At 31.4% G+C, this 60,948-nt stretch overlaps 6 protein-coding genes across 9 annotated transcripts in view; 3 read left to right on the forward strand and 3 right to left on the reverse strand.

Annotated features, from left to right (window-relative positions):
- Positions 1-4,626, forward strand: part of LOC115706270 (NAC transcription factor 56) — an 8,771-nt gene extending 4,145 nt beyond the window's left edge. The window contains exon 4 of the transcript XR_004009579.2: positions 1-4,626. This exon is cut by the window's left edge and continues 448 nt beyond it. The gene's annotated coding sequence lies outside the window, so the exon portion shown is untranslated.
- Positions 4,627-20,883: 16,257 nt separating this feature from the next.
- Positions 20,884-23,052, forward strand: LOC115706271 (probable receptor-like protein kinase At5g20050). Its single transcript, XM_030633858.2, has one exon. The coding sequence runs from the start codon at positions 21,408-21,410 to the stop codon at positions 22,827-22,829; it is 1,422 nt and encodes a 473-aa protein (XP_030489718.1). The 5' UTR covers positions 20,884-21,407; the 3' UTR covers positions 22,830-23,052.
- Positions 23,053-34,361: 11,309 nt separating this feature from the next.
- On the forward strand, positions 34,362-39,295 carry LOC115706273 (uncharacterized). Of its 3 annotated transcripts, none has more exons than XM_030633861.2 (10): positions 34,362-34,580; positions 35,546-35,643; positions 35,849-35,963; positions 36,221-36,257; positions 36,378-36,447; positions 36,755-36,859; positions 37,511-37,661; positions 37,756-37,838; positions 38,621-38,714; positions 38,883-39,295. In XM_030633861.2, the coding sequence occupies exons 2-10, from the start codon at positions 35,613-35,615 to the stop codon at positions 38,980-38,982; spliced, it is 786 nt and encodes a 261-aa protein (XP_030489721.2). In that variant the 5' UTR covers positions 34,362-34,580; positions 35,546-35,612; the 3' UTR covers positions 38,983-39,295. The 3 variants fall into 3 exon arrangements, with proteins under 3 accessions (XP_030489721.2, XP_060964264.1, XP_030489722.2); XM_030633862.2 differs by having other exon boundaries at positions 34,466-34,639; XM_061108281.1 differs by having other exon boundaries at positions 34,433-34,580; positions 38,621-39,295.
- A 644-nt stretch (positions 39,296-39,939) lies between these two features.
- On the reverse strand, positions 39,940-43,162 carry LOC115706274 (deSI-like protein At4g17486). 2 transcript variants are annotated; one of them, XM_030633863.2, is made up of 4 exons: positions 42,673-43,162; positions 41,470-41,757; positions 40,591-40,671; positions 39,940-40,469 (listed from the first exon to the last, which is right to left on the reverse strand). In XM_030633863.2, the coding sequence occupies exons 1-4, from the start codon at positions 42,821-42,823 to the stop codon at positions 40,336-40,338; spliced, it is 654 nt and encodes a 217-aa protein (XP_030489723.1). In that variant the 5' UTR covers positions 42,824-43,162; the 3' UTR covers positions 39,940-40,335. The 2 variants fall into 2 exon arrangements, with proteins under 2 accessions (XP_030489723.1, XP_030489724.1); XM_030633864.2 differs by having other exon boundaries at positions 39,940-40,466; positions 42,673-43,064.
- Positions 43,163-44,162: 1,000 nt separating this feature from the next.
- LOC115706275 (vicilin-like seed storage protein At2g18540) lies at positions 44,163-48,781 on the reverse strand. The gene is given in 8 exon segments (XM_030633865.2): positions 44,163-44,718; positions 44,809-44,880; positions 44,975-45,053; positions 45,742-45,855; positions 46,338-46,379; positions 46,491-46,540; positions 46,674-46,719; positions 47,222-48,781. Coding segments are annotated over 8 exon segments (1,047 nt in total). The 5' UTR covers positions 47,818-48,781; the 3' UTR covers positions 44,163-44,670.
- An 8,366-nt stretch (positions 48,782-57,147) lies between these two features.
- On the reverse strand, positions 57,148-60,309 carry LOC115707484 (pentatricopeptide repeat-containing protein At4g21705, mitochondrial). The gene is made up of 2 exons (XM_030635463.2): positions 59,912-60,309; positions 57,148-58,738 (listed from the first exon to the last, which is right to left on the reverse strand). Exons 1-2 carry the CDS (start codon positions 60,194-60,196, stop codon positions 57,503-57,505), a joined length of 1,521 nt encoding a protein of 506 aa, XP_030491323.2. The 5' UTR covers positions 60,197-60,309; the 3' UTR covers positions 57,148-57,502.
- Between the last annotated feature and the right edge of the window lie 639 nt (positions 60,310-60,948).

Here is a 60,948-nt window from a genome sequence, read left to right on the forward strand (position 1 = left end):
TTAATGCACAAAAATGAAGAGTTTAATTCTTTTAGGCTTTCCGCGTACAAATAAGTTATGTTTCCTGAAATAGATAGGTTAGCAAGTTAATTAGACATTATTATTGTTCAGATTTCCACGATTACTAATAACATTCCGAACTTAATTAAATTTTTTTAAGGAAAAAATGACAAATCAATTCATATAAGTTATCCTAGCTTTACTAGCTTGTTAGGTTTACTTTCTTTTCCATTTGACTGAGGATAAGATTCTAGCACATATATGTCAATAGCTTTCTGATTATACAATCATAACAGAAACTATTTCTTCCTAATTTATATAATAAAATAAATGTGATTAATTTTGCTATTATATATAGATGTGTATAATTTCACACTGCCTAAATATATATAACGTAGAGAAAGCGAAACTATACATAGATCTGATGAGAGGTAACAATGTGATAATATCGAATTTAATTAAGCCTATATAGATAATATATAACTAAAAATTAGTGGACACTAAAGTTTCATTTGTGGTCAAGATCGATAAAATACCTAATTAGCTAGATAAACCTTAAAAGAATTTTCAAAGTACTAGTAACCAATAAAACAGATCTTATCTAGATAAAAAAACTATGTCCTTGAATAATAACCAAAGTAGTAGTACTACTAAATGAACGAAATACCTTTCTGGTGGTTATTATAGATAGATTACATAATTTCTATCCTTAGCCACCTAGTTAGGTAGCTCATAACCTGGACCAATTGCAGCAGCACAACTAAGGAAAAACCACCAGTTAGATTATTTTGATTTTACTTTATTAATTACCTTTTTACTTAACCTATATTCTTATAATTTATTTATATATGTTCAAAAGAAAAATATTTTCATGTGTGGCCGTGGGAGTCATTTTCTTTTAATAAAATTAGAGTGTGATTAGACGTAGCTAAGTATACTCCAATATGACCTTTGAGGTCACATAAATTGACAAGAAGAGACTACCTCACAAAATTTATAGTCTTTTCTATATCTCTATGCTGCTGACAATATATATATCATGGGACCCCATTCTTTGCAATCATCTTAAGGAATCATTATCTTCAACCACACAAAAATTAAATAACTTTTAATTAGCCTTCCATTCCTGGAAAAAGTACAAAACTGCTTTACAAAAATTTTGCTACCATATTACTTAATTCTGCAATATATCATTTTCCATGACGAAAATGCGCTATTATATCTCCTTTGATCCTCTTATGTGTGAATGGTATAATACGATGCTTTCTGAAAAACCCTAGAGAACTTTTGCCAAAACTAAATGACAATAGAAAATTAGGGTAAATAATCTTGCTTCTCTGTGCCGGCCATTAATTCTTTTTAGTGTGCTTTTATAATATATATTGTGAGAACGATATCGATATATAAAGCATAATAATACAAGTACATATCAAATTAATTGTATACAAACAATATCTTTCACATTTAAACAAAGTGGTGCATATATATACCTCCAAAAATAGTAGAACAAGCATTATAATTTATTTTTGTATAGGTTGCTAGAGTGATCAAGATTCGTAAAAATTGGTGGTTATTCTCCGTAGCTTTAATATTGACGTAATATTACATATATATATATATATATACACAAGGTTATTCCATATCATATTTAATGGTTGAGAAGAGATTAATAAAACGAACTTTTTTTTTATGATTATGCATAGTCCAGTAGAGATCTCCAAATAAGTCAGCCCCTCCATATATAGTACTACGTACGAACTACTAAATTAGTTCAATAGAACTTCTAATCAAAATATTAATTTGTAATTTTAGTATTTCAATTTATTACCAAAAGAAAAATTAATATATCATTCAATATGTGAATTTCAATTGCCAGTTGCTTTTAAATTTAAGTTGTGGGCGCACATTAATTAATACTTGAATAAAGTTGAATTATATAATTAAATGTCCCCAAGCCTATCTATTCACACATATATATATATGCTACGGTCGTTTTCCATGACTATATTGAACTTGACCAGAGAAAAGGGGAGAAGTATTATTAATTCACGATCACGTACGCCTTAATTGGTGTGTGTTACTCCAACCAATTAAAACCCTGTTCACGATTCTTACCCGTCATATATATTATTTAAATATACATCAGGTAATTTAGTGGCCTGGAATTTTAGCTCTATCTTCCCATCTCCAAATTTCAGGCCCATGTGAAGCCCAAAGGCATCAGGCCTAGTAATTACTATTCTCTGATTGCATTGATCTTTCTTTCTTTTCTATTTTTTTTTAAGATAGAATTGCTATATATTGGTGTAATTAAGTATTAGGTCTTATATAATTTTAAAAAAATAAATTTTAAGCAATATTACTAACTAATTGTGAGACGCTGTGTTAAACAATACTGCTGCTCAATAACAATACTCTTTTTAAGACCCTATGATCATGTGAGATTTCTATAAAAGCATTGTTATTTGAACAATTGGCACGAGTCTAATAATATAATGAGTTGATGAAGTGACACTTTATAATTAATTATTTATATTATTTATTAAATTAAAATATAGAATTCTTATTAAAATATATCAATAATAATATATAAGAAGTCTTATATTGTTGAATATATAATGTGCTCCTTAATTAATTAGTATTTCTCTTTTAGTAATTACATTTCCTCATACTCGTCATCTTTGGGGGATGGCCTATTATTAGCTTGCTACCATAGATGGTTGAGAGGAACTGTTGAAAAAATAAGAAAAATTGTAAACTTCTTCCTATGATTATAATTGAGTTTTTTGTATTCATATTTCCAATTTTTTACAATATAAGAGATTTGAAAGTCTCTTGTTTTTGTCTGTTGTTATTTATTCTCCTTTTATCAGCTTTTAGTGATTTTACTATAAACCCATGTAAATATATACATGATGGAAGAGGTTCTATTGACTTATTACTCGAACAAAAAGTGACCAAATATATTATAAGAAGAGTAGATTAAGGAGACCGATTTCGAAAAAGAAATTATTAATTAAGAGGGGTTTTAGATAATCTTTTACAAATATTATTATATATTAATGAGAATCGCCATATATATAAATTCAACAACCATGATTTCAAAGAAAATAAAAATAGAGTTATCGTCATATAAAGATATACGAAGGGCAACCTGCAGTGCACGATCACATTAATAAACTTACTAGACCTAACTACCACCCACCACATACGATACACGTACGTCATTTCTGTATCATTAAGCTGTGGTCATTAGTGGACTAGAAACTAATAAATGAAAAATAATAGTCATAAGTCATTATATAGAAATAATCTTCACTTAATTAGTTCGAATATGAAACTTATATGTGTATATGAGTTGTGTCATAATAAGCAAAATACTTGCAATATAAATTAAAATTTTCCAGTAATTTTATTATTATATATAATTAAAATAATGTGACGAAATTTATATGCTTAGAATTTTACTTATTAATTATAAAAGGAAAATAAATACTAATTGGTTAATTTGAAGAATAGTGATGGTGGATAATTTGAAATAATAGAGTATAGTGAGGGAAAAGAAATTATGTAGGAAGAAGAATTACAATGTCAAACTTCCGGTTTACCGAGTGGTTAATTAGTTTAGTTGTCAGGTCAAACGATGCGGCGGCTTCTAATAATAATTCCACTACTAGTGGCCATTGATTTTCATTTCTTTCTTTGCCCTTTTGAGCAAAATAATAACTTTATTAGTCAACAATTCAATAGTCAAAGCACAACCTTTATGAAAGTCTCTGAACGAACAAGTCGTCTTATATACATTGTTTTCGTTCTGAATAGAAAAATCATTAGTTTTAGTACTTTTATTCTAATAAAGTTCTTCATCAAATATATCTATCAAAAGAATTGTTCTTCGTCAAATATCAATAATTAATATAACGCAGCTCATAAAGTCGTATATATATAAGAGTTTCACAACACCCCAATGCAAACCAAACAATTTAACCATTAATATTTCTCATTTCGATAGGCATAAAATAAAACACATATACTCCACTCGATCTCTCTCTGCTCTACTCTACCCACCTCAATATTCCTTCATTGGCCTTAATTGCAAACATGCAAAGACTGAGTCAGAAGCAAATGGGAGAAAAGCTTCAGATTGGATCCAAAATGGAGAGGCTAAGACAGAGTCTTATGATAAGGCAAAAAAGTTATAATAATAATGTGGTTCCGAGTCCTAAATCTCGCCTAGCACGTACGTTTTCCGCAAGCATTAGCGAATCAGCTCGTAATTTTGTCCGATGCCACAGTGGTGGCCGATCATATGCGGCGCCAGCAGGGGAGGTCTTGATAAGAAGGGCGCTCACGCCGCCCAAACGCCGCATGACGCTTCGCTGGTGGAATTTCCGGTCAACTCCTAGTCGACTTTCTAACATGTCCATGGCTTAATTATTTATTAATTTTTGTTTTCTTCAACAAATTATGTATAGAGATCATAGTTGTCTTTGAGTTTCAGTACCTTATTAACATTCCTTTAACAGTTTTTTTCCCCTTTCGGTAGGGGTGTGTAATTTTAGGTGCATATGAATTATATGTACTTATTATATAGTGAAAAAAATTCCTTTATGTTGCTTCTTTTCATTTTGTTTTAGTACTTTGCACATGGAAATTCTTTATTTGTTTTTTTTTCAACAATTGATGATAGAGATCAATTGTGTTGATGAATCTCAGGATGAAAATGTCAAATTAAGAATAAATTTGGTCATGAAGTATTTTCGAATGAATCAAATTTTTCCGCATAATATATTGTGAAAGATGTTTCGGTGTGCAACTAGATGGAACATTTAAAATCGCAGATAAATGTGTGTGGGGACAAGTGGATACTCAAACAGGGAAGCCAAACTAGTTGAGGATCCATGAAATGTGGAACTATTCTCCCAAAGTTAATTTGGAGTGAAGATAAGGTTGGTATTTACACAGGATAAAGGGTTCACTAAGTATGGGGCAGGCTTGTTCTTCCAACAGTCCTTCATCTCTTGGTGGAAAAACTCTTTATGCTCTGCTGAAGTGCAATACTCTTAAAATCAAGCTTCCTCTTCTTATAGAAATCAAGCATCCTCACCATATATGGACTTCTATGACTATCATTTACATGCCTGGTTATGGACTTTGATGGTTGTTAGAAATTAGGATTGTGTGATTAAGGTGTATGGGGTTTTATTTCGAAATCAATTGACAATTAGAAGAGTAGCTTATGGATGTGTGGTACAATGAACGGAAAAAAATCACCTGTCCTATTTTTCCTGTTCCACTCCTATCCCCACTAATTATATTTTGCCACATCATTTAAAATGTCAAATAGACATTAAACAAACCACCAAAATATTGTTAACTCCGTTTGTTTTCCTTTATATATTAAAATAATTATTAATTGTCAAAAATTTAATTTTTCTTAAGAAAAAAAAAAACACATACAATTTTTTAAAAAAATTATACCATGCAGTAAGATTTAAAAAAAAAAAAACACATACAGATTTTTTATAGTTCATTTTTTTAAAAAAAAATTACTAATTCAAAACATCAATTAGATTCAAATAGCTAGTATTTTTGGTATATATGTATATCTTTTTCTTAATAGCTATTTGATCTATTTTTTTTACAAAGTTATTTGAATGACCTATTGATATTTTGAATAACAAAAAGTGTTATTTTTTTTTAAAAAAAAAAGTTTGCTTTGTTTTATCATTATTTAATTCATTTTCTAAAATATTTATTAATTCTCTACAGTATATATACTATATATGTTAAATTCAATAAATTTAAATATACAAGTTTATTGAACACAATATTTAATAATTTCTAATTAGTAATTTTGATTAAATACTATTTTTTTTTTGTTAGCATCATCATTTTTGCCACTGTAGGGTTGTGTGGGATTTAATTATAGTTTACAAAATATAGCTAATTAGCTACTGAGGTTATTTATACATTATAAATATAAAGATTTGCTAAAAAATGATAAACAATAAATAATATAATAAATTAAAGGGTATATATATATGTTTTAATTTGTTTTTTTTTTCAATTAAATATTTATTTTCTTAGAATAAAAATATAATATTTATTTAATCAAAATTACTAATTACAAATTATCAAATATTATGTTAATTAAACTTGTATATATATATTTAAATTTAACATTCTCAATTTAACATAATGTATATACTGTAGAGAATTAATAAATACTTTAGAAAAGGAATAAAATAATGATAAAACAAAAAAAAGAAGAAATTAACACTTTTTGTTATTCAAAATATCAATAAATTCAAATAACTTTGTTAAAAAAGAAAAGACCCAATAGCTATTGAAAAAAAGATATACATATTTACCAAAAATACTAGCTATTGAATCTAATTGATGTTTTGAATTAGTAATTTTTAAAAAAAAAATGAATACACAGTAAAAGTTTTGACATTACTAAATACACAGTAAAAAATGAATACACAGTAATTTTTTTGAATTAGTAATTATTATAAGGTTCGGTTTTAGAGAAAGAATTAACATTAATTAAGAAAGAGAATTGAAGTTTTGACAATTAATAATTATTTTAATATACAAAAGAAAACAAACAGAGTTAATAGCATTTTGGTTTGTTTAATGTGTATTTGACATTTTAAATGATGTGGCAAAAGATAATTAGTGGGGACAGGAGTGGAACAGGAAAAATGGGACAGGTGATTTTTTTCCACAATGAACAACTTTCATAATGTCAAACATGACATTCGAAAGAATCCCACAATAAAGTTAAATTGGAAAATTTGTAAGTGTACGCGTCAGAAAATTTACGAATTTTTCAAAACAGGTCAAAGACTTACACTAGAAATTGGCACACATTGACTGAATGTCTCTAATGAAGTCAAAGGCAGAGACGAAAGCTTTTAATTGCTTTGATACCATGTTAGAATTTAAAAGTCTGTGGTTAAGATGTATAAAATTTCATCTCAAAACAAATTGACAATGAAAAAAGTAATTCATAGATCTTTAAAACCTTTATATCCGACTCTCTAAAAATTAATTGGAAATGATAATCACAATATTGTGGAAAGAGTGGCAAAGAAAAAATAACTACGTCCATATATAATATCTAGGAGCTGGAGACATGGCCAGGACTGTTCATTGGCCTCTAGATTATTTGGACATGTATCAAAAGGCAATGGGAAGCCTTAGAGATCTTCGGTATCGAAGGTTGGCCCTAATTCAAATATCTTCTTCGGTAGGCGTGTTCGCATTCCTAGCTCACTTTGTTAAAATTCAGGAAGATGTAGCGCTTTAAAATTCAAATAATTTCAAATTAAGAATGGGTGTTGTTATTTACAACAATATAGCACGGTGTATATAGCCTCAGAAACTCTTGATCCCATTGTGGTAGAAGCAAAGGCTTTTAAATATGGACTGCTGCTAATTTCGCGGTTGGGTATAAGAAGACTACTTTGTTTTCAGACTTTTATGATGGTGTCATCTACTACTACTAGATTGTTGTTCTTATTAATTAGACAGTGCAGTCAAAGAGATTATGCATTTGAAGAGCTCGTTCAGCGCAATCTACTTCAGCCATTATTGCAGCAGAGGTCTAAATTTAACAGCTCATTCCATTGCAAAGTACGCTTTGTCCAGTAATTTAGCTATAATTTGATTTTTTGGGAATTCCAATTTTCAAGTCTTTTTAAACATTGTTTTGTTGGTTGTCCCATTAACAGCAACTAACTAACTGTTATATTATTTATAGTAATATAATATATAGATTAAATATGTGTAATAAACTAATAATATGTAACATATGACAATGTATATTAATTGTCATCTTTTTGTAACATTTGGGAGTTACTTGTTACTATGAGTAACCTCCACCATCATCACCAACATTAAGAGTGTAAAAAGATGTTACACATCTTAATTTGAAATTCTTAATGCTATAAGAGTTATGGTGTGTGTAGGAGTTACATTTGAGTCCATAACATCTATGGGGTTATGAGTTTGAATTTCAAATGGTGATGATATCCTAAACACTATATAAAGAGGTCTAAGGTGCTCATTTTGGAGATGAAGTTTTCTATCAAGAAAGCACTTTGCTAGAAAACCCTTAAAGGCTTGATAATTCCCAAAGCTATTTCCTAGAGAGTTCCCTTAGTGCTTAGAGATAGGGGAAATAAGCTTTTGGACAAAGGTGTAATACCTTGTTCAAGTCATGGTGATCCCCACTAATCTACACTCAAGGTTGTGAGTGAGTGTTTATATATATATTATTCTCTTATTATATATACATATTTTATATTGCATGTGTTCTTATTTTCTTCCACCTTTCTTATATATAACATATATAGTGTATATATTGTATATTATATTGTTGTAACATTTATTTAATCTCTTTGTTGGTCCTTGTATTGTATTACAATAGAGTTGTAATATCTTGATTTTCTTCCATTGTAATAAAATCTCTAACAATCAAAAGCTTATCCCTTTTCAATGGAAGAGGAGATAAATCAAGATTGTGAGAATACAAGGATAAGAGATTTTATGTGAAAACAATTCATGGGTGAGCATGGTGGTGTATATTATGTGATTTACTATTTTATATGATAGTAATACATGTGATATATATAAGTTATATATATGTGATCATGTGTTTATATCATATTATATATATGATATTTGAATTTTATATCATGTTATTATATGTATATATGTGAGATATATAATATATAATATGTATATATGAGTAATATATATTATATATATGTAGAGTGTGATATAATATATATTATTGTGATTAAATATGTAGAAATAATATTACTTCTATGTATTTATATGAGACATGCATATATAATATATGTTATATATGTGTATATAATATATATCATGCATATTAATGTATATATATGTTATATATGTGTGAGGTATGTAATACATATATATATAATTGTGTAATTAATGTATATGTATATGATATATATGTATATGATATATATGTATATTATAGTATATATGTTATATATATATGAGATATGTAACATATATATTGTGAATTTAATATTGATATTATATGTATGTTACATATGAAATGTTGATTAGTAACATACATATTATATTAATATATGAGTTACATAGCATGATAATAATGTTGATAGTAATCAGGGCCGGCCCTGACTTTTAGTGGGCCATAAAAAAAAATTATTTTGGGCCCTTATTTAGAAAAATTAATATGGTATTTTTCAAAATCAGTAAAAAAAAATGGTATAATTTTAAAAGGTAAATATTTTTTTTGGGCCCCTGGGATAGGTGGGCCCTAGGCACGGGCCTAGCCCGCCTATGCCCAGGGCCGGGCCTGATAGTAATAAAATAGTGTTTATTATTATTGTGAGAATTATTATCATCTATTTTATGAATAAAGAATATTTTAAATTCTTCTTCAATTTAGTGGTGAACATCTCACTTTATGAGATAATAAAATATGGCTTTTGAGAAGTTACATCTTTTATTGAATTATAAGAGATAATCATCTCATATTTGAGATAAGGAAAAGTGGACTATGAGAGATACACTTTTATTGGACTTGCATTGTCATAAGCAAGAACAATTAAGATTATATAGTGGATTGAAACTTGTGAAATGAGTCATAAATTGGAAGAGCAATTTTAGACCCAAAAATAAAGTAAGTCAATGTGGATTCAAAAATTGTGAAAAGATAACAAAATTGGAGAAGCAATTTTGAATCTTAAATAATCAAAGTAGTAAACAAAATTGTTGAGAATTTTTTTTTTTTTTTGAAATTAAACTCTTATTAACAACAATCAGAGCTTAATACATCAATAAGAAAAGAGGGAAAATCCTCAATCCAAGCCAATTCACCATCCACCCTAAGTGCATGCACAGCTAATTCATGAGCAGCCTTGTTGGCTGTACGACGAACATGAATTAGGGATGCCTCAGGAAAACTGGAAAGCAAACTAGCAATATCATCCAATAAAGAACCAAGTTCATTACAAAGGGAAAAACGCTTTGGGAGAGCCGAAACCAAGGCTAAGCAATCTGACTCCACCACATGAAGAGGAAGACCAAGAGTGAGAGACCAATCCAGCGCAACCATTAATGCAACAGCTTCTGCTAATATGACTGTAAAATTTCCTACAAAAATTAACAAACAGAGAATAAGTGAAGAAAAAAAAAAGGTTGAATCCTAATAAATGAAAACAACAACAAAAGAAACAAAATTGCAAATCCGGTAAACAAAAACCATACACCGGAGGGAAAAGCTTCCCTCCGGTCCAACCAAAATCCCAACACAACTACTCCACACCCTCCTATCTTAGGAATATCATAATATTTTAAAGTCATACGCTATACCAAATAAGGATCTACATAGACATCCCAGCACATTCCCAGTAGTATCTCGAACTATTGCCCCAATGCCAATAGTGTTAGAATTAACATCCAACGTAGCATCAACATTTAGTTTATACGCTCCCAAAGGCGGCTTAACCCATTGTTCTGGAGATAAGCATGTGGATCCCTTTGCCATAACATTATGCCTCGAACATTGACTGTACTCATTAAATAACTTAAAGATTTGTGAGACCACAACATCAGAAGGGTTGGCTTTGCGACCATGGACAATTTGGTTCCTTTCACTCCAAATATACCAAGCCGCAACTAGGAACAATTCGTACTCAGATCTAGATAGTATCTCCGAAGCCTTCAGAACTATTTGTTTGAATGAGATATCCATAGAGAGGTTATTCAGAACTATTTTGTTAACTTTAGTGTAATATTTGGGTTAATCTCATTGAGGAGTTAACTTCAAAATAATGGGTAAAAATAATCACATTATTTTGTGAGTAGTAATGTGAGTTTGGTTTTTAGTTTTGTGAGAAAACTAAAAATGTCAAATGGTATTTTTAAAGTGGCCTTAAAGAGTCATTTGAAGAGGAAAATGCACAAAAGTGATATTTTATATACACTTTATGGTAAAAATGTGGGGGTGAGCCACAAATTTAATCAAAATGTGTTGAGACATTATTGATTAATTTATTTGATTTTGAATTCAAATTCTAAATCAAATTTGGCTATGTGCATATGTAAAATTTTGACATATTTTGGTGTCAAAGTTAAGTGAAAATAATTTCAAGAAAGAAATTAATTAAAAGAGTTATAGAGACAAAGTGGTCTTCTATATTTTAAAATCAAGATATTGTCTTGATAATGAAATGTGAAAGTGTGGGGGTGTATACTCTAATATGAGAAAGTTTAGACATACTTGGTGTCTAAAAATAAAATATGAGAATTTAGACATGTTTGGTGTCTAAATTGGTGTGTTTTTGATATGTTTGGTATCAAAATTATTGAGAATTTGAGTTGTGTGAAAATTAATTTTTTATGATTGAATTTTCAAAGCTTAAGTACTTAAGGAGAAAAGTGGTCACAAAGTGAACACTATATTTTGGCATGCATGATTCACATGGAATCAATAGTGAAAGGTTATAACAAATCGCTTAATCTCCGTACAAGATTAAAGCATGAATTTTCGAGAGATGGGACCTAAACTCCCTTAGTATTTTGCTCATTGATGGTAACCTATCTTAACACTAGTAAACATCTAGTCTTAAGTTCAATAGGTAATAACAAGTCAATAGAGTGAATATGGTACTCAATTGTCCCATCTATGGATGAGTACATGTTGTGAAAATTGAGGGTTAAAACCAAAAGGTTTTTTAATGGAGCTTAAGCTTAAGAAAACTCACTTACGCTTAAGAAGTGTCTAAAGAGTGGTGAGACACTAAAACTCCACCTATATGGGCTAGAGGTGGTGCCGCCTCTTATGAGAATTGGGAGTTATTCTCTAGAGAGTCCATGAATTGGAATTTTGCACATGGCCATTAACGGTGCAAGAGCGAGACATGCGGTCTCAAGTGAGCATTAGTGAGGGTGTGTGTGTTATCACCGGTTTGTATTAAAGGAATAATAGTTCAATGCTACGGCAACCAAAATTTCATCAAACTTTGTGGTAATTACACTAAAATAAAATTCAAGTCGAAAGACATTTTATCTAATGCACCTAAGCAAGACTTCTTAAAAGTGTGTATTTAGTCAATCAAAGTGGGGGAATGTTATATTTTGATACAATATTTTTGATTGATTAAATAAATGTTACAAAAGTTACAAGTTTGTTACTAAAGAGATAATATTTAATCTAGTGGGGGATTGTTATATTATTTATAGTAATATAATATATAGATTAAATATGTGTAATAAACTAATAATATGTAACATATGACAATGTGTATTAGTTGTCATCTTTTTGTAACATTTGGGAGTTACTTGTTACTATGAGTAACCTCCACCATCATCACCAACATTAAGAGTGTAAAAAGATGTTACACATCTTAATTTGAAATTCTTAATGCTATAAGAGTTATGGTGTGTGTAGGAGTTACATTTGAGTCCATAACATCTATGGGGTTATGAGTTTGAATTTCAAATGGTGATGATATCCTAAACACTATATAAAGAGGTCTAAGGTGCTCATTTTGGAGATGAAGTTTTCTATCAAGAAAGCACTTTGCTAGAAAACCCTTAAAGGCTTGATAATTCCCAAAGCTATTTCCTAGAGAGTTCCCTTAGTGCTTAGAGATAGGGGAAATAAGCTTTTGGACAAAGGTGTAATACCTTGTTCAAGTCATGGTGATCCCCACTAATCTACACTCAAGGTTGTGAGTGAGTGTTTATATATATATATTATTCTCTTATTATATATACATATTTTATATTGCATGTGTTCTTATTTTCTTCCACCTTTCTTATATATAACATATATAGTGTATATATTGTATATTATATTGTTGTAACATTTATTTAATCTCTTTGTTGGTCCTTGTATTGTATTGCAATAGAGTTGTAATATCTTGATTTTCTTCCATTGTAATAAAATCTCTAACACTAACAATACAGTTACAACAAATCCAAAATCTAATGCTAATCCAAAATCTCAATTTTGAGTTTATCTTTAAAAACTAACTTGGTACTTGAATTGGCCTTTGTGAAACAATCAGCAAATATTTGATCAATGGAAGGAACATGTTTTACTTCAACCATTTGTTGAATAACTTTCTCTCGAACAACGTACAAGTGCAACTCAATGTGCTTTGTCCTTTCATGCAAAAATGGATTCACAGTGAGTAAAATTGTGCTCGAATTATCACACTAGATAGATGGGGGCCTTGGAATGTAGATATGCAACTCACAAAATAGAGATTTAAGCCATGTAATTTCAGCAACAACATTTGCTAAATTACGAAACTCTATCTCTATACTAGATTTGAGCATAGACCTAGAAATTGTATGTTGCATCTTACAAGACCAACCAACTAGATTAGATCCAAGGTAGATGGCATAGCCTGGAGTTGATCTCCTGTCATCAGGGTCTGCAACCCAATCTACATCATAGAATGCGATGAGCTCGAGTTACTGAGGTCTCTTCAAGTGAAGCCTAAAGTTTATTGTTCCACTGAGATATCTTATGATTTTGAAGAGGATTATGCGTAAATTGGTACACCTTATTCACATTGTAAAAGATTCTAGACTGGTGATAACAAGTTATTGCAGTGCTCCTACAACTAATCTATACAGTTAAACATCTTCTACATGGGCACTTCCATAAGCAGAAAGTTTGAGGCCACAAGTCATTGGAGTTGAGCTAGACTTGAATCTTTGCATCTTTGTTTTAAATGAATGCCATATATTGTGTATTTGACCTCAATGCTAAGAAAGTAGTTAAGCTCTTTAAGATTTTTTAAAGAATATTCATAGTTCAAACTTACAAAAAGTTGGCCAATGAACTCTTAATCACTACTGGTGATTATCATCAGCATATACCAATACGAGAGTGATTGAGTTACTTATGTGATTAATGAACAATGAGTGATCATACTTTGATGAAGCAAAGCCATGAGACAAGAGAGAAGTTTGGAGCCTTTCAAACTATGCTCGAGGAGCCTACTTTAAGCCATATATAGCTTTTTGTAACTTGCACACCATAGAAATAGGAGTGTCAATATCAGATCCTGGTGGATGCATCATATATATAGAGTTTTTCTTGCAACCCACCATTCAAGAAAACATTGTTGATGCTTTGTTAATAATTACAACATTTAATTACAAATATTTATGGTAACTAACTTATTACATATACAATTTTTTCTATAATTTTTTCAAGGGGTGAGTGTCCTCCTCGCCTCTATGTGGTTGCCCTGGATATGAGCATGTACACATTTATCTCATAAAACTTTTTGCCTACATTAGAGCTGGACATCCAATCCAATCTAACTTTAATCTACTCATCCGATCCAATTCAATTAGTAATTGGATTTGAAAAATTATCATCCGATCTAATCCAATTATACCTTAAAATCTAATCTAATTACCAATTAAATTGGATTAGTTTTTCGATTGGATATCCAATTACACACTTAATTTTTAATATTAATATAAAAATATGAAAAAAGATACATAAAAACTAAATATCACTACTCTTTATTTAGGTTTAATACTCATAAAAATATTATTGTTAACATAACTAAAAGCTTAAAATAACTAAAACAACAATACTACCAAGTAATAAAATAGAACAACACATCATGAAAATAAATACATAGAACAACCAAGTATTACAAATTCAACAAAAAAAAACCACTAAAAATATAATTAATATACATTTTTTATTTTTTATTACTTTTTATTATATAAATAATTGTTTTGTTTATATAAATATAATTAGATTTGATCCATTTTTAATTAAATTTTAAGATTTACATTTAATCTAATCTAATTAAAATTCAACTTTTTATCTTCCAATCCAATGCATCCAATTTAATTATAATTAAATATACAATTTTTTGTAATTAGATTAAACTAAAATTATATCAGTTCAATTTAATTGAATTGGATATTACCAGCCTACACACCAAAATAAAAATTATAAAAACAATAATGTATGGATTTTATGGGGTCACGCATCCTTGTAAAGCTTGCTAGGCTTTTAGCATTCATCTTCTTATCTGTTCCTTCTCATTTATGGTGTCCATTTGTTGAGGTCATGAACCAGAATTTATTGCTTTCTATTAGATTTACCTATTATTTCTGTTACTGTTTGTCTGTTAATTCAGTTATTACTTCCCGTTTATTTAGGCTGTTAGTTAATTAGTTTGCTCTGTTTTTCCTTGTCTCAATTCTGTATAAATACCTCTTGTATTTTTCCTTTTTCCTTAATCAATGAATTTCAATTTCTCTCTTTCTCCTTTCTTTCCACTTTGTCACTATCGTAACATGGTATCAGAGCGGAGAAACTGACTTCTCCACTGATCTTCTACGCTTCCGCCTTTTCCCACCAGACCGTGTCTTCTTCTCCGGCGATGGTGGTGTACTGATTTGTTCTCTCCTTCACTCTTTCTGTGAAGACTTTCGTTCATCTTCCTGGAAATTCTTTCCAGCACTCTTCTCTAATCAAGAATGTCTAATGACAATCAAGAAATTGGAGCTGAAACTGGAATTCAAGGCTCTGCCATTTCTGCAACTCAAAGCAATCGAGTTCTGAATTCCAGAAATCCTCTTGAGGATCCCTCCGATCCCTATTACCTTCACCACGGCGATAACCCCGGCAACATTCTGGTCTCTCAGCCTCTAACAGGGCAAGATAATTACACCTCATGGAGTCGTGCAATGCAGTTGGCAATTTCTGTCAAAAACAAAATAGGATTCTTGGATGGTTCTATCCCTAAACCTCATATCTCTGAATATAATCTTTACAATGCTTGGATAAGAAACAATAACATCGTTATTTCTTGGATTCTCAATTCAGTTTCTAAAGAAATTTCTTCTAGTTTGCTTTACGATGAATCTGCAGCTGCTATATGGACAGATTTGAAGATCAGGTTTCATCAACAAAATGGTCCACACATATTCAATCTCAGGAAGAATTTGATGAATCTTCGTCAAGAAAATCAAACCATAAGCATGTACTATACTCGATTGAAGACGATATGGGAAGAATTGTCCAATTATAGACCCAATTGTACCTGCAATGGATGCACTTGTGGTGGTGTAAAAAGGCTCCAAGAACACCACCACATGGAGTACATCATGTCATTTTTAATGGGACTTTCAGACCATTTTTCTCAGATTCGCAGCAGCATTCTTTTAATGGATCCTATGCCAGAAGCTAATCGAGTTTTCCATCTTGTTACCCAAGAAGAAAACCAGAAAGGTAATCTCAACTCTGGAAGTGATTCTAACACTAACATGGCTTTTGCTTTCAAATCAGATAAGAACAACAATTCAAAGGCTGATATTCAAGCTTCCAAGAATCATTCTTCAAAGAAGAATAGACCCTTCTGCACCCATTGTAATATGCTTGGCCACACCATTGAAAAATGCTATAAAATCCATGGATATCCTCCAGGATTCAAGAACAACAAATCAAAGGATGCCTCGGCTAATCAGGTCCAAACCAACTCAGATTCCAAGAGTTCGAATGATGAAAGTCACACCATTCTACCTCAGCTGAATGCCTCACAATACCGCAATTATTGAATCTTCTTGCCGACCAACAAACGGGTATGCCAAACTCAGATCCTATTCCTCCTTCAGGGCCAACAGGTATCATTTTATCTCATCATTATATCACTCCTAATAATGGTTCCTGGATAGTGGATTCAGGTGCTACTCAACATATATGCAACAACATAAAAATGTTTCAATATGTGTCTAATATATGTAAAACCAGGTTGATTCTCCCTAACAATGACTCCTTTTTTGTCCATCAAAGTGGTTCCATAGCAGTAAATAAATACCTCACTTTGACCAATGTATTATATGTCCCTAGTTTTAAATATAACATACTGTCAGTCAGTAGTCTTACTGATAATGGTTCTATTTCTGTAAAGTTTCAATCTAACAGTTTTTATATCCAGGACAAGCACAACCAGAGGGAGATTGGCAGAGGTAAGGTCATCAATGGCCTTTATGTAATGGATACCTTAACCCAAGATTCGTATGCCTTCTCTGTTGTGACTGCAGAACTTTGGCACTCAAGATTGGGACATCCTTCTCAAAGAAGACTTGCCCTTCTAAGTGACAAATTAGATTGTAATGTTAGCTCTTTACATAAAAATGAACCTTGCTATATCTGCCCTTTGGCCAAACAAAGAAAGCTTCCATTTCCTAATAAAAATGCTTTTGCTGCCAATAAATTTGATATTGTCCATTGTGATACTTGGGGTCCTTATCATATTAGTTCTCATTCAAACTACAAGTATTTTCTAACTTTGGTTGATGATCACACACGATTCACTTGGATCTACCTTCTAAGACATAAATCTGATGTTACTGAAATAATACCTCAATTTTTGTCTTATGTTCAGACTCAATTTCAATGCACAATCAAGAAATTTCGTTCTGATAATGCTCCTGAACTTGTGTTTAAAAATCTCTTTGCCCAACTTGGCATCATGCATGACTTCTCTTGTGTTGAAACCCCTGAACAAAACGCGATTGCTGAAAGAAAACATCAACACCTATTAAATGTGGCTCGTGCTCTTTTCTTTCAAGCTAAATTGCCAATAATATTCTGGTCTGAATGTGTTATGACAGCAGCTTTTTTAATAAATAGAACTCCCACACCTCTTCTTAAAAATAAGACTCCTTTTGAGTTGATTTTTGGCAAAGCACCTGATTATTCTAACCTCAAGAACTTCGGTTGTCTTGCCTTTGCTTGTACTCTTACGGCTCATCGTACAAAGTTTGCACCAAGAGCAAAACCATGTGTTTTTATAGGGTATCCACAAGGCATCAAAGGTTACAAACTCTATGACTTGAATAGCAAACAAATATTCATATCACGAAATGTGATTTTCCATGAAAGTATTTTTCCATTTCAGACTCTAAATAAATCTGATATTGATGTTGATCCCTTTTCCCATTTAGTTTTTCCATCTTCTACTATATCTAACACAAATGTAAGTGATTTTCCTACAGAAAATCATACTGACAGTACTAATGTTGCTGGTTTGGCCAAGGATACTGGTTTGCACCAGGATACTGCTACTGCCGTGCCTTCAAACATGGAGATTATTTCATCTCCGAATACCAACTATTTCCAGGACCCTCCTTCTACACCAGATATTGATTCAAATTCACCCAACAGAACAATATCCAACAACAACTCATCCAATGATCTACCAAGGAGAACAACAAGAACAACACGACCCCCTGCATATCTCAGGGATTATGAGTGTCATTCTTTAATACAGGATCAATCATCCACTCCTCACTCCCTAACAAAATTTCTTTCTTATGATAAATTGTCAAAATCTCACAAGGCTTTCATTCTTGCAGTTACTGCCCTCTTTGAACCAAGAAATTACAACCAAGCTCGACAACACAAAGTGTGGAATGATGCTATGAACAATGAAATATATGCTCTCCTTCGAAACAAGACATGGACTGTGGTGAAACTTCCTCCCAATAGAAGAGTCATTGGCTGTCGTTGGGTATACAAAATTAAATTCAACAGTGATGGATCAGTTGAAAGGTGCAAGGCACGATTGGTTGCCCAAGGTTATAGCCAACAAGAGGGATTGGATTTTTTCGATACTTTTTCACCTGTAGCAAAGATGGTAACCTTCAAGTTACTTCTAGCCATTTCCTCCATCAAGCAATGGCCCATTTTGCAACTTGACATCAACAACGCTTTTCTTAACGGAGATCTCCAAGAAGAAGTTTATATGGCGTTGCCACCTGGTTTCTCTCCTTCTCACACAGAGGACAATTCTAATCTTGTTTGCAAACTTCACAAATCGATATATGGTCTCAAACAATCTTCGAGACAATGGTATAAAAAGCTCTCTGACGCTCTTTTAACAGCCGGTTTCTCTCAGTCTGCAGCCGATTACACTCTCTTCACACGCGGTACTAATGTCGACTTCATCGCTCTACTCGTTTATGTCGATGATATTATCATCACAGGCCCGAACATTGCTCTTCTCCACCAACTACAAGACTCTCTCAATGATCAATTCCAACTAAAGGCCTTAGGTCCACTTAAATACTTTCTGGGTTTTGAAATCGCCAGATCAGATGACGGTGTGTTCTTATCTCAACGAAAATATACTCTACAATTGCTCGAAGATACTGGATACACCAGCAGTAAACCTGCCAAGACTCCAATGGATCCCAGAACGAAACTCGACAATGAACAGGGACACCTTCTTGATGATCCTTCTTCATACAGACAACTTATAGGCAGACTTCTCTACCTCACGCTTTCAAGACCTGATATAACTTTTGCCGTCAACACGCTGAGTCAATTCATGTCATCTCCTCGCACCACACACATGCAAGCTATCCATCATTTGCTTCGATATCTCAAGGGCAGTCCAGGTCAGGGACTTCTTTACAGCTCAAAATCTTCACTACACCTAAGAGGCTTCTCCGATTCGGACTGGGCTGCTTGCCCCACCACGAGACGGTCTGTTACTGGTTTTTGTATATTCATCGGTGATTGCCTAATATCATGGAAAACAAAGAAACAAACCACCGTTTCTAAGAGCTCAGCAGAGGCTGAATATCGCGCTCTTGCCAGCACCAGTAGTGAAATAACTTGGATCCAATACCTTCTAGCTGATTTCCAAATCAATCAACCTACACCTGCCTTCATATATTGTGATAACCAATCAGCCATACATATCGCAAATAACCCAACCTTCCATGAACGTACCAAGCATATTGATCTAGATTGCCACTTCATTCGGGAAAAGATTAAAGCTTCGACTATTCGCCTCATACCAGTCAACACAACATTGCAATTAGCCGATGCTTTTACAAAGCCTCTTCCCTCTACTTTATCATCTCATATTCGCAAGATGGCTGTATTTGATATCTACAGTCCATCTTGAGGGGGGGATATTAGATTTACCTATTATTTCTGTTACTGTTTGTCTGTTAATTCAGTTATTACTTCCCGTTTATTTAGGCTGTTAGTTAATTAGTTTGCTCTGTTTTTCCTTGTCTCAATTCTGTATAAATACCTCTTGTATTTTTCCTTTTTCCTTAATCAATGAATTTCAATTTCTCTCTTTCTCCTTTCTTTCCACTTTGTCACTATCGTAACACTTTCAAATAAATATAGCCTTTCAAGACTTTTCTGATCAATTGAACAAGTAGTTGTTCTAAATTTTTAATTATACTTCAAGTATATATATTGAATTGAATTTTCACAATATATATATTCTTCACAAGTGGTCCTGCCAAAGCGTGTCGATTTAGGAGCGTTTTAATTTCTATATGCGTTGGAGTAACGCGCAATAGAGGTTAAATCTTTTTTAATACCTAATTTATCCAATTTTCTACTCTGCAATTCGCGATCCTTAATTCGATACTCTTTAATTCTTTTTCAAAAAAAATGTTTGATTGTTGACTATATGAGCACCTTCTACTAATATATATTTAAATTGAGGCTCATGCAGGGTCGTGTTAAAATTATTGTTAATTTCTTACAAATAATGGATCTGCAATTTTCAAGTAATAAGCATCGGAATATAATTCATATATATATTGGGATTCACTAAGACAAACAAAATTCAATGGTAGTATATGTATGCATTTATACTCATATACACAGTATGAGTACGTCCATGAAGATTGAAGACTAGGTCGATAGATAGAGCTTATATAGCAAAAAATAAGACAAACATGTGCATCATATGCATGTGCATGTGGGCAATATATATAACTTAATTATTATTATTATTATTATAAACTTCCTTCAAAACAAATTATAATCAATAATTAATAAAATTAAAATAATGAGGGTGACATTAAGCTTTGGAGTCATTTGAAAATGATTTCTCATATTGTCAACAAAATGAATTATGATACAAAATCGTTGAGTTGACCATATAAAAGTCCAAAAATAAGAGATCTAAATACGTTTAAAAATAAAATTAACTATTTAGATGAAAGTACAATATAGATTTATTTTTAGAAATGGACTGAATCCGAAGATATATATATTAGGTTTATGTTTCTTCTTTTTGATTCCATTTATTAAAATCAGAAACTGCCTTGTTTTTCAACTCTTGGCCGATCTGGATATACTGAATCTCAATCAGCTAGTGTCAAATATTTCAATGCATGTTATGCCACACTTAATTTCCGAGAAAAAGGAAGGAAAATAAAGAATCTAACTTGATTTATAACTCTTTCTATTTTTATTTTTTTAATACAAAAAGAGTGTGTTTTAGGTTGAGCTTCTTCCACCTCTGATCTCTTCTCTCCCTAGTCTATATACCTCGATGAAACAAGAATGAGTAGCTTTAATGGAGGACGCCTTAGCTAACATAATAGCTGTTTCAACAGTACTCTCTTTACTCCTCTTGATCATCGTAACTCGAATCACTCTCCATTTATCCAAGGCCTTCTTTCTCATCTGCGGCTCTGCTATTTCCGTAATTATCGCTGTCTTTATATGGCTCATAATCAGACGCCATTACAACCGATCTCGAAAGCAGCTAGAATCGAAACACGTCTCCGAAGGTCGAGAGCTCCGGATCGAGTACAGTTTCCTTCGTAAAGTCGCCGGTGTCCCAACCAAATTCCGGTACAATGAGATCGAAGAAGCCACTGACAATTTTCAAGCATTGATAGGCAGAGGGGGCTCCGCGACAGTCTTCAAGGGCATCCTCACAGACGGTACTTCCGTCGCCGTTAAATGTATCGGTACCAACGGAACCGATAAGGTCGATCGCGGCGACAAGGAGTTCCGGTCCGAAGTCGCCGCCATCGCTAGTGTTCAACACGTTAATTTAGTCCGTCTCCTCGGCTACTGCATAGTCCCCGGTCGTCCCCGGTACCTAGTCTACGATTTCCTCCCCAACGGATCCTTGGACGCTTGGATCTTCCCTCCCCGGGAAGAAAACAATTTCAACCCGAATAGAAATATTTCCCGTCGCACCAATCGCCGAGAAGGTTGCCTGTGTTGGGACTTAAGGTACAGAGTTGCCCAAGATGTGGCCAAAGCGCTGGCCTACCTCCACCACGACTGCCGATCTAGGGTTTTGCATCTCGACGTAAAGCCGGAGAATATTCTCCTAGACGAAAGCTTTCACGCAATCGTCGCTGATTTCGGGCTCTCTAGGCTAATGGGTAAGGACGAGAGTCAAATCTTAACCACAATTCGAGGAACAAGAGGTTATTTGGCTCCAGAATGGCTCCTCGAACGTGGAATATCGGAAAAATCGGATGTTTACAGCTACGGAATGGTTTTGTTAGAGATGATCGGCGGTCGCAGGAACACCGTGAGCCGTACCGTAGCTGATAGGAGAAACAACAAGGCAGCTGGCATTAAAAAATGGGAGTATTTTCCTAAGATTTTGAGCGAGAAAATGAGGGAAGGGAAGATTATGGAAGTAGTTGACCGGAGACTTATGGCGGAGAATGGTGGGCGAGGGGCGGATGAGAGGGAGGTGATGAGATTGGCTTATGTGGGCTTGTGGTGCATACAAGAACGGGCCAGGATGAGGCCCAGTATGGCCCAAGTGTTGGAGATGTTAGAGGGCCGAGTGGTGGTTGAAGAACCGCCAGATACGAAAATGGTCGTTGTTGACTTATTGTCCATCGATGATGATGATCCCGCGGCACCACAGCTTGCAGCTTTTAGTGTAGGAGATGATAATAGTAATTGCAATACGACGTCGTCAATGTACTCGTCTGCAGTGTCGGTGCTAACTTCTGGAAGGTAGCTGCTTTGCTTTCAAGATTTTCCATATATATAATTTTTTTTTTTCCTGAAAATATATAAATTGTTTTTTTTTCGGGGTTCATTGTTTTTGCCATTACTTAATTTCAATTAATTTTTTGTTCTTAAAAAACTACCCCCATTTGAGCAAAAAAAAAAATACAATGACAAGTATTGGCCGGCGTGGCAGTTGGCCTTATAATATGACTTAAATCGAGTTGACTTAATTGAATTTGCAGTGGACTTTATACTATTTTTATTGTAATCCCACCCCACGTTCACAAAATAAATCAATTTCATTTTAGCCGGTTGGATTTAATATATTACACGTATGAAAATAAATAATTCTAATAGATTCTTTTAAAGCCAGTATATATCTTAAAAAAAACACCTCTAAAACCAATATTAATAATTTACAAAATTTCACTTGATTTAAAATAAATTTAGAAGATATTGGCCAAACCTTTATGGTTTTTTCGGAAATATTGTCGATCTTCTTGGGATGTTGCAAACTAATAGTTGTTGAACTGAGCATAGTGACAATGAAAGGATTTAGGGTTAATTGTTGGTGGCGATTGTCTATACGTCCCTGACTCCATGGACGAAGCCGCAAGGCCAGGGCGGGAAAGGGGATTTAAGTTAGAGTATTCATCAAACCGTTTACACGTGGTACATTTGTCAAACTGCCCTGTATGGTACGGTTTGCAGTTTTGACTTTAATAATCCTAGTTCAAACCACAATATGTTATATTTTTAAAAAATATTAATTTTTACAATATGATTTTTTTTCATGAACAACTCATATGTTTATAAAGTTTAAGTTATACAATTAAATTTAATGTAATGTTCATGTAAATTATTCTCATTCTTTATTTATTCTTATTTCTAATATTGTTAGCATATTATTATTGATATCTTTATATATTAAAAGTGTCTATCTAACGGCATTTCTTTTCTTGGTTTAACAGAATATACTTAAAAAATAAAAGAATATTCTGTTAAATTTAACGATTACCTTTGATCTCCCGTTAATAAATAAACCCAATAATTAAACCCAAAAAATTAAACAATCTTTTAAATATTAATAATCTTTTTTTAAATTAAAAAAAATCATCTTACCCCTATCTTTCTCTAACAAACTTATCTTGGGAGAATATTAATAATTTTTTTATTTATCTTTTTTTTTAAAAAAAAATATAGATAAAATGTCTAGAAAAGATAATATAAATGTGAGACTGTATATGAGTATTTATCTTATATGTTTGTGCTTATTTTTAGTTTTATTTTTAATTTTACCACCAAGAGGAGAAGGTTGAAAAATATTATAATATGGAAATATTATTGGTGCTTATTAGTAATTTACAAAGAATGTGAAAGTCTATAAATATATAGTTGTGTAGCTATTATTAGATATGAAATGAGATAATAGAACTTTTTTCAATTAGAAGATTAATGTACATTTTACTATTAATAACATACATTATTATAACACAACTATATTTTACTTATTAAATATACTGACACATATTTTATTTTTATAAAACAAATTATTCAAATAATTATACTATTTTAATTATTAATTAAAATAAAAAACTAAAATATTAAATAAAACTAACACTACGTGGCTTGGCACGTAACAATCACCTAGTATATATAATATGTAAGTATATATATCTATTCTATATAAAGTGTGCCTATATAACCGAATTATGAGAAATTCATGGGTGACTTCTTATTTATATTAAAAATAAAATGGTTTATCAAAAATTCATGATCACTTTTTATTTATATATAATAAAATAAATCTCATTAAATCAAAAAAAAAAATAAACATCATTAATAAAAATAAAAAAATGACTCAACATCAAATCTTCAATAACTCGATACATGTAATTACTCAAACATCACATCTTTCAATTATAAAAAAAAATGACTTTTTACGAGGGAAAATATGATTATTCTAAAATAATATGTTTTCAGTGTGATGAAAAATTAAAGCAACAATTTTGTTAATATCAAAAAGTTTAATTCAATTAATCTTATAATCTTAATTTTACTCTTTCTAGAATCAATATATGAACAATAATTTGAATTAATCTTATAATCTTAATTTTTAATTCAATTAATAATTATTTGTCACGTAATTATTAAGTCTTTTCCCTTTAATTTTCCTTTTGTTGATGATGTTAATTTATTCATATTTTGATTTCTACAATTTTTGTGTTCAGACCATTAAGGTAGTGTTCTACTAGGGGATCTAACGAGTTTTGCCTCTTCGCTAATGGCCTCTAAGAGTTCAAATTCCAGTATTGCATAAATCTTCAATTTGTTCTATTTCTTATATTAACTGAAATTTTGCTACTTTTTTTTAATTTACAACTTTATTGTTTATATCTTATTAGGGACATTCATGGAAATTAGAGTTTCTTTGAAATATACAATTAATGAGCATTACTTTTTGATCATAGTGTGTTTTCCATGGCTGAAAATCTCAATAATCTCTATCATTTGATATTAAATAAAATAAAATTATCATGATGTATACATTATGGTTATTTAATGAGTAATTAGCGTGTTAAAATTGTCAAGCTGATATTTAGAATTGTTTATAATTAAATTGTTTCTTTGTCAAAATTAATATTAAGTATATTTATATGTTTATAGGTTTATCTATTTTCTCTTAGATCAATTATGCTCATATAGCAAAAAAATCATACTCATATAGACATGTTATTTTCATTTTGTAATTTAGATCTTCTTAGTCATTATTTAGTTCACTTAAACCTTTTCCGATTATGGTAACTGAAGTTTTGTTTCTTTTAGGTACTCCATTACAAAGATCTGTATTACATGTATTATTTATTTTTGACTATGAGGAGGTGGATTTTTTTATTGGGAAACATATAGCGTGACAAATTATTGTTCGTATATTGAATTCTTTATTCAAATAATTATTTTTTATTTTTACGTGATTATTTATTGTTCATATATCTAGAACCTTATTTGATTAAAGCTAAGATTATAAGATTAATTAATTTGTGATTTCTTCCTATACACATAATAATAATCTCACCTAATAACTAATAATATTTTTTCTTTAATTTTTAATTATATAACTTTCAAATAACATAGAAAAAAATTAGCATAAAATTTAGTATACGTGCCTCGCACGTAGTTTTTTGCTAGTATATTATATGTGATTCAATACAATATTGATTAATGTATATAATATGACGTTAAAAGTTTAATAAGATTTTTTTTTAATATTGTTGAAATTTTATTAAATTAATTTTTAATTTTTTATAATGTTTGATAATAATGATAGTATAAATCGCTTAAACTGCATTACACATTTATACTGCACCGTATTTTTGCTGTCTAGTTTTTGCAATTTTAAGGTCTTGCATTGCGATTGTGGTTTGAGAATTGCAAAAACTGCATATGCAACCCTACGAACAACCCTAAAATATTAGAGGTGCTAAAATACCCTATTAACTAAATCAAGATCCCATATTTAAAAGTGGTGTCTCATACTGTGTTAAACCAATCAAAATTTAACACGTCAACTAATTTTTTATTTATTAAAAATTAAACCTTTAATTGAGTCAATAAAAGTAGTTAGCATATTTAATATAAATTTAGTTAATGTGTCAAATTTTGATTAGTTTAACACTGTATGGAACACCAGCTTTTAACATAGAATCTTAATTCCCATTAACTATATCAATTAGTAAAAATGACTACTGTTATATTTTTCATAAACTAGGTTGATAAGACATGACATGGTAGATAATAGAATTATATTATATAATATTGTCTCACATAAATTAAATGTAAAAATATTAAGCTATGTAGAAGAATATGAGTTATTCCACTCGTTATCTAATTAGTTTTGAGATGAAATCATATAATTCTTAACAATGGGTGTTCATAAAATAGTCGATCCAATTCAATCCAATCCACACATATTTATAACAAAAACCGCACTTGAGCGGATTGGATGTTGATTGACATGTAAAAGTAACTGATTCAATCCAATCCACACATATTTATAACAAAATTAAAAAATTATAGATACAAATAACATTTCAATATAAAGAAAATAGTAATTTAAAAGTCTAATACATATAATACAATTATATTGCAAAATTTAATAGATAAAATGTATATTCTATTCTTATTTATTTTTTTCTACATACAATTTAAAATAAAATTAAATATTTTTCTTATATATACAATTTTTTTTCTTCCTCTAAATTTTTTATTTGTTATTTTATTTATTTTTGTTGGAGACATAAAATAACTATAATTTGTTTTATTTTGTTGCTAGTTATGTGGAAAAAAAATATTTTTTTCATAAATATTAAATAATTTAATATTAAAAAGTAACCGATCCAATCCGCATTTTTGCGGATTGGATTGGATTGGATTTGAGCTATTGTGCGAATTGGATTGGATCCAAAAAAAATAAATCCGCACTTAGTGCAGATTGGATGTTGTTTGACTAAAAAAGTGCGGATTTGATCGAATGAACAGCTCTACTTAACATTGTATCGTAGTCATATATTCCTAGTAGATTTTCGATCCTCGCATGAGATTCGCACAGTGCAAAGATTCGAACAAACTAAGCCAGCAAATAAATCATTTTAACATTCTTCAAATTATTCTTCTAATCTCAAACAAAAGAATAGAAAATTAATTATCTCATTTTTTATTCATTAATTTTCTCTATCCTTCCTTATTTAAGGATTCTTTTGTTTAAAGGTGATCTAATGATCTTACATCTTCAACCTAATAAAGATTAAAAAAATATAGTGAAAATATAAAAATTGGGGCACGTAAATTTTTGTTTTTTAATTTCTAATATTATTGTTTTGAAACCAAAGTTCTTAACAGCACTCCCATCAGTTTTTCTATTCTATTATTTAAAATATATAACTAAAATAATACTTTTTTATTTTAGCTCAAATTTTTATATTTTTATTTCAAATAATAATATTAATATTTATAAATATCTCATATAAAAAGAAAAATTAAAAATTTTAAAATATTAATAAAATATCTTTAAAACAATGAATAATATTATACAAAAATAAAAAGAAGTTTTAAAACAAAAAAAAATTAAAGCATCTGATATAACGTGTTTTTATTTTAGTTCTTTAGAGAATCTTTATGTACATCTAATACTTTTTTATTCTATTCTTGGTTTTCTTAAATTTTAAAGAAGTTTTAAAACAAATTTCCTAATATATAATGTAAAAAATGATACAAATTTTAAAATCCAATTTCTCAACATTAAAAAAACTAATTTTGTCATTAAAAGAAGCAAAAAAAAAAAAAAAAAAAAAAAAAAAAAAAAACAGGTTCATCAACATCATACTGAAAAAATACAATACAAAAAATTATAATCTAAAAATAATACAAATTTTAAAAACCAGTTTCATCAACAATAAAAGAAAAAATAATTTCATCAACAAGATAATGAAAAAAAATTATAATCTAAAAACGATAATAACTTTAAAAACAAGTTTCATCGACATTAAAAAATATTATTTCATTAAAAGAGACAGAAAAAAACCAGTTTCATCAACAACATAATGAAAAATATATAATGCCTAATAACCAAATTTTTTAAATGATACTAACTTTAAAAACTAGTTTCGAACATATAAATTTTATATCAATATCTAATAACGAAATTTCTAACTTAATTCCTTATTTTGGCATTTAATTATTTCTTTGCTTGCTTAAAACCGAGAGTTGATTTAAGTACAATGTGGAGCAAAAGTAACAAAGAGAATCAAAACTAAAATTAGAGAGAAAAAAGAAAATAAAGAAAATTAAAGAGAGAAAAACGCAAGAAAAACCATAAAAAAAAAAAAAAATAGAGGAGGAAGGGAAATCATATATAAAAAAATAACAAAAAAAGAGGTAGGTAAAAACTATACACTTCGGGCTCGTTTAGAATGTCGTATTAGGTCGTATTGTATTGTATTGTATTATATTGAATTGGATTATACATTATATTTTTATATAATACTATGTCAAACTTTAAGTTATACTAAAATATTATATATTTAGGTGTCTATAAAAGTTAATACCACATATAGTTTTACATAAAAATATTGCATAAAATACAATTCAATATAATACAATACAATACAATACGACCTAATACGGCGTTCCAAACGAGCCCTTCAATAATCAAATAACACCCCAAAATCAAAGAAATAGAAACCTTAAAATAAAAATGCAAAATAAATTAAAAAAAAAAAAGATAAAACCAATTAGGTTAGAAACAAAAATATGAAATATAGGTATGAATAATAGATGGGGAACTTGCAAAAGTACTGACTTTTAGCTCAATCTTTACAAAAATACTACCACATGGTAGAAATTACTTTTATACTGTCTTGGCCAATTTTTTTCTTTTATACTGTAAACACCAAAAAAAAAATGAGGCCTCCATCTTCCACACTCACGGAGAGAACCACCACAGGAACACCAGAACAATCGGAAAACAACCATTAATTTTGGTGAGATTGAAAAAAAAAAAAAGTAAAATCGACGTCAAATAAATAATCATGGCAAAACAACTGTAAAATAACACTAAAACAAATCAAACAAAAGAAAGGAAAACATGATTAAAAAAACTAAAAAATATTCTGCACATCCTCAATACCCAATATGCAATAGCAGTTATATTTGCAAGCCCAATTTTAAAAAATTAAAACAAAAAAACTACTAAAACAACACAAAAACAAATGTAAAATAATAAAAAGATATAACCACTTAGAAAAACATAAAAGAACCACACACATCAAAACTTTTTTTATAGTGAGCTCGTTAAATGTATTTTAAAGAGAACTAAAATAAAAAAAAAAAAATAACCACAAAATAACCATAGAGAAGGAAGAAGAATTGTATTTTATAGCCTCCATCTTCCACACTCACGGATAGAACCACTACAGCACCACGAGAACACCCAAAAAATAATCATTAATTCTAGCAAGATGGAGCAAGAACAGTGAAATCGACGTTTAAAAAATAAATTATAGAAAACAACCATAAAACAACACTAAAACAAACCAAAAAAAAAAACTAAAAAATAAACACAGTATACTGCAGTATGAAACTTATAAAAATACACAGTAAAAATGTAAAAAAATATCGCCTAGCAATATTTTTGTAAAAAAAATTAGCAAAAATTAGTATACCACGTAAATTTCCCTAATAGATTTATAAAAATAAAGTATATCAATACCATACAAAAACTTTAAATATAAAAAAAAAAAAAAAAAAACCCTAAAAAAATAGCATTTAAAAAAATGGAGTTATTTTATAAATACACAAAAATAACAAAAAATTTACAAAAATACAGTTTACAAAATTTTAAATATTTTTACGATTTTTTTGATTTTATTTACAAAAATACGGTCTTTTTACGTTGAACTCTTGTTTATTTGTTGTTAGTTTTTTGTTCTTTGTATGTTATAGTTTGTTGTTATTTTAATATTATTTAGATGTTATTTTTATGTTATATTTATGTAGTTTTTTTTATTATTTTTGTGTTATTTTTACGAAAAACTGTAAAAATATAAAAAGATTCTTTAAACGTAAAAATGTAATTTTCTTACCAAAAAAAGCCTTATCTAATTATCTTTTCTAAAATTTCATATTTTTATAAGTTTTCTTACGTATATTTGATGTAAATTTGGGGGATAAGCTGAGAAATACTTCTTTTTTTGTATTTTTTTAATAAAAAATACTCTCATATTATAATTCAATAAAATATACCCATTTTTGTGAGTAGGTTGTCCATGTTGGAAATATTTTACCAGGATCTAGATTTACTACCATGTATGTTTCATTAACATCCTAATATGAATTCTAAAACAATGAAAATAAATACATATAAAGTTTAGTAAACCTTACATTGGGTGCAGCGGAATATAATGACTCCTTCCGTTCAGATCTCTAGCCCTTGATTCCTTTCTGTAGCAGAGCATCACCAAGATCTTAACCTGGATCTCTTTCTCTCCTTCCTTTGATGCTGAATCTCCTTCTTGTTGTTTTGGAATCTCCTACAGTCTTACACACTATGATTGAGATACCACTTGATGTGTGTGGGCACTCACTCATTCACTAATGGCTGAAAATATTTAGTGTGAAGAAAGGCTTGGTGTTTCGAATTGAAGAAGAAAGAAGAAGGAAGAGGTCTCATCTAGGTTTTTAGCTTTGGAGGCATTAGTTGGATAATGAGACCATATCCTTCCTTTTATACTATTCTTCAATAGGGTTAGGGTTGAATTAAATGGATTAAAAAAAGAATAAAATATTGGGCAATAAATCATTCTTGGCCGTACACTTAAGTGAGTCAATCTCTAGTTACAATTTTGCCACTTTATTTCAACCACTTATTCTTCTTTTCAATAATACCTATTTTCTAATTCAACCTTATAAATGCCAAACTATTTATTTAATAATTAAAATAACTATCAAATAAAATTGTCATTTATAGTATTTATTAATTAGACTCCATAAAGTCTATTAATTAACAAATAAACCCCAAAATACTATTTCTTCACAATCAAGCCATAACATAGTGAAAATTCATAAAGTAGACATAGTCTAACTTTAGAATTATAATTGATTAATCAAAATCAATTAACTGAGTCTTACAAGCAGTATGGTCTCAACTAGTATGGGGACCATGGGTCTATATATCCGAGCTTCCAATAAGCAGATCAAGAATTTATATCTTAAATTTACTGACTTATTAATTCTTTGTTAAATCCACGCATAGAACTTAGAATTGCACTCTCAGTATATAGAACGCTCTATATGTTCCACCATATAGACACGTCATTAGTTATCCATTGTTATAATCCTAATTTGATCAATGATCCTCTATATAGATGATCTACACTGTAAAGGGATTAGATTACCGTAACACCCTACAATGTGTTTTATTCTTAAAACACTTAACCCCGTATAAATGATATTTCAGCTAAGTGAAATGAGTACTCCATCATTTATTTTTCGTCTGGTCAAGCTCGAAGGAAATCATCCTTTACTTTCTATTTGTCAGATAGAAGCTATAGATTCCATATTTATGTTAGCGCTCCCACTCAATTGCACTATCATGTTCCCAAAATGTACGTATCACCGTGACCCAAAAGTAGGCTTAACTAACAAATCAAAGAACATGTATAATACTCTTGAGATCGAACCTAAACATATCAGGATTAAGATCATTTGATCTAAGATCAACAGGTGATATTGAATTGAATAGATATTACGATAAATTTAATATATCTAATCAAAGTTCAATATCGGCCCCTTCCGATGTATACTCCATACATCCGATGCTGGTAAACTTTGCCAATGCCCTGGAAAGGACATAACACTTATCCAAGGTGTAAGAATACCTATCGCTGATTATCATGTCAGTCTAAATCTAGTGAACTGACAAATCAGGGAAGAAACTTTCAAACATATAATTAAGATTATATTCCACTGTGTTGACAACACTATAATCATTAACAAATTTATATGTTCTGGACTTAAATAGAATTCATACATTATGTACATAATCATGAATTAAATCATGTGAACCATGTAACTGTAACATCCCCGCTTCAAGCCTCCATTGGGTCCTTACACCCACGGAAATAATGGCTCTTATACACGAGTATGTCACTCTGGCTGCATCATGGACTGATGACTGACCCTACAGACCAACACGAGTGTTTTCAGCGTGCTTTGTCCTCACTCACACGCATCCTGGGAAAACTTCCCAGGAGGTCACCCATCCTTGAAATTACTCCAGGCCAAGCACGCTTAACTGTGGAGTTCTTTCGAGATGGGCTACCGAAAAACAAGATGCACCTTGTTGATATAGGTAGTACCAATCAATCCATTTAAGCCCTCTTCAACTGTGTAGTCCCATACCTACACAGTCTCAGATTCATCCCACTTGACCTTCCCCAGGCGGTGTGGGATTGCACAGCTTACCCGGTGTTTCCCCTTACGGATCACGGGACTACTGACTGTCACAATCACCCCCCCTTACGGGGTCCGACGTCCTCGTCGACCACACTTCCGGCTGGGTCAAGGCTCTGATACCATTTGTAACGTCCCCGCTTCAAGCCTCCATTGGATCCTTACACCCACGGACTAATGGCTCTTATACACGAGTACGGGACTCTGGCTGCTTCATGGACTGATGACTGACCCTACAGACCAACACGAGTGTTTCCAGCGTGCTTTGTCCTCACTTGCACGCTTCCTGGGAAAACTTCCCAGGAGGTCACCCATCCTTGAAATTGCTCCAGGCCAAGCACGCTTAACTGTGGAGTTCTTTCGAGATGGGCTACCGAAAAACAAGATGCACCTTGTTGATATAGGCAGTACCAATCAATCCATTTAAGCTCTCTTCAACTGTGCAGTCCCATACCTACACAGTCTTAGAATCATCCCACTTGACCTTCCCCAGGCAGTGTGGGATTGCACAGCTTACCCGGTATTTCCCCTTACGGATCACGGGACTACTGACTGTCACAGTAACATTAAATGTTATTTCTGATCTTTATTAATAAGTAAATCTGATTATATTGAAATGAGTTTTATTTAGGGCATAAAACCCAACAGTCCAATATACTTTTATTTTCCACTTAAGTCTAGCATATAATTTACATTAGCTTAAGGGGTATAATGAGGGCATCATCTAAGTGAGTATATCTTAAATAATATAGAAATAAAAGTGAAAATAAAAAAATGAAGTAAAGTGGATATACAATGTAATTTCTTTTAAATTTGGTATGTTAGAGCAGCTCCAATGCTGGTTGCTCATCAAGCCTTTGTCAGTCTAAGAAAAGCAATCTTGATTGCTTGACCACTAAAGAAAATTGTGTGGGCTACTACAATGGTTACGGTCAAGCAATGGTAGTTGAATTATTTTTTTTATTTTTTTTATGATTTTTCTATCAAAATGTGTATTAATATAATATTTAAAATATTAAAAGTAATTTAATAATATATTAAATAATAGGGTGTGGGTTCATTCTCTTGACTTCTAAAATTGCTTAGTATTGAAATAATTTTAAGAGTAAAGTGGTTAAAAATAATGTAAATGAAAAAAAAGAATATATATATAATATTTTAAGATAATGTAAAAATTGTTAGTTATTTATTTTTTTTTTTTGGGGTAAGTTGAAAAATGCCTCTTTTATTCATCAATTAATCAAATTTACTTCTAATTTTATGTTTATTTGAAACATACCTCTTTTTATATGTATTGTACCCAAAATACCCTTACATAAGAGAATCACATGGAGAGTATCTTGAAGTGATAGGGGTAAAATTGGTACAATGTTTAAAAAAAGAGGTAAAAATGATAGATTTTAAAAAAGAAGGTAAAAATAAAAGAAGACAATATAAAAAGGGTATAGAGTGTAATTTCCTCTTTTTTTTTTAAGATGGTTAGATTGGAGTTGTACTTATTTGGATATCTAAGGGCCCATTGGAATGGATAAGTTCTGGGTGGGCCGTGATGCAGCTTTTGAATGGTGAACAGAACAAACAAAAACAGTACAAAACGACAAACTTATAACTTTACAAGGTCTGCTCTGTTCTATTTCCAACAACTGTGAACTCAACGACAATAGAGGGAACCTTTTGGTTGTGTTTGGGTTTGGGTTGGGGGTGGGGTTGGCCTTCTCTACATCTTGCTTCCTCTCGACTCCAATTCCAGGTTTCTACTTTCCACTTTCCTATTCATCTTTACTACTTTAGGACAACGTTTCGATTTCGGTAAGATTTCATGTTTTTTTTTTGCTTATTTTGTTATTCAAGGACCTAAATTTGTGAAGGGGAATAGAAAGAAACGTCGCTTTTTGATTTTCAATGAGTTTGGTTGTATTCTTATTATTAATGGTATGTTATGTGAATTATGTGAGATGGTAGAGAAAGAGAATACTGTGGATTTTGCGTCGAGGGTTGGGATTTTGCCGCTGTAATTCTTATTTTGGGGTTTTTTTTTTTTTTGTGATATTGGATAATGTTCTTACCAGCCTAACTGAATAATCTTTACAATAAATAAAGTCAGTAAGGCTAGCTTAGTGGTGAGAGAGATTGGAAAAAAAGGAGGGGTCATGCTTCGAACCTAGGACGTTAGAGCTATTAACTGATTGTAAAATACCATTACGCGACACTAAAAAAAGAATAATCTTTGCAATATTTTCTTTTAACACTGTCTGGACTTGGTGTTATCATGTTAGAGAAATCCCAAACGGATGTTTTTTTGTCTCATATTTAGTGTATGTTCTTTTGTTGGATTACTTACATTTTGGGTTTCCTTTTAAAAGTATAAGAGAATGCGGGAAATGTGATCTTGGTTGAGTAAAATTTTATCCTCGCTGTATTTGTTTGCCAACTGTCCAAAACAGCCATTGTGGAAATTGATTTTCATATTTCCTTGCATCAACAACGAACTATTCACTTACCCAACTCCCCAAATAGAGATGTCATCTAAACATATTTGCATCTTTCTCTGCTCATCTCCCTATTGTCACAACTTGGGTTAATCTAGAGAGGGTGTCCTAGCTTTTCTGGGTTGCTTAAACAACCAACTCCTTCTTTTACAAGAACTCTGATTGGTCCAAAAGTTTGTTTAGATAACAAATCTACATTTGCACTTTGTTGTTGTTTTTGTTGCAGGATCTGTACTCTTCTCAGATAGTGCAGTCGGCTTTTTGGTTAGTGCTATTTTTTCTTGGGGGATAATATGAGCTTTACGGGCCCTTCTGTGGGTTCTGGTTAGTTCTTTTTTTTTTTTTTTTTTTTTTGATTTTTCGCTCTAACTTTTATGGCATAGTTTTGTGTTCATGGATTCCTTTTTCCAATAAAAATTAATCTCTGCTTCTTTTATTTTTCCTTCCTTCCCAGTGTCTGGGTTTTCAATTTGTACCTGTTCTTTTCTTGTGTCATTTGCCATTCAATTTGTTTGGATTCTGTTTCCAGGTGCTAGAACTGTTAGAAGAGCATTTGAATTTGGACGGACCTATGTAGTCAGACCCAAAGGTAGACATCAGGCAACTGTAGTTTGGCTACATGGCCTTGGTGATAATGGCTCTAGGTATTACTCTAACTCATCAACCAAATGTTTTTTTCTTTTTCCTTATTGGTTGCCCAACATTGGCGAAGACAGTAAAGATATTGAAGAAACGAAAGGAGCCTAAACCTTGTTTCGTTTGTAATCTCTAAATCCCTCCATCCCCTTCTTTCCCATCATACATTTCTAATGAATGTGCACTATATGCTGACTTTTTTTTGCGGACCATAAAGAACGAAGGTACAAATTTTTATTAAACCTTTGATTTTTCTTCCTGGCAGTTGGTCCCAGCTTTTGGAGACCCTTCCTATTCCAAATGTAAGGATTAAGTAGATCTGAAGTAGCTGTTGCACTTATATGCGCCTCTTTTTTCGTTTTAATTCTAAGGATATAGAAATTGATTAATGCTAAAAATATGTCACAAATAACATGGTGCAGATTAAATGGATATGCCCAACTGCTCCTACTCAGCCAATCTCTGTGTTCGGTGGTTTTCCTTCCACTGCTTGTAAGTCTATTTTGACAGAGAGGCCTGATTATAACCCTCTTTACAAAAATTCCCCTATGGCAACACAATGGCATATTAAAAGAAGAAACTTTAAGTTAAGATGTCACTTTTAGTTGCTTCAAGGAAAGAAAAAAAGATGTCACGTTTAGTTGGAAGTCAAAGAAGTAACTGTAGTAATAATAATCTCGGGCGTATGGACAAATCTTGTCACTGGAGTAGGTTTATTGGCTGTTGGACCTTTATTCACCTTTTTGGATGCTGTTTGGACCTTTATTCATCTTTTTTTTGGATGCTGTCCCTTTAACAGGGTTTGATGTGGAAGACCTTTCAGAAGATGCTTCTGATGATTTAGAGGGTTTGGATTCTGCTGCATCACATGTTGCAAATTTGCTAGCAAATGAGCCCGCTGACAGTGAGTTTCTTCTAGCATTTGTTTCACATCACATTAAATATATAATATATTTTACAAACACAAGCTGTGTTCAAGGTGGTCAACACATAATAGCTTGTGCAATTGGCTAAAATTCTGAATGCGGATAGGTTCTGCATGTCATTGTAGCATAGTGTAACATTACAAATTTACATAATAAAGAAAAAAAAATCAAATAATTGGTGTACATCACATTACATATGTAATATATTTTGCAACCACAAGCTGTGTTCAAGGAGGTCAACACATAAGCTTGTGCAATTGGCTGAAATGCGGATAGGTTTTGCATGTCATTGTAGCATAGTGTAATATTAAAAATTTACATAAAAAAGAAAAAAAATCAATTAATTGGTGTATTTAAACCATGTTTGATGTAACAGAGCTGTTTTTTCATAGCGTTGCATTTTCACTTTCAGTTGATGAATGCTAATGTGATATGATTATTGCAATTTTCCGCTAATATAAACATACACACATATGTGTGTGTGCGGATGAAAGGGTGAGTGCCCGTGTGTGTGTAGAGAGAAGTTATGTTTCCTATACTAATACCCTTCTAATTTTTATTTTTTTTCCAATTATTTTATTGTCTTCATGATATAGATATAGGCTTAACAGATGTTCTTTATTCTACAGTTAAAATTGGAGTAGGGGGTTTCAGTATGGGTGCTGCTGCTGCCCTATACTCTGCAACCTGCTTTATCTCAGGAAAGTATGGAAATGATAATCCTTTCCCAGTTAATATAAGTGCAGTTGTTGGATTAAGTGGATGGCTTCCATGCGCCAAGTATGATTTCTTATGCCTACTTTTATAGTTGCCCGGTTTTATTCATTTTGCATGGATCTGCTCAGTAGTTATGAGTTTTTTTTTTTTAAATCAGGATCTTACGTAACAAGATAGAAGGGGTGGCGGAAGCCACAAGGCGTGCTTCATCCTTGCCCATTTTGTTGTGCCATGGGAAAGGTATACGCGCATTTCTTATATGCTATTATAATTAATGTTTGTTTGAATTCTTCATTCAATAGAGCGATACAATCTATGCTTGGCCTGAACATATTACAACCTTGTTATGCTTAATTTTTTGCAGTTCTATAATCTATTTGCTTAGAGATGAAGTAAATTGAGATGACTGATTTTAACTTTAGTAAAATGGTTATTTCTTTTCGACAAAACTTGGAAGCTATGTGATAATATAGTCAGCCAACAAGGTTTAATCTAAGTGCTTGATAGTTGATATATTTTTAGGAGATATCATTTTACTGCATCCACCTCTGATGAATGGTGCTTCCACTAAGTTAATTATATATGGCATGACACATGCTATCTCATATACTAATTCTTAGTGCTTTTCATACTCATATGCATGATTTATGATATGTACCTTTACCTTGACGGAAGCTGATTTAATTTTGCAGATGTATAAACATATATAAATATATATACATATATATTTTAACTGAAGATTGTAGAATAAAATTCATTGGAGGTGCAGTAAGATAGGAAGGACAGTCATTTGTTTATGCTGATTTGTGGAAAATGTCTACAATCAGTACCATGATGATGTCATTGATTTGTAGCAGGAACTTTAAACAACCTTATGGTGACTAGACCAAAAATATAATACAAATGAAAAGTATAATTTAATTTGCCATGATGTCATTGTAGTGGGCCATCGCCATCCCATATAAAACGTATATAATATGAATTTGTATCCCTTAAGCTTCAGCCCTGGTATATTTTTGCAGTTGATGATGTGGTCATCCACAAATTTGGGGAGAAATCTTCACAGGTCTTGAGTTCGACTGGATTTCAGGACGTCACGTTCAAATCGTATTCAGCGTATGTTATACTTCTATCTCAGACAACATATTACATGTACTTTGACCAGCTAGGAGAAGAATGTGAAGCCTTCTCATTTAAGAAATATATATTTATATATATAATTTTATTACTATTATTATGTTCTTTCTGATTGTGTGTAATGGAACTCTTTCTTTGAGCATGTAGACTTGGCCACTATACTATTCCAGAAGAGATGGATGCGGTCTGTGCTTGGTTGAATTCAAAGTTGAGCCTTGAGGATACTTCATTGGATAACGGTGTGTAAAGCGGAAGACAGACACAAAAATAGTATGGGCAAATTTTTGGATGGCAATGGCAAGGCAACAATGAAATCACTATAAGCACCTTTCTTTTTTTTTTTTTTTTGATGGGGACACTATAAGTGCTATTGGATGATGGATGCAATGTGGACTTTTTCGCTTTTACATTTCAGATCAGTGTAGGTTTTTGTTTTTCTTTCACTTTGGTGTATGTATAACGTGATGTTATTTGGCTGGTTGGCTTGCAGTTGGATAGAACCATAATTGATGATAGTTTGTACTCGTGAATCCACTCATAAGAGGGTTGTTTGGATTTCAGTATTGTGTTGCTACCAAAAAGAGAAACAAAACTTACAATGCTTTGCAGTTTTCAAGTAGAGAAAATACTTATACTGCCTTTTTGTCGATGAAGTGGTGAGTTTTGCTTAGAAGGTTTTGTCTGTGGCATATGGAGCTTGGGTAATTTAGAATTGCTGTAATGTAAAACATATTTTACGACACTCACCTATTATGCACACTGATGTGAAGTAATCACTTCTAACACGATTTTTGCAATAGTATCACATATAATGGATTATATGCCAAGTTAAAGTCATAAATACCATTTGGCAGGTAGGTAAATTTTACTCATTTTCCCTTTATGATCAGTCGAGATAATTTTTACTCATTTTCCCTTCATGATCAGTCAAGGTAAATTTTACTTATTTTCCCTTCATGATCAGTCAAATTAATTTTTACTCATTTTCCCTTCAAGATAGTTACACTTTTCGTTCATGAGTTATTATATAATTTAACAATTATAATCTTACACAAGCTCGAAAATTACCGGCTACCTACACAAATCAAATAATTTGAAATGGAAAGGCAGTGGAATTTGACAATTTCTATACCAAAAGATAACCACAAACCTCACCTCTAATTGCTTTGGAATGCCTTCCGCTTCGTTTCCAAACCAGAATTCATTTCAAAGAATGAGAACACATGAATATTTCATTTGCACTTTCGATAATTTCCACATACAAGAACCTCAACAACAATCAATGATACAATCTAGTCCATAATTTTCTTGGTAAAAAAAAAGGGGGGCATGTGCTGGAAAAACATGGATGCCTTGAGATTTTTTTTCCCAGTAAAAGTGAAAAGGAAACAAAACAAAATTACAACAGATCAAACAATTTTGCACGCTGGTAACAAATACAAATTCATAGAGAAGGGTTACTTTCTAAAATGGGGGCAAGCACAATTTCATCCATGCAGTAGCCATTACCCTAAACAAAGGCATCAAAGGACCTAAAGGGGTATTGCATTTCGGGATAGTTTGTCATTTTCGATACAAACTTCCAGAACAACATTATATTTCACCTGTGACCCTCTTTAACAAAAGACACATCCCCAGTTCCCTCCAGAGGTGATAGCAGGCGCTTCTCTTGATCATCATCGATTTCTGTTGACTCACGGGTGGTACTTGATGGAGACTCACTACCATCATCTTCTAAAAATAATAAACCCAGAAAATCAACACATTTTGGTACACGAGGTAATGCTAGAGCTTTCATTGAACTTGATATCTAACTACATGAGCGTGTGTAAACAAAGTGAAAAGATGAACTCACCAGACATTTCGTGGTATTCTGGCAACTGTTTAACTGTAGTTACTTGAAGGCTTTCAGGCAGCAGGCAACTACATAAAGCACCTGAGATTTTGAAAACAAAAGAATGAAAGCCAGTCTTAGTAGTAGCGTAATGAATCTGATGAATTCACATAGAAACATTACAAGAGTAGAATCTGCAGAGAAAATACAATTGATTATAATATATAAGGTTAATTATGATTATTGCCCCCCAAACTTTAATATATACCAAATTATGCCCCTAAACTTTTAAGGTCGTTAAAATTTTTCCTGAACCATTGAAATTGTTAGATTTAAAGACTTTTGTCAAATTTTAGTAAGAAAAGTCTAATATGAATGAAAGTTCATGAATCATGATTTAGTACATAAATAATCACCAAATTAATAAAAATGAATGAAATTGGACAAAAGTCCTTAAATTCAACAATCTCAATAGTTTAGGGACATAATTTGGTACAAGAGCAAAAATCCTAATTAGCCAATATATAAATATACAAATTTTTATAAAATGGTAGGTGGGGAAGTAAGTCATCACAAGAGTGGTCCTTCTTATTCTTAAACATTGCCTCAGAGAGAGTAACTAGAAGTATAACTAAATGGATGCTTATACCAACATTAAATCAAATAAACTATTCTCAGGGTTTATTTGATTAGATTATAACTTTTTTCACCAGCAAATTATTATTTCTTTTAGTAAATAACAAACCTACTTATTAATGGCTATAGAAGACAAAAAACTTCCACTACAAAACATATTATTGTTCAGCATAGAACAAAATCTCCCGTTAATGAATTAATTATGATATATGAGGGATAATAAAAGTTCCTATGGTAGATGAATTATGAATGATAAGTTCTTACCTAGCCGAGCAAGCCGATTCACCCAGCCTGGGATCCTTTTTCCTGTCAACCTACATGAAATGTCATCTGTGAAATGGTTGCAGTTCTTGGAGATGAGATGATAGGTATCCCCATGATACTCTGAAGCAACACCCTCAATAAATGTCCGGAATTCAGAGATTTGAAGGTTTGTGTAACCCAGGGAGAGAGAATTTCGGTATATAAAACCTGGACAGCTCCTTGGTTCCACTTCAAAAACTCCACTAGCTGGGTAGTCATGGGCTCCAAAACCATACTCCTTACCATGGACTGTAAGTGTAAACATTCAGAAAGAAATTAAATGATGGAATTTCAAAGGAATGAAGTCAATAAATTCAAATGAGTCAGTTCTTCAAAGAACAGAGCCTAGATTATACTTAAATTGTATTATAGTACCTTGATTTCAAGAAAAAAACAACTCGTATGACAACGCTTATTGAAGGGGGAAAATTATTATGCTGAATTTCTTAAAAAAAAAAAAAGAAAAGCCCTCTCTATGATCTAAATGCCCTTTTTTAATGATCAAGGACCAAAATGCAAACCATATGAATATGAGGCCAAACCTGGTTCCGATTATTTGCAAATTATATGCATACAGTCACCTCTTGCACATTAATTAATGATTTACCTAACTAAATTCATCTAAAATTACTATGGGTTTCTCAAAAAACTACTTAAGTAGTAATCTATTAATTGTAACTGCCCTGATTTATACCATGTCCTAACTAAACTCAAACTGTGCCATAATGAAATGGAAACTTTCACTTCTAAAAGTACGCTAACTTTAATGATATAAGACCAATAGAGATTTGGTAGTTCAATTATTTATCATCCGTGTGTTACAGCAAGGTACACAACAAAATTTTATACTTCAAACGAATGAATAGAAAAGTTTGATTGATTAAACGTTAAAACACCTAAAAGAAAAACACTTTAAGCATACTAATCCCAGATACAAATGCATATTCATGATTTACCAAGGGCACACATAAAAGTAATAATAAGAGAGGAGAAACAGATTATTCACAAGAGTACTTATCAAGAAACGCACAGGAAAAATTCAAAGTAAAATACAGCAGAACCCAGATCAGAGAAACTCATAAAACATCAAAATACATTTAGAGAAAACAATAGAAAGAATGATAAAATAAAATATAATTGTCACAAAGAGAAAGTTTGAGAGACCTTGAATACCCGAGTGGAAAATTCCAAAACCGAACCAATAGGTGTAACTGTTAACAGGTGTAAGATCGTAGATATTCAAAACCACTTCGGTGTCGACACAATTTTTGGTGCTATGAAGACCACCGCTGCCGGAGGTGCTTTCTGCTCCCATTTCTCACAACAGTTTGGAATTCGAAACAAACCCCAAATGAAATACGAGCCTCACAGATCCACCTCCGGCTGTGGGTGTCGCTGTAGGAGAAGAAGGAAGGCTTTGAGCCTTTTGAGGAATGATATCAATTTTACCTCTTTTTCCTTTCTTTTATTTATGTTTGCCTTTAAATTAAAAATCTTCTTTTACTTCTTTACTTTTTGACTAAAATTAGTTTGGAAAATAAACTTTTAAACAAACAACAATAAAATCTGTTTCAAAAAAACAACAATAAAATAAGGGGTAATTAGATCACCATTTTTTTTTTGAGAAAGAATAAAGCTTAATTAGATCACCATTTCAACAATAACAATAATAACCATTATTAAAAAAAAACAATAAAAATAATAATTTGAAGAAAAATAGGATTGGGATTGCTTTCCAATTATGACCTATAGGCTAAATGGCTGGTGACAAGGTGGCACTATGAATATGATAATATTTATATGTGAGACAACTAGTGTCTCTAATTATTCAAATAATTATTGACATTTAACATGCAAACTCAAATTATAATATTAAAGTTTTCAAAAAAAAAAATATAATATTAAATACCTTTGCAAAAAAAATTATAATATTTAATAAAGAATACTAATACTATACCACATCATTTTTTATTATATATTATTGTAAATAAAAAAGTTTGTGATTTAAATGTGTGGATCATTACTCATAAAAAATAATAATAATAAGTGCAAGAGTAAATATATGGTATGGTAAATACTACTTTTTTTCATTGTCAAAAAAAAAGAAGGAAAAAACATAATAATATGTATATGGTTGGTATATTAGATTTTGGATATGTTTACAATTTGGGTCTTTTTTTTTATTAATTTTGTAAAGAGCTACAAAACACTTTTTATTTTATTTTGTTAATTTTGTATATTTTAGATATGATTTGGCTGAGAATTTCTACCCGGAGTCAAAATTATTTAGTTAAGTTGAGGTCTTATTGGTTAGTGGGGCACATCGATAATGTGGTTAGTGGGGCACATCGATAATGACAATCTACAGAAATTAAACATTATTATGTAAATGCATTACAAGTTGTCCCATTTTTTATCCTTCAGTCATTGCCTTCACTAGGAATATTTTTTCACCATTTAAAACAACAGCGCCATAAACAAAACCATAATCTAAATCTACTTCTGGTCATAATTATTCTATTTTACAGCACACTAGTAAATCAAGCACTTCGGCTTTTTTGACCCATCAGTTTCTATACTCTCCCATAATATCAGGAATGAATCAAAGCATTTGTTACCACATAGATTGTTAGAATTGAACATTGTTCAGAACAGAAGAAATAAGTGAGAGCACTTCCTATGAAATATTGAAGTAGAATTATACATGTTGATCTGAATTTATCTGTAACTTGAAATTTAGAAAACAAGTGTAACCATTATAAACCCATAATTCATCGGGAAACCAGATGAGTTATAGGATCAATATTCATCGGACTGAACAAAATGCATGGATGCCATATTCCAGACAAGGCCTTAACTTTGTGTATGTTTTGGCTCTGGAAACACCCGAAAAATGTGCAGAAAGTCTAACTCTTACTATAGCCTTCTAATTGTGAGGTCACTCAGGTCAGAGAATCTATAAAAAGCAATGGCCACTGATCTCTAATATATCTGCAAAACTTATCAAATGAAATCTGTTCACAGATTTGTCTCCTAGAACTCAACTTAGGATTGGGATTGGCTTGTTCACCAGCCAAATGGACTTACAAAAGTTCAGTAAGTATATGCACTGCAGGCAACAATAATAGAGGTCATTCATGATTCAACACATCTCATGGGCCTTCACATAGCAACATCTGGATCCAGCCTTCTCTGAATTGCAGCTGCAGCCTGTAACAATGAGGTAAAGGTGTGTCAAGACGAGACACAGATAAAGTTGTGAGCAACAACAGGAAGAGAACTCAAGTCTGTGATCATTACCTCCATATTTCCAACCTTGTACTGGTAAGCCATCTCCTCCCTGAGTTGAGCTTGCTCTTTCATTGCTTGTGCCTGGGATATAGTGTGCAAGAAGCATAAAAAAATTATGGACTAGTGGGTTAAAAATCAAACTTCAGCTATAATTAACAATGCAGAGGAAACTAACCATTCCACCCTGCATGGACCGCTTCAAAGCTGCCACCTCTTCTTCTTTCTGCTTTTCACGTACTATCATCATTTCTTGCCTGAAGAAAATATTGTGAATTAGGCCAATAATTTTCATATCTCATCTTCTTCACTCCTTAAATAAACTTCTATTCCTCTTGATGATGAGAAATGGGTGAGAACACAATTTCAAAGAAGAAGATAATAGAAGATGCTTCGCATGAGAACTTTTGATAAAAATGTTTCAAATTTTTACTTTCTTTGTTTTCAAATATCACCACAAAATACATTCAACTTATTATTTTACAAGCAAACTCAAACAAATCTTCACCCCAAACCTTCTCCAGAAGCAGGCACCCGACTACCATAATAATTTAAATGATTAAAGCCTTTTTGGCAGCTGAATAATAAAATGCAATGTATTAATAATGATATTTGGCGCAATTCCCTCTTATAAGGCAATTTAAAGAACTGTTGGTGGATTTTTTCCAGCATTTCTGTACTCTGATTATTTGAATGATATGGTCATTATTCAAAAAAAAATTCTTCAGCTTAATTTAAAAGGATTTATTTTCATTATTATTATTATTAAAAAAACAAAAAGAAAAATCTTTCTAATCAATTAAACATGAATAATGTAAACGCTAGAACCTGTCCAGTAAGTTGAATAAACACAAACACACACAACAGCAAGAAGACAAGCCCTGATATGACAAATCACTTTAAAATACAGAAAAACGCGAAAACCATACTTCAACTAAAACATACCTGCGTATTTCTTCATCATTAAACACTGTACGTTCTTTTTCCTGAACCTTCTTGAAACCCTTTTTCATTTCTTTTTCCAGTTGGTGTCTGAAATGTGCATCAAGGCTATAATACCTGCCAACCAAAAAATTGAATTAAACACTAGTCAACGAGTAATCTACATTACATACATGCATTATGAGTAGTGCTGCAAATAATAAGATATAAAAGCTCCCAACACACTAAAAGCTATTATCTCGCCTTTATTTTATTATTGACACATATAATATTGGTAATTGATAACATTCTTGCAAACCTATTTTGGATGATGCCAGTCTATAATAATACTTCAAAGAAAGCAGGAAATATAAAATAGATGTGTGGAAAGCATAGTTTGGCAAAAGGAGTCACATAATATGGAAGCAACAGAAAAACACATCCCAAACTACACAGTTAAACAGAGAAAACAACTGTATGAAAAAAGGCCTTCAAATATTACAAGAAAAAAAGAAACAGATTAACTCTATGAACATTGTTTGACAAACATTTATAGTTTCTACAAAACCTCTTAAAACAGGACACAGATAAAGCTTATACAACTAACAAACTTAACTCACTTTTTAGAAAGAAAAGTTGCAGTGTTGTGGTCTTCCATGAATCTGTACAAAATAACATGGAGCAATATTAGAATTCACCAAAAGTGCTTTGACTTGAAACAAAAATAATAAGCGAGTGACTTTTATTTGTTCGACGAGAAAATATTGGCTTACTCCTTAGACATCTATTTTTCTTTTCAACTGGGCAAGCTTTCTAAATTAACCTACAAAGAGAGCCAGTCATGTAATAACTATAGAACAATTCTCAACAAAATAAGTGAAAATTATTCTTTCTTTCTACATCAACTGCACCAAATTAAACCTGCAAAAGGCTTTGACGAGTGTGATTAAAATTACCTGTTTCACCTCTGCCAACCAAGCAGTGAACTCCGGTCGTTTTGTCCTACAAAATGCAGTGCACGTACGGCAAATATATCAATTGAATAATTGTAAGGTCAACATATATATGTGTACGTAAGCAACTCTCTACAGAAAGAAAAGAAAATCTTTATATATGTATATTCATCATACAAGTTTTATTACTATTTTCATTTTGGCAGATGCCATTTAGAGAGATTTCATTATCAGAAGCATAGTGAAACAATACAAGACAGCAATTCATAGTCCATAGCTGCTGTAAGATTAATTTTCATTTGCTTTAAGCCGCCAACTTATGAGTACTTTCACATTCTTCAATATAATCATCCATAGTCCACTTATTCAATCCATCATAAATCATGATCTATAAAGCTGAGATTTTGAGATATGCAAACACCCAGATATTTATATAACCTCAACATGTAATGACACATAGTTCTCACTTAAATTCTACTCTTCCTTTCCTACAGTTTCTCAGCAGCAAAAGAGATATAAAAACAAGAAATTGTGTGTAAAGAATAGGTTACCACATATCAGTTTCTCTGATAATCCCATACTTCCCCCACGAATTCGTGACAGCACCTTTCTTCCCTCTTTCCTTTTTCTCCTTCTTTTTCTTCTTTCTCTTCTCCTTCTTCTTCTTCCTCTCTTCCTCTCTCTCTTTTCTCCTCCTCTTCCGCTCCTTCTCTTTTTTCCTCCTCCTCCTCTCTTTCTCCTCCTCTTTCTCTCTTTTCCTCTTTTCTCTCTTCCTCTTCCTCCTCCTCCTCTCACTCTCGCTCTCCTCCGTGCCCGAACCCTCAGACACCGACTCGGACTCCGATTCCGTACCACTATCCTCAGAATCCGAGTACTCTGATTCGGAGCCCGAACTCGTTTCCTCCTCGCTGCTGTATCGTCTCCGCGATTTTCGCTTCCTTCTTTGGCTTTTCTCGTGTTTTACGTCTTCACCGTCGGAATCGGAACTTTCCCGCGTTTTCCTTTTGGATTTGCTGTGTTTTCTTTCATCTTCGGATTCATGGAAAGAATTTTCCCGGAGTTTCCTGGATTTTCTGTCACTTTCTTCTTCTCTCTCTACACGCTTGTCATCTCTCTCCGGCATCACGCCGTCCCGATCTTTCGCCATTTAGCTATCACTGCGAGAACGAAACTTAGTTCAAGGAGGCGAAAAGAAGCGTACAGCTCAGTCGCCAATGGAGAATTGAGGCCACTTTTGCACTTCTCTTGGACCATGATCATACCAAGTTTCATTAAAAACAGTAACTTAGGCCCACCCTTACATGGGCTAAATTATTAAACCCAGGTACACAATTCTTCCTTTGTTTCCAACAAGCTTTAATATGGGCCTTAACTACTCAATCCACCTCATCTCTCACAACAATAAGATATTGTGTATGGGATTTCATAACAAAGTTAGAAAAATATGGCATTTTTAGGTTTGCCACTCTTCTATGGTATTTTTTGTTAGGCTAAAATTAGTCTAAGATTCGGGTCATATTTCGGTTAGTTTTCACTCTTTGTTTCTAGTTTTAGGGCTATATTACGCTTGATTCTTTTGTTTCAGGTCCTCGGGCATTTAAAGAAAGTATGTACAAGAATTGAGGAAAAATGGTGAAAGAATCGAGAAGAAAAACCAAGATTGGTGTCGCTGCCTGTTCCCGTCGTGACGGGGAATTTGCCAGTCGCGACGGGAACTGGCAGAAAGTTTTCAAGAAATTTGAAGTTGAACTCCCGTCGCGACGGGGGCTTTGCCAGTCGCGACGGGGACCCTTATGACGGGATTTTTGGGCAGTTTCGTAATTTCACGAATTTTAAAGATGAGAATTGGTTTAAATAGTAAGGGTTCGTGAAAATTAGAGGGGATTCGAATTGGAACCACAGAAACAAAGGAGGAGGCTAGAAGAGCGGCTTGTGGCGACCCGGATCAATTGCTTCAACTAGTTCTTTCTCTTCTCTTTAATTTTTCTATGTTCTTTTCTATTTCAATGTTAATTATGGATTTGATTATGGATGTTTTGAACTAAACTCCTATTTAGGGAGAATGATGAATGTTGTTTAAGTTTTTCCTAGTTAATGATTAATTGTCATTCCTCCATCTTGATTGTGAATACTATTCATATTTGTGTTTAATTTCCATGTGCAAGATTGATCACCTTTTACATGTTTTATGATCTCAATTCGAAATCTGAAAAGTGAGAATTGAGAATGGTAAAATTGGATAGTCTAGGTTTTGATGTGAAACGAAAGTATTTACATAGCCTTTGTGACATTTAGATTATTGCTTAATGCTGATTTCATGTTAGTTTAATTAAGAAATTAATTAGAGAGCATGAGATTTAGAACCTAGAAGATCTGAAAAGAGCTAGGTTAATTCATAATCTGTCTTTCACTTCAAGAGAAGGATAGCATTTAAACATTAACATTGGTAACTTAACAACAGGATTCGTCTCCCTATTTTCTTATCTTGATTAATCTTCCTTTGTTATTTTTAATTTTCTGCATTGTTTTATTTAATTCATAAAAAGTATTCTTTTACCAGATAGAATTAATAGTATAATTTAGCAGTAATTAGTCCAATTCCCTGTGGTTCGACCTCACCTGTGTGAGTTTACTACTTGATTGCGTATACTTGCGTAGTGATTATAAATTGAGCAACAAGTTTTTGGCGCCGTTGCCGGGGAATTGTTTAAAGATTAATATTACATAAAATTATACTAACTTCTACTTTGGTTAATTCTTTTGCTTATTTCTAATTTGTTTCTTTTAGATTAAATTTTGTAATATTATTAAAAATTAAATTTTTTTTCTAATTTGGTTTTTCTTTTTAGTTTTAGTATTAATTTTGTTGTTTCAATTTTTTTTTATCTTTTTAGTACTAATTTAGTTTTATTATTTTTTTAATTTTACTAATGTTTTACTTATGAGTTTGAACTGCAAGATAAATCCAGATGCTATATCTTGATGATTTTGTCCAACAACACAATGAACCATTCTATTCTGCTTGGAGGAGATTTAAAGAGCTTGGAGAGAGATGTTATCCCACTTTCTCAAGTGGATGTTTTACATGGCTCTTGTATAATGGACTTAACGATGAAACAAGAAGTTGGGTTGAGTATGGAGCAGAGGCAACTGGAGCGCCTCTATTAATGAGAGGCTATGACGTAATAGATCTATTGAATAACATGGTAGATTTTGATTACGATTGGCATTGGAATCCATCACTTCAGGGTTGGAGTCACCAATACCCACCTTATTGCCCAAATTCATCCCAACAAACAGAAAAAGAGGAGCAACTACTATCACTTCTACAATCACTTCCAGGAGAGATTAATCGCTTAACTGACATGGTGAGATCTTTATGTGATAATTCAATGACTCGTGATTCAGAATGTAATAACTCCAATGATGAAAGTTATGAGAGTTGTTGGTACAATGAAGAAGGGTCATTATTTGAATACAAGGAAGATAATGAGCCTACAGTTGAAGATCAAGATCCTTGTGAAAAGGAAATCATTGAATATGAAATCATAAGTGAGGGTATGGATAGCCAAGTGAAGAGTGAGCAACAAGAAGAAGGGTTGTTAGATGAAAGTGTTGAAACTGTGACATTGGAGGATGAGGAAGAACATGACATCATTGATTCAACTGCATCAATGATATTGACAAACAAACCACCAATGGATCCATATATTTCATCAACACCATATTATATCCTCTACGAGCTTCGAAAGGCTTCTCCCCAAGCTCATCATCGAAAGTCTTGTGTTGTTGGTGTGGTTTTTGGTTCAAACTCATTACATGCCAAGCTTGAGGGCATTTTTAAAAACAACTTTCAAGTTGTCCAACATGACGCTTATTACGGGCGTCAACCGCTTGTTGATGTGGCGCTCAGGTAAGTTTCCTTTCCTTTTTCTTTAATGTCACATTGGGGACAATGTCATATTTAGTTTGGGGGGAGAGACTTAAAATTTTTAAATTTTGCATTTTAATTATCTGTTTTAGTTTTTTTGTTTTAGTTAAGGAATGGCAATAAGCTTGACGATAGTTGTATACTGCTGATTAGTGTGATGTGTTCTGAAATTGTAAAATAACTGTGTGCTTGATTCTGTTAACTCTTTGGATTAGTTTGGATGCTTAGAAACCTGTGTTTATCTGCAAAAATATTCAATGTGTGAAAATTGTTATAATTGTTTTACTATGGTTTGTGGTAAGATTGACAGGATAGTTTAGAACTTGCATGTTTATTCTCTTGAGACGAAATCCTTGATAGTGTTCAATTGGAATATGATTTAGGCATTTGTTGGATAGTTTGAGCCTTTCAAGCCTACCGTAATAAGATGTATCCCTAGTTAACCTTTTGAGCCTGAACCTGTTATGTTTTTCACCCATCGATTTGAAAAATTGCAACCACACTATTAATTTTTCTTCACCATGTTATCCATGATATCATAAGCTACATAATTAGTTTGGGGGAGGAGAAACATTTAGTGTGAGGAAATAGTGAGAGTGAGAAAAACTTGTAAGATTGAGAAGAAAAAAAATTGTGTAATTCAATGTCACTGAACAAAAAAATGAAATATGATGAAAAAAAAAAAACACAATAAAAAGTAAAAATATGTGTGAAATTTTTTTTCAGTGATGTTGAAAAATAATAGAGATGTCTGCTATCAATCTTGGTAAATCTGGGAATATTATGGGATCTTAGAAGAAAGAAAAGTAAGAAGCTTGTGGGTTCTGTTTGTGTGCTGATGATATCTTGAGTCAAAATTGACTTTTGCCTTTCCCTGAATATCTGAGCCATACTACCTAAAGCCTTGAAAAGACCTAATGATTCCAAAGAATACTGTCAACATTAGTGGAGAAAGGTAAGCATGCAAGCTTATGAGTTATCGGGTTGTGGAACTGTTAGAAAGAGTAAAACTTTTATAACAATGTTTCACATTTGAATAAAGTTTTGCAGTTGTACATAGTGTTATAAACTGAGCATCTAAATTAATTTTTAGAGTTGGTAGAATTGAAATTCTAGTTTGCGCAATAGAAGAGAACAACACATGAGGCAGTAGTATTATGATTATCTGATAGCGTAGTTAGTAGATTAGTAGTTAGTAGTATTTATCTTACTCGAGGGCGAGTAAGAATCTAGTTTGGGGGAATTTGTTAGGCTAAAATTAGTCTAAGATTCGGGTCATATTTCGGTTAGTTTTCACTCTTTGTTTCTAGTTTTAGGGCTATATTACGCTTGATTCTTTTGTTTCAGGTCCTCGGGCATTTAAAGAAAGTATGTACAAGAATTGAGGAAAAATGGTGAAAGAATCGAGAAGAAAAACCAAGATTGGTGTCGCTGCCTGTTCCCGTCGCGACGGGGAATTTGCCAGTCGCGACGGGAACTGGCAGAAAGTTTTCAAGAAATTCGAAGTTGAACTCCTGTCGCGACGGGGGCTTTGCCAGTCGCGACGGGGACCCTTATGACGGGATTTTTGGGCAGTTTCGTAATTTCACGAATTTTAAAGATGAGAATTGGTTTAAATAGTAAGGGTTCGTGAAAATTAGAGGGGATTCAGAATTGGAACCCTAGAAACAAAGGAGGAGGCTAGAAGAGCGGCTTGTGGCGACCCGGATCAATTGCTTCAACTAGTTCTTTCTCTTCTCTTTAATTTTTCTATGTTCTTTTCTATTTCAATGTTAATTATGGATTTGATTATGGATGTTTTGAACTAAACTCCTATTTAGGGAGAATGATGAATGTTGTTTAAGTTTTTCCTAGTTAATGATTAATTGTCATTCCTCCATCTTGATTGTGAATACTATTCATATTTGTGTTTAATTTCCATGTGCAAGATTGATCACCTTTTACATGTTTTATGATCTTAATTCGAAATCTGAAAAGTGAGAATTGAGAATGCTAAAATTGGATAGTTTAGGTTTTGATGTGAAACGAAAGTATTTACATAGCCTTTGTGACATTTAGATTATTGCTTAATGCTGATTTCATGTTAGTTTAATTAAGAAATTAATTAGAGAGCATGAGATTTAGAACCTAGAAGATCTGAAAAGAGCTAGGTTAATTCATAATCTGTCTTTCACTTCAAGAGAAGGATAGCATTTAAACATTAACATTGGTAACTTAACAACAGGATTCGTCTCCCTATTTTCTTATCTTGATTAATCTTCCTTTGTTATTTTTAATTTTCTGCATTGTTTTATTTAATTCATAAAAAGTATTCTTTTACCAGATAGAATTAATAGTATAATTTAGCAGTAATTAGTCCAATTCCCTGTGGTTCGACATCACCTGTGTGAGTTTACTACTTGATTGCGTATACTTGCGTAGTGATTATAAATTGAGCAACATTTTTTCACATTTAAGATTTTTTATGGTATTTGATATGCCATATTTTTATAAACTTATTATTCAATCCCATATTTTATGTTTTTGTTTTTAGCTTAATTAGTTTTATTTATTTTTTATTTATTTTACACTTACATTTTAGGGTTTCTTTTTATTTGAAAAATTTACACCAAATACTATATTTTTTTTCAAACATTACATTTTTAATTTGACAAGAACATTTTACTTTTATACTTTTATTAATTTTTTTTTTTCTTTTTACTTATTGAAACTTCAAAAAGTTTTTTTTTTGTCTTTTTTATATATTTTTTAGTCAATATTGGCTCTCTTTTTTCTTTTCAACTTTTAAGTCAGTTGCTACTTTTTTTTTTCTTTCTTTCGCTTATCTCTCTCTATTTTTTTTTTCTAATTTCTCTTTGTGTCTCTCTGTTTTTTTTTTTTTCTCAACCTAATTTTTTTCTCTTAATATATATAATAAGTGTACATTTTTATATTTCGTTTTTTTTTTACAAAAATTAAACTTGTTTTTTATTTAAACTACTATTTGTTTTTTTTTTTTGTTAAAAACTAATTATTCTATTAAAAACAGCAGAAAAAAAAATCAGTTTCATCAACATCATCCTGAAAAAAAAAACAACATAAAAAATCATAATCTAAAAAGAATCCAAACTTTAAAAACTAGTTTCATCAACATTGAAAGAAACTAATAATTTCATTTAAAGAATACAAAAAATAGTTTCATCAACAAGATAATGAAAAAAATTACAATCTAAAGACGATACTAACTTTAAAAACCAGTTTCATCAATCTTAAAAGAAACGAATTATTTCATTAAAAGAGGCAAAAAAAAAAAATAGTTTCATCAATAACATAATAAAAAATACACAATGCCTAATAACTAAACTTTTACAAATTAACGATACTAAATTTAAAAACCAGTTTCGAACATATAAATTTTATATCAATACCTAATAATCAAACTTCTAACTTCATTCTTTATTTTGGCATTTAATTTTTTATTTGCTTGCTCAAAAATTAGAGTTAATTTAAACATACAATATGCAACAAATATAACAAAGAGAATCATAAATTAAAATCAAAGAGAGAAAAAAGAAACAAAGAAAATTAAAGAGACAAAAGTGCAATAAAAACCATAAAAGAATAACAAAAAAAAAAAAACAGTGGAATGTGAGAAACCAGTTAGTAAAACAACCAAAATAAAAACAAACAAATAAAAACCAGTTTCTTGAAATAAATTAATAAAAAATTGAATAAAACTCAATTATGAACAACAATAAAAAAAATAGTTATAAAAACTAGTTACTTAAAAAAACCAGTTATGAAAATAATAAAATAATATGTGTCAGAAACTGATTAATTAAAATAAAATAAAAATTATTGTTCAAATATCATACAATAATAAAACTGGTTTTATACAAACTAAAAAATATATAATAATATCATAAAAATTGAGCAACCCCATTACAGAACAGTTAAAACCTGTGAAACCAGTTTTGACGTTATAAAAAATCATAACAAAATACATATGTTAATAATAAAGTTGATTGAAACCAGTTTCATCAGACAATCAAATAAAAATATACACACACAAATATACAAAAAAAAAAAAAATACTAATCACAAATATAATCAAAACAACACATAATGCCTACCAATAATTTAATAACAAAATATAAGTGTAAGTTTCCAACCTAGAAACAAAATAATAAAAAAGTAACTTGAAAAAAAAATTCTAATAACATAATGAAACTATTTTTTTTATTCTTTTAATGAAATTAATAGTTTATTTCAATGTTGATGAAACTGATTTTTAAAGTTATATATTATCTTTAGATTATAATTTTTTATATTGTTTTTTCTTCAGGATGATGTTGATGAAACTGGTTTTTTTTTTTCTGCTGCTTTTAATGAAATAATTAGTTTTTAATAAAAAAACAAAGAAAAAAAATAGTAGTTTAAATAAAAAAAAAACAAGTTAAATTTCTGTAAAAAAAAAATAATATCTATAGTTGAGATCATTTTTTATTTATTTTAGTATTTTATTTTTTTAAAAAAGAAAAAATAAATAAAAAGAAACACAAATTTAAAGTTTTTTATGGCATTCCTCAAGACTTTTTCCCATATTTGTAAGTTTTTTAAAAAAATGTCATATTTAGTGTAATTAAGTTTTTATGCCATATATATCAAAACTTATCTTTATTTTCCCATATTTTTGTAAATAGCCCTAAGATATTTTAGTTTGGAATAATTACATAAGGCACTCTAAAATATTTATATTTTTACGTTCAAATAATTTTTTTTTTTATATTTTTACGGTTTTCCAAAAAATAACATGAAAACAACATAAAATCAACAAGAAAATAACATAAAAGTAACATGAAAATAACATTAAAATAACATACAGATAACAAAAAATTAACAACAAATGAACAAAATTTTAACATAAAAATACCGTATTTTATGTAAATAAAATAAAAAAAAAATCGTAAAAATATTTAAAATTACGTGAAACCGTATTTTTGTATTTTTTTTTTGTTATTTTTGTGCATTTGTGAAATGATCCCTTTTAGTTTTTACAACTTTATTGTTTATGTTTACCTTTCATAGTTTTGAGAAATGCTAAAAATATTTATGGTGCCTATACGAGTATTTTCAGCATGCTTTATTGTTATTGATACGTTTTTTAAAAAATTTCTCAAGAGGTCATTTATTCTGAAATTACTATCAAAAAATAAGGTACATCTTTCCCTATAGACCAACACGAGTGTTTAACTGTAAAGTTCTTTTGTGATGGCTACCAGAAAATAAGAATACTCCTTGTTGATATAGCTAGTACCGATTTAAGCTTTCTTCAATTGTATAGTCTCATACCTACATAGTTTGAGTGTCATCACACTTAACCTTCCTCAAGCAATTTGGGATTGCACATCTCCTGATTTTTTTCCTTGCGAATCATGGGACTATGACTGTCACATTTATAAAAATATCATATCACTACTAGTATAATTTTAATATCGAATTTTATTTATTTTAATATCATAAAGATGCTAAGATGCTAGGTACCATGCTAACTCGTAGCAATGCTCTACAACTTTTTGGTTATGCATTTCTCATGCATCATTATCTTTTTGCTCGATGAAGTTATTACTTCTTAATGCGTATTACGCATTGTTGGCTACTAAACAAATTTAACTATGAATATTAATTTTAAAAATATTAAACCATTAGATTTTGGTCCGATAGCGAATAATAAAAGAAAATTTTGAATTTCTATGCTTAATTTAAAAAAATATTAAAAAAATACCTCTTTTTACACTATATCAAAAATATATTTATATGAAAATATTTAAGTTAAACTCAATTTTTTTTATCATTTTTTTTTTGTCGAAAAATTTCTTTTTCATTAATTTTTTTCAGCTGATGGAACAATCGCAACCCATATAATGTAAAAATGAGAAATTTTTCTAATTAAATAGAAAAATTAATTCTAAAAATTCAAAATTTTCTAATATTACCCATTCATAGATAATACCCATTAAGAGTGCACCCATATATATAAATATATTTTGATGAATAAGTTATTGGAATATAAAAACTAAATTCTTACATCAGCCAAAATACATATTATAAATTAAAGATATCGTTTAGAGTTAATATCATTTTGAAGCTTCTATTTTATAAAATGATAAATTGAATTTTATATTTTTTAAAATGATTTAAAATAATAATCTGAACTCAATTTTCGATAATTTTTTTTTTTAAATATAACTAACTTGAAAATAACTTTTAGCTCGAACAGATGCAAAAAAATGTACCTAGTTAAAAATTGAGTTCTTATTAATTCTTATTTTGACAAAAAAATCAGTTCATGGTATTATTTGTACAATTTTAAAAAATACAAAATCTAATTTATCATTTAACAAAATAAAAAATTATATCAATAACTTTTGCAAAACTCCAAAATAACATTTACCCTATTATTTATTTACATTAACATTTGTCTTGACATTGTCATTCATTAAAGTAGTAATATAGCCTCTTCCCTCGTTTAATCAAAGTTATTGTTAACTTGTACAGTGTAATAAGTCTTTCACAACGAATCATCGGTATTTAATTATATTATGATATTTGGTTCAGAAAACTCACTTAAATATTATTATTAAAATTAACAAAAAGAAAAATCAGACTTTACTTCAGGCCATGTATTTCAGGTCCCTCCTATTACAAAATAGAGTTGCAGTAGTGAATTTCCAAAGCTTTCTCAAGTATTTTCCGTATAAAATCCTCAATGGAAAGATTTAAATTGTACTTTCCAGTTCTTCTGCTCCAAAATTAAGCGCATACGGAGCATCGTCTATCTCCTCTTGATGATGACGAACTGAAGTGAAAATCATAAAACACATGAAAGCTCAACACAGCTTCTCATGCCACCATAACAGTTTTACTTTTGGCTTGAGTTTAGGATTTCCTCTGTTTCCTCATTCACTTCTATGTTATCTGTTTTCATACTCTTCAAAATCCAATCCACTTCTTTACCAACATTTAAATGTGCCTTGATCAAAGCATGGTACATCAATCTATTAACTGGAATTACAGTTTTCAGTGAGATCACAAAAGCTTTTACTTCTTCAACATCTCCTTTATCTGCAAGCCATTCCAAAAGCTTTGAAATCACTTGAGGTTTGGGCCTCCATAATTTATTTTCTGCTTGCACTGCCAATGCTTTCTTCATGCATTCAAAAGCTGTTTCCATGTTCTGCCTATCCAAATATGCTGCTGCAATGATGGCCCAGCTATTCGGAGTTGGAGTTCTTCCTTTCTCAATAATTTCATGAAGCATTGCCTCTGCTTTTTCAATCAATCCTTTATTACAATATCCAAGGATGAGGATATTCGGGACTCGGAAATCATAAAATTGTTGAGATGACTCCCACGTCTTTAGCAAAACTTCAGCTTCTTCAAATTCCCCAAGCTTCACAAGCAAACTGATCATGGTTCTATAGTCCCTATTGATTTGGTTCTTACACTTGGCTTTTTGAAGCCCCCACAATCTCATCATCTGTTCTTTATTACCAAGACTGGCATAAAGTGAAATCAGATGGTTGTAGCCAAGAGCATCTTTATCAACCAGTTCTTCACATTTCATAAGGGAAAACAATGCTTTATCACGGTCACCAGCTTTTATATAGAAATTGGCCACCATAGCATAAGTAGTCCAGTCAAGTGAGATGTGAGGTTGCTTCTTCATTTCTTCAAAAACTTTCTCCATGCTATTTAGATCGGATCTCAACCAATAAGAGTTCATACAAACTCTATAGCTAAATATGTCAGGTTTAACACCATCCTTCTCCATCTCAGACATCACATCAGGGACTTTTTCGAGTTCACCTGTGCGTAAATAGAGGCACATAATGTCATTGTAACTAAGAGGAGAGGAAGCAAAGCCCAGCTCTTTCATCTTCTTCATATGTGAGAGAGATTTATCAATCATGCCTTCTCTTACATAACAATTCAAAAGAGCACCATATAGTTTGTCAACTTTGACTTGATCACTTAGGCTATTAAAGTAACTCTCAGCAGAATCCAGACCACGAACTTTACCAATCAGATCTAACTGTACAGCATAGTCAGATGGTGCAAATGGGCTGAGTTCCCTGCTACTCATCCATTCAGACACCTGCAATAATCAAGCAACATAAACAAAAGATAGTGAAATATAAATTGACAATTTCCATGAGCAAGATCTTGAAAAGCGTAGTGCCAAGAACTAATGAAATAGTCCCAATGGAAAAGGGGACCCAAATTCAACAAACAGACATAGATAGTATTAGGTAAGGGAGTGAGGCCATTCAAGATGCTTCAACCTTTTGAACTAGCAAAAGTTTACTCTATACTGCTTTGTTTATGGCATGGCATGCATAGTTAAAATTAGTAAAATATAGATCGTGATTATAAACAGCACTGATTTCGATTCAAAGCCATTCCCGAACACGTAAGTGAAATAAATAATGCACTCTGCTGGTACAACAAAACCCTAACTCCCTTCCTGAGTATGCGCTGTTGATGCAAGCAAGTCATTTATTTTGGTGACATCCAAAATTACTTGTGTTAAGATTTCAAAGCGATCAAAGTATGAAGCTATAAAAAGCAATGTATGTGTTTCTCCTCCTGAATATGAGCTGGTGATGCCATTAACAATTTTTTTGGTAACATCCACAGTACTTATTTTAAGATTCTTATGTTATGGAAGTATGAAACTATAAAAAGCAATGTGTGGCTTTCTTTCAGATCAACCTTCTAGACAAAACTAATGTAAGTAACTAATGCATATGTTCCATCCAAAACATTTGGTGGATAATAACTGAGCTTGGAGACATAAACTGTGTTACCATTTTAGTTACCATTTTACTCCAAAAAGAATTCTAGAGTTCTATAGACGAAGTAAATAAAGACTACCATTTTGTTTCCAAAGATCAAGCCTATTATTTAAACTAATACTCTCAAATATAATGATCAGAAGAGGACAAAATGATAGCTGCCCCAAGGATTCAAATAACAGCTCTAATCTTATTACTATTAGACAAAGTTGAACAGAGAAGCTCCAAAATATATTTTTTCAAACAAAACTTAATTTGTTTTTAAGTGAACAAGTACTCATCAGCCAAACCAAGTGACAAAGGTATTTAAAAGAAGAAAAATCAGCTGAAATAGCCAAATTTAAAGAAATGGCAACAAACCCACAACCAAATACATAATATAAGTTAGAGCCTGATTATCTTTTTATTCTATATTTTTCTCTTTTACTTTCTGAGCAATCAAACAAAATCGTCGGGAAAAAAAAATCACTGACCTCAAGGGCCTGATTGTATCGCCTGCGGTTGCGAAGCTCTCGTAGTATGAAGCGAAGGTCATTCTGATGGATAGTCCTGCCTTCTTCGACCCACTGCTCAAGAGTAGGGACGACACTGATGGAAGGCAGCCCCAAGGGGCTGATTCTCGAGAATAGATTTTTTCTATTTCTTCTAATGCCAGTGCCGCTGACAGAGAGACTTTCAGTGCAAAATGATCTCAAAGAAATTCTGTTTACTGTAATGCTTCCGTACCTTTTGATGATTGTGAAGACCAATGACGCCATGGACTGAACGATTATATGATATCAGGCATTGACAAGGGTTTAAGCTCTCTGAAGTTTAGACTTAGAGTGAAGACTGAAGTTGAAGAAATTAGAACATCTTTTTTTGACACACAAAGCGAGATTATTCTAATCGAACGGCCCATATTACATGGGTGACGTCAGTGAGCGTGAAAAATAAACAAACGACAACATTTGCAGGTAACGACAATAACGGTAGCAAACACAAAAATCCGCTGTGGAACGAACCATATAAAATTGACAAAAAAGAAAGATCAATTGTTTTACCCAATTTTAAGCATATTAAAAGAAATTACAAAAAGAAAGTAAGAAAAAAATAATACTCATAAGGGCTTGAATTTTTCTAAAATACATAATTAAATTTATAAGCAAATTCAGCTAATTTTAATCCTTTGTTCGAAAAAAAAAGTTAATTATAATTTTTACTCCAATAATTTTGATAATATTAAATCGTGATTTTAAAATTATTCAAATGGTTGAATTTAAGAACATTAATTCGTCTAATTTTATTAATAGATGTGTGACGTGTTAGACTTTTATTTGGGCTTACATTAAATTTTATTGGTTTTATTAAAACTTGGGTTGATTGGATAGTTCTTTGCTGTGTTAGCCCATGTTGTTGGTGATCAATTGTTAATGGGCTTAGCATCTGTGAGTAAAGTCTAGGTGAAGCAGAAGTGTGGGCTTTTCTAGTTGACTGAAGCCTTTGATGAGCAGGCCCAGCCCAACTAGGG

The sequence above is a fragment of the Cannabis sativa genome, chromosome 1, assembly GCF_029168945.1.
Source record: "Cannabis sativa cultivar Pink pepper isolate KNU-18-1 chromosome 1, ASM2916894v1, whole genome shotgun sequence".
Lineage (NCBI taxonomy): Eukaryota > Viridiplantae > Streptophyta > Magnoliopsida > Rosales > Cannabaceae > Cannabis > Cannabis sativa.

Bases quoted from the DNA above. Each gene is read 5' to 3' on its own strand.
- LOC115706271 (XM_030633858.2), top strand. From the start codon at position 21,408: ATGGAGGACGCCTTAGCTAACATAATAGCTGTTTCAACAGTACTCTCT.
- LOC115706273 (XM_061108281.1), top strand. From the start codon at position 35,613: ATGAGCTTTACGGGCCCTTCTGTGGGTTCTG. The intron at 35,644-35,848 runs GTTAGTTCTTTT...TTCTGTTTCCAG, and splicing joins GGGCCCTTCTGTGGGTTCTG to GTGCTAGAACTGTTAGAAGA. The intron at 37,839-38,620 runs GTATACGCGCAT...ATATTTTTGCAG, and splicing joins TTTGTTGTGCCATGGGAAAG to TTGATGATGTGGTCATCCAC.
- LOC115706274 (XM_030633863.2), bottom strand. From the start codon at position 42,823: ATGGGAGCAGAAAGCACCTCCGGCAGCGGTGGTCTTCATAGCACCAAA. The intron at 41,758-42,672 runs GTCTCTCAAACT...TTACACTTACAG, and splicing joins TTTCCACTCGGGTATTCAAG to TCCATGGTAAGGAGTATGGT. The intron at 40,672-41,469 runs GTAAGAACTTAT...TCAAAATCTCAG, and splicing joins GAATCGGCTTGCTCGGCTAG to GTGCTTTATGTAGTTGCCTG.
- LOC115707484 (XM_030635463.2), bottom strand. From the start codon at position 60,196: ATGGCGTCATTGGTCTTCACAATCATCAAAAGGTACGGAAGCATTACA. The intron at 58,739-59,911 runs GTCAGTGATTTT...TGATTATTGCAG, and splicing joins GATACAATCAGGCCCTTGAG to GTGTCTGAATGGATGAGTAG.